The sequence below is a fragment of the Cetorhinus maximus genome, chromosome 26, assembly GCF_964194155.1.
Source record: "Cetorhinus maximus chromosome 26, sCetMax3.hap1.1, whole genome shotgun sequence".
Classification (NCBI taxonomy): domain Eukaryota; kingdom Metazoa; phylum Chordata; class Chondrichthyes; order Lamniformes; family Cetorhinidae; genus Cetorhinus; species Cetorhinus maximus.
Window position 1 is genome coordinate 25,519,255 of NC_135904.1, and position 72,089 is coordinate 25,591,343.

The 72,089-nt window shown below is 44.1% G+C and overlaps 1 long non-coding RNA gene across 2 annotated transcripts; it reads right to left on the bottom strand.

Annotated features, from left to right (window-relative positions):
* Window positions 1-16,527: 16,527 nt before the first annotated feature.
* On the bottom strand, window positions 16,528-57,031 carry LOC144668186 (uncharacterized). 2 transcript variants are annotated; one of them, XR_013573445.1, is made up of 3 exons: window positions 56,995-57,031; window positions 55,663-55,886; window positions 16,528-16,549 (listed from the first exon to the last, which is right to left on the bottom strand). It is a non-coding gene; the product is annotated as an uncharacterized LOC144668186 (long non-coding RNA). The 2 variants fall into 2 exon arrangements; XR_013573446.1 differs by lacking the exon at window positions 16,528-16,549 and adding an exon at window positions 45,924-45,964.
* Between the last annotated feature and the right edge of the window lie 15,058 nt (window positions 57,032-72,089).

Here is a 72,089-nt window from a genome sequence, read left to right on the forward strand (position 1 = left end):
TATGACTCAGAGGGTAGAACTCCTAGCTCAGAGTCAGAAGATCGTGGAGCTCCTGCTCCAAAGACCTGAGCACACAAACTAACACTCCAGTGCAGTACTGAGGGAGTGCTGCATTGTCAGATGTGCCATCGTTCAGATGAGTTGTTAAAGTGAGGTCCCACTAGCCCTCTCGGGTGGCTCTCAAAAATATCCAAAACTACATTAAAAATAGTTACCTGGTCAACATCCCATTGCTGTCTGAGGGACCTTGCTGTGGGCAAATTGGCTGCCTTGACTCCTATCTTAGAAGAGTGACTACAGTTCAAAAGTACTTCATTGACTGTAAAGCATTTTGGGATGTCCCAAAGTTGTGATAAGTGCAAGTACTTTCTATTTTCTTCCTTTCCCGATGTGCTAGAAGATAAATACTACTTGTGTTTGCAGTAGCCACAATAGACAGTTTCATGGTCATTCTGTAACAGCAAGATCAATAACATCAACCTATATTTATTTATATAGTACCTGTAATTGTAATGAAACATCCCAAGGTGCTTCACAGGAGCATTGTAAAACAAAACATGACACCAAGCCACATAAGGAGGTATTAGGTTAGATGACCAAAAGCTTGGTCAATGAGCTATGTTTTAAGGAATGTCTTAAAGGAGGAAGGCAGCGAGGTGTAGGGAGGGTATCCCAGAGCTTTGGACCCAGACAGCTGAAGGCACGGCTACCAATGGTGGAGCAATTTTAATTAGTGATGCACAAAAGGGCAGAATTAAAGGAGCGCAGGTATCTCCGAGGGCCGTGGAACTGGAGGAGATAACAGAGATAGGGAGGGACAAGGGCATGGAGGGATTTGAAAACAAATATATATCAAAATAGTTCTCCAATTCATTGAGTCTCCTGGTGACCTGTCCCATTTGAAGTTCAGGACAGGTTGCAGAACATTAGGGAAACATACCCCAAACAACTGCTTTCATAGTTAAAGATCAAAACTGCAACCTAAGGATTCCGGCTATCGGTCTTCCCTGATAGGATGGAGGGGAAGATGCAGCAGTGGGGTGGTGGGGGGGGGGGGAGCCAAGGAGTGTTTACACCACATTGATGGCCTCTAACTGTAAATTGTGCTCAGCATAACAGTCCCAAGAGCACATAGTTGCCAGAAGCAACTGTATCCATTCGCTGGCTGTGACGCTGTACCTATGGTGGTTCCATCTCTTGTGGTGGCACTCCTTGTCCTTGAAGGCACCTGTACAGGTTCATTAAGCATTAGTTTGCCTTTTAAACTAGAAGGTTGTAAGTTCAAGCCCACTTCCAGCGCTTGAGCACATAAGCTAAGCTGACACTTCATTCCTGTACTAAGGACATTAGACCCTGATTTCCTTGTTAGCTAATTATGCCATTCAAGTTGCCAGTCATTATGTCGGAGTCACATGGAAAACTGTCAATATTATTGACATAATGTACTCGTATCCAATTCTGCCAACCTTTTCCAAATCTTAAGGGCAGTTTGTATAAATTGTGCATTAAAAGACTGTGGGGAAAGTAACTGTAGATAAGTAAAAAAAAATTGTGATAGATTACAACTTGCACTTGTTGTTCCTTTGATTAATAAGACACTAAACTGTGTGGAAATTCAATTTCTTCCAGTATATATACACTTCAGTTTGATCATTGAAAAAAGCCTGATCTGATTTTTAACTTCAGGAAATACATAATAGAGGATACTTCCTGGGGAATCATGAAATACCATTTATATTCTGCACATGACCTGGTAACTCATGAGTAATGAAGTTCTGAGTGAAGGTATGAAGGTCATTTTTACCCATTGAATATTGAGCAAGTCTCAATATCTTCCCAGAATTCTTTTACTCAGAAAGTTAATGTTTTTGAGTCAAAATAAATTTGTGTCAATGTTCTATTTTTGGTTTAGAATTTTTTTTAACACAGCTGAGAGTTAAACTGCACAAGCTGATAGTGTTGTGTTTGTACCAATCCAAATGATATTTCAGAGAATTGAAGATTATGAAGCAAACATTAGATCCTGTGGAAATTCCATCATATATGGGACGATAAGATTGTACAAAGGTACATAAGAACATAAAAGCATAAAAAGTATGAGCAGGAGGAAACCATATGGCCCATTGAGCCTGGTTCACCATTTAATATGATCATGGCTAATCTTGGGCTTTAGCTTCACTTTCCTGCCAGCTCCCCATATCCTTTGATTGCCTGAAAGTCCAAAAATATGTCCAGCTCGGCCTTTGTTTATTCAATGGTAGCACATCAACTCTGATTTTCAAAGACCCACAACCCTCTCCATCTCAGTCTTAAATGATCAGCCTCTTATCCTGAAACTGTGCCACCATGTTCTAGATTTCCCAGCCAGGGTAAACAACCTCTCAGTATCTATCCTGTCAAGCCCTGTCATAATTGTGAATGTTTCAATGAGATCACCTCACACTCTTCTAACTTCCAGGGAATTTACTCAGCCTCTCATAATAGGGCAACCCTGTCATCCCAAGGACCAATGTAGTGAATCTTGGCTGTACCTCCTCCAATGCAAGTATATCCTTCCTTAAATATGGAGACCAAAATTGCACACAGTATTCCAGGTGTGGTCTCACCAAAACCCTGTACAATTGTAGCAAGACTCCTTAATTTTCATACTCCAATCCCCTTGCAATAAGGGCCAACATGCCATTTGCTTTCCTAATTGCTTGCTGTACCTGCATGCAAACTTTTTGTGTTCCTTGTACAAGTACATCCAAGTCTCTCTGAACATCAATGTTTACAAGCTTCATGCCTTTTAAAAAATATTCTATTTTATTTTATCCTATTCTATTCCTCTGACCAAAGTGTGTAACCTGACATATTCCCACTTTATACTCCATCTGCCACCTTTTTCCCACTCACCTAACCTGCCCAAATCTCATTGCAGCCTCTTTGTTTCCTCCTCACAGCTTTCATTCCCAACTAGCTTTGTATCATCAGCAAACTTAGTTACATCACTCGCTGTCTCTTTGGCTAAGGCCCAGAACTTCTGTTCCCCGGGGAGTTGTACCTGGAAGGTACCCCAGAAGATGCAATGGTGGACCCCCCAGTAGCTCCCGCGCAAGAACCGCATGGAATGGCCCGGGAAGCTTAAGCTTCTGATGGGCAATGACCCTGCACCGGGAACCATCAGAGACTTCGAATAGTTCCAACTCTTTTGGCAGAATAGTTACCCAGGAAAGGTTAGGAGGATTAAAACGACTTCTAACTCCTAGGTAACTATGGTACCGCCTCCTGACCCCCACTGGACTGCCTGACTAGCCCAAGCCCCCCGACTACCTAATCACCCCGACTACTCCCCACTGCCCTAACTACAACCCCACCTGTCCAACTACCTTCCTGACCCCCAACTTCCTTCACAATGCCCCCCACTATCCTCCCAACCCTCCGATGAGCCTCCTAGCCATCTGACCTATTGCACCCACACAACACCTCCTGCCCGCCTGATCCCCTCATGACCACCTGATTCACCCCCAACCAGCCGATACGCCCAAAACCACCGGACCCCCCCCTCGACCACTCATTCCCCTCTCCCCACAGCCACTCGCCCCCCCACCTCCACCCAGCCACTCGTCCCCCCTCCACTCAGCCACTCATTCCCGCTCCCCCCAGCCACTCACCACCCCCCAGCCACTCGCCTCCTCCTTCCCCCAGCCACTCATTTCCCCTCCCCCCAAGACACTCGTACACCATCCCCCCAGCCACTCATCCTGCCCTGCCCCCAGCCATTCGATCCCCCCTCCCTCCAGCCACTCATTCCCCCTCCCCCCAGACACGCATACACCATCCCCCCAGCCACTCATACCCCCCTCCCCCCAGCCACTCGTTCCCCGCCTTTTCCCCAGCCACGCGGCCCCCCACCCCTTTCCCCTAGCCACTCGGCACCTCCCGCCCCCTCCCCCCAGCCACTCACCACACCCCAACCACTAGCCTCCTCCTTCCCCCAGCCACTCATCCCACCCTCCCCCCAGCCACTCGCCCCCTCCCCCTAGCCATTCATTCCCCCCTACCCCAGCCACACATTCCCCCCTCCCCCCAGCCACTCATTCCCCCCCCTTTCCCACAGCCGTTTTCCCCCCTCCCCCAGCCACTCCCCCCCTCTGCCAGCCACTAATCCCCCTCCCCCAACCCACTAATCCCCCTCCCCCAACCCACTCATCCCCCTCCCCCAACCCACACATCCACCACTCCCCCAGCCACTCATTCCTCCCTTTTCCCACAGCCACATGCGCCCCCCCGACCCCCCTCACCCTAGCCACTCGGCCTATCCCCTTCCCTGGGTCAGAAGATCGCATGAGAAGCTGCAGATTGAACCAAGTTGACAAAGTAGGTGAAATTAAATAAAGTGTACCCTTTTATTCTAAAATGTACAATACTCCATTCTAAAGATGAGTGACTGTAAATCTTACTGGAGGTAACTTTCCAAATGAAAATCAGATGAAATGTATAATACCATGAGGCTGCTGAGGACACAGAGGCATGTTGTTACTTCTGGATAAAAGGCGGTGGGCTGGTTATCTTAGGTGGCTAGTGTGAGGTTCAGAATAACACCAACAACATGTGTTCAATTCCCATTGCATCTGAGGTAGACATTGGGACCTGCCTCCTTGCCCTGCCTCTGAGAGTGGAATGAAATAGCAAACTGTGCTAATCTGAGGGGTAATACACCTTTAAGAGACTGTGAGCAGATTGACCATGTGACTGTAAGACACAATAGCTGTGTGGCGCAGGCTACCATGTAAATGTTAGGCTAGAGTAGGGTCTGGCTGGAGGAGCACACATCATGTTAATGCTCTGTTGTTTGTGCAAATAAAAAGTATGTGCTTCATTTCATATTGGCCTCTGTGTTTGCCGTATATTGTAATCGACTCACCTGGCGACATAAGTGTGCAACCAGTTCGCGAGCAAAGTGACCCATAGTCAAAACATAACAAAAACTGCCAAGAAAATAGCTCACAATGAAGTATCAGCAAGCAACGAACCCAGGACCTGCCTTCAGACAGAGCACACATGATGTGAGATAAAGTGATCAAATATTCCTCACAAAGGAAAGTTATAACTCATGTGTGATGCCTCTCTCCCTCCCACCAAATTGCCAGGATTATGATATCCCCGCACTAGATCACCCAGATTTGAATGCCGATCTCAGTTCCTGCAGTCTCTGGTGGGGTTATTTCTTGTATTAGAACAACTGAAACTAGTTCAGAACCGACAGGGATCAAATCAAGCCTCCACCCTCCCACCTTCACCAAAAGTTAATCAGCCCAGCCCAAAATAACGAAGGATGTACCGGGGAACCAGAGACGGGTACCTTCTGACACGGCATAAAGAAATTTGAGAAGTGCAACCATTCAATCACTGTGAAAATTAGAATTGCAAATATTAAAGAATAAATTTAATTCCGACCAGTTTTGATTCTGAATCCTTTGGAGCTCATTTTGAGAAACAGTCAATGCTATCAAATAGACAGCCTCATGCCTGTTTCATGTCCAACACATTTCAAAGTGCCACATTTTGTTGTGGATGCAAAGCATTTTTTTAAAAAACAAAGAGAAAGGAAACACAGCCATTTCCTGCTGGTTTTTCTGCCCTTGGGGAGGAGCCAGACATTTAAAAGTAGCTGCCAATTGACCCACCTCCCTAAATTGACTTTAGGTCGTGCCTATTTATACAAATTAGACCTTGAGGCTTTAAAGGAACAGGCTGGATTACATACAGCTCCACTTAAGTGGTAGAATAAATATATTGTGCATTTAATAACTCAACACTGTAATGAAATAGCATATCCTGCAATTGAGCATGAGCAATGTATTGGGAGATCAGCTAGTATGAATAAAGGCCTGGACTCGAGGGGGGAAATCTTATAGGAACACTTTGATGTGCTTAATTAACGTGTTGGAGGTGTTAACACATTTTGAATTCTGTTCACCTTTTATACTCCTAGAAAAGTTCATTTAGTCAGGGATTTGGAATGTGGCTCGAATAACCGGAAAACGCTGGCCATTTCATTGCCGTTTGCATCAGCAGAACTATTCACATAATCAGGGCAACATGAATTTTCATCCAAGGCTAAGAAATTGGTCATCAGGTATCAAAAAGAAAAGGTGCAAAGGAGAAACAAAAACACATTAGAAGCATGAAATAGCTAATAATTAGAAATGCGTTTTTGACTGTACTTCATTTGGGAAGATGATATGGGCTCCTTTTTACTCATACCTGAAATATAAGGTTCTAATTCTAACTACGTATTCCGTTACTGTTAGGCCAGAAATGTTGGCAGTATTTTCATATGTTAGGGCTGCAACAAATATGAATTTCTAATTTGAATATTCATTCACAGATGTTTGAACATTATTATAAATATTCACAAACAAGTTCACTGCCATTTGCAGAGTCCACAATATCCACTGTACCCTAATCAGAAGTGATGTTTCAATCTCTACCTGCATGGAAGCATCACAGATGGCCATTAGGAAATCTCCAGAATTGTTTCCATTATGATTAAAATGATCCCAAAATACACAACCGTATTAATCTTATTAATACTGGGAAACCAGTGATTCATTTGGAATAATGTTATGTTTGAACATTATTTTATGAATCTACTAACAGATGTACATTGAAAGCATATTACTAAGATCTTTCATCTGCTGAATGCCTTCTTTTATCCAGCTCCATTGTACTCCATTCACATCCCTTGTGTGTCCTTTTGTTTATTATCTCCTGTTGTGTGCATAGCTCAGAGCCTCAGCAATCAGTTTTAGAGGAAGTCCAATATCACTAGGTATACAGATTATGAAAAAAAAACAAGCCCTTATCAAATGAAGAATTGTGGAGAGAGGTCAGGTGCAGATAAACAAGAACATAGCACTTCTGAAGGTCAGGACCCCTGTAAGGTGCCTCTTGTTATGCCTGACCTTCAGATTTTCATCATCACTGCTCCTGACAACTTAATAATGTTGAGGTGCAGGATTCATTTTTCCCGTCGGAGAGCTGGTGTTGGCCGCCCTTTCCTGATTATTTCCCTGCACTCCCAGCTGCCCTTTACAGGCCAACCATAACTCCATCAATCTTGCTCTTCTCACCCTGCCCGTTCTCGGCTTCATGCTCTGCAGATAGATTTGACTCTTTTTTTTTGCATGAAGCAGCTGTCAGTATTTGCTGAGAAAATGGCCTCCCACTGTCTTAACATCATGCTGAGATTAGCTGCTTCAGTAGTGGAGCTTATGGCAGCCTGTTATCTGTCTGACTTCCTTAGTACCCTATCGGCAAGACGAAAATCTATGGAGTTTCATCTGTGAGGTTTATATATACACAATGTCTGAACGAGGGAGGGAAGGAAGGAGAGAGAAATAAAAGGAAGGAAAGAGAAACGAAAATGAGAACATGGATAAGCACAAAGAGGCAGGCAGGAAAAAAGATAAGATAGAAAGATGAGACTGACAGCCAGGGAGGATTTTGATTTTAATGCATATTAAGATCTAGCAAATTAAATCACATTCTCCTGGCCTCAAAAATACAGAACTGGACAGTGACCTAACAAATGCAGCTTTGTTGGAAAGGCTAATAGCAGGAATGAAGAGGGATGCGTTTGATTCACAGAGTAGATGATCTTTTGCACCAGTGTTCCTGGCAGGACTTGTGCGACTGCAGTTTGCCCACTGAATGAGCACAATTTGTTACAAAGATTGCCGAAGTCACTGGAGAGGATAATGTGGCTGGCACGCAATGACTAGATCTCCCCCATCACCCCACCCCCCTCCCCCTCCTCCCAATTAAGTCACTTTCGACTAATAAGATGATGCGCTGCCCTTTAGACACAGCCTTCACTGTTCCCGGCCTCCCACTTTATTATTAAACACAAGATCAGCCAGCTTAAAAATTAACCATATGGCGCTGCTTGTAGTTCGTTGATTTAGGTCCAAACCAGGACATGATCTAATGGATGTATCTGCAGAGGTGCTTGTACTGATGACACAAAATGTACACAGCATTTCTTTCACAGAGAGGCATTTACCTTGGGAGAGTAACTGCATTCGGGACCAGACGGATATTTTAAAATTTCACTGGATTTCTTTTTCTACGTTTCCCATCTTACATGGTTTTTAAATTATTAAATGTTTTAGGCATGTAAAATAGAATTGTAACAAACATCCTAAATCCAGTCAAATGCTTTTTTAAAAAAAATCTACCGGCCTAGAATTTGCAGGGAAATTAATGACGAGTTAAATGTGCATGGAGTTATGAGTGTGATAACCCAGTAGTTTGTGGGCAGGAAGATATACTTCATGAGCAAGGTTCCCAGGTTCCCGCTAAGCTTTATACATGCGTGGCCACAGAGTCTAGAAGGTACCATGCAAGCCTTGCTCTGTGTTAAATACAAGACCTGTGAGCAACGCAGAAATATTTGAAAGCACTACAAGTTGAAAAAAATTGGCTGTGCAGTAGCATTTTCTAGGGAACATTGCTCAGGAATTGGGAATGATCACAAATTGTTGAGCAATTTGTGTCACTCTGCCATTAGCTGCACCAAAATGGCAGCTTGTCATCAATCTTCTGGCGAGTTCCCAGAAATTGCTGCATTTGCACTGTTAAAATGAATTAAACTTGCCACTGAAAGTTAGGGCTGGTACTTAACAGTGTAAGGAACATTTTAGTTGAGATTTAGGCTCTTGCAAGGCTAGTCAACCTCACCAACCCAGAAATGGAACCATTGAAATTGTGGAGTCTCCTTCTTACAGGGAGTAAATTGTTTTTAAAATTTAAATTTTTTATAATTGTTTTTCATATTTTTCCTTTCTCCCTCTTTCTTCTCTCGATTCATCTGATTCCCATCATTCCTCTTTTCTTTCTCAATACTTAAATCTCATTGGTTAAGGAGATTGACTATAGTCCCATGACTCACCAAGGTCCCAGATGCCCCGCTGCCATTATCAACGCGCACTTCCAGCAATTGATAGCGCAAAATATTTTCAAGTTGAAGGGTGAGGGACAAAAGTGTGATGAATGGGACACAATGTGAGATCCTCCACTCCAGCAAAACTTGGACTGTTAAGACAGACACAGGTAAAAGTATAAAAAGAGGCAACATGGAGTCATACTGAGGCTGAAAATGTATTTGTATTTGCCGCTGACAATTGAAAGTTTATTTTAACATTAGTGTTTCTTCAGTTTGCAGCTGAATGCAGAATCTTCCCCTTTTCTTATTATATTTTCTCTATTATTGAAATGACCCAGTAAGATGCCTCATTCTGAAGATAACTTTGCAGCCTTTATCCTTCAGGCTCCACCAAGTACTAGCTTAACCCTTTGAAGACTTGTTCAGTACTTTTGCTCCTTATCTGCAGAAAACCATCATCTATCCACTCTTCAATTCACCCAATGACCTGACCAAGTTTGTGAACTCATGGCGTGAAGAATTGTAGGAATGAACAATGTTAATTGCATGTATGTGACAAGCTGAAATAGCATGGTCTCTTACTGAACAATCGAGAAAAAAAAACAATGAAGGGATGACACTCTGGTTAGGTGCTCCTTGCATAGAATGGTCTTTGCCGGGAGTGTTGGTGTGGAGATTGTAGGTGCACAATTCCTAATCTTCCATCTATTTAGAAGGAGATAAAATAAGAGGCTGTATGACTGAAATTTCATGACTAGTGCTCTCCATCTAGGTCAAGCAATTAGGAAATCAACATCAAAATATGACTTGTGGGATCCAATCCACCCTATGTACCATGTAAATCTTTGTATAATTTATGTTATTCATCCATGGGATGTGGGCATCGCTGGCTTGGCCAGAATTTATTGCCATCCCTAATTGCCATTGAGAACTGAATGGCTTGCTTGGCCATTTCAGAGGGCATTTGTCAGTCAACCACATTGCTGTGGGTCTGGAGTCACATGTAGACCGGACCAAGTAAGGGAAAGATGATTCCTTCCCTAAAGGACATTAGTGAGCCAGGTGGAGTTTTACAACAATCGACAATAGTTTTATGGTCATAATTAGACTTTTAATTCCAGATTGCTTATTGAATTCAAATTTCACCATTGAACCCGGGTTCCTGGAGCATTACCTTGGGTCTCTGGACTACTAGTCCAGTGACAATACCATTATGCCGCCGCCTCCCCTCACTCACTCATTTCCCACGGTTAGTCCAAATGTAACATTTTATGCCTAAAACATTGGCCATCAGGGAAAACAAACCTACCTGGAATTTCCATTGGGGTTTTCTGGTGGGAGATTGCCAGAGGCGCAATGTCGATATACTCACTTTTGCAATGTTACTGGGTGGTGACCAGTTGCCAGGGCCCATGACATTTTATTTTGCCCTCCTTAGAATTCCTAGGCTAAATTGATAGAATCGGCCGTGGTTGATATCAGCTAGCCGCACAATGAATGTGGGAATTTCCCAGTCAATTTGGCTTGGTGATTAATTAGGCCATGCATTTATACAGCACTATGGGTGTACCTACACCACATGGACTGCAGCAGTTCAAGAAGGCGGCTCACCACCACCTTCTCAAGGGTAGTTAGGGATGGTCAAGCCAGTGACGCCCACATCCCATGAAAGAATTTAAAAAAGCGCATCATCAGGGGAGCCCCTATCTTATTTCTTTAATTTGAGCAGAAATATCCTCAAAGTTCTCAAGACATTGAAGGAGCATTTTGGCATATTTGAACACACTGATGAAAACAAGACAACACTGGATCTTCAGGGAACTGAAAGATATTGAGGTGTCAACTTTTCTCTGATTGTACTTAGGCATGAATTATCATTTGAGCACATAGAGGAAAATCAAATAGGAGCCTGCTTGCATAATGGTGCCTGGCTACTTTTCCATCCATTTAATAATGGGTAGAGCTTCTGACAAGCTCTGTTATGAGCATTGAATTCCACCACCCAATTTCCCTCTTTGTGTTGTACCCAGACAATGCTTTACAGGAATAGTAAATCTCTGCTGCATAGTTCCTGACAAAGAGATCTCATATTTAAGTGATATTATAAAGGAAAACATAATGCTGATCATTCTAGAAAGCAGTGAGCCTAGTTTTTGTCAGAGGAAAGGCACAAGTTCTCATTAAATCCTGGCATAAAACCTACCAGAGTAGAAATTATTGTCTTAGTGTACTTTACTCTTAAAGCTCTGTATTGCTATTTTAAGGGAGCGTACATTAAAATAACAGAGGAATCTTATATGAGCGCATTAAGCTTTATTATGATAATATTGCTGACAATCATTTCTATCCCATTTTGCATTGGCACAGGGACACTCCAAGGATTTGCTTTTGCACTAGGGCCATGCAGACTCTTAACTACCATCTACCAGTGAGACGAGAGTCACTGTACTGAATTGATGCAAATAGGGTTAAGAGGAGAAGGGAAAGATTAAAAACATTCAGTAGTGCTATATTCTAATTGAAGTTTGTCCCACGAAAACAAATTGTGAAACCATCAATGAACAGGATGTCGCCCCATCTCTTTTGCGTAAATTGAAACAAAAATACAGGCTTTGAAATAAATCAATTTAGGCGAGGCTAGGCACATCGGGTTAGCTCTGTGTAGTTGCCTAACATGGTCAATGAAACAGCTTAGAGGGACACCAGCTCCATTAGCATTTCATTTCAGAACATGCTTGTCCTCCATGCTGACCTGGCCACTATTTATCCCTTTTTCTTTCATATAACATTTACAAAATGTTTCAAGGAATATTTTAGAAACCTTACACGATTAAAGAAATAAAAGAAAGGCTTGTATTTGTATATAATGCTTTTTCTGACCACTGGACACCTCAAAGTGCTTTACAGTCCATTAAGTACTTATGAATTGTAGTCACAGTTGTAATGTAGAAAATGCGGCAGCTAATTTGCATACAGCAAGCTCCCACTAACAACCATGTGGTAATGATCAGATCATCTGTTTTTTTTGACTTGGTGGCCGCCTCTTTGACAGTGTCGCACTCACTCAGGGACTGCACTGAAGTGTCAACCTTGATTTTCGTGCTCAAGTCTCGGAGTGCGACTTGAACCCCGAGCTCTGTGGCTGAGAGGTGAAAGTGCTCGCAATGCTAAAAGCAAACAAGTCCTTCAGTGCTGAATAATTGGAAATGTCTCTGGCTTAATCCAATGCTCTACAAGCTACCAGTGTGGTAAGAGTGCTGTTTATGCATAACATAATTTTTACTCAAGTTTCAAGAAAATCTGTGGCTATATTAGCTTACAGTGCAATTATATTTTACAGCTCTGGTTGCACCTATTTCGTATCAGATTATTTGAAGGTCCCTGTCTATTCAGGCTTGATTGAGCCATGCTTTTCTTGTTAAAGCGCATTGATTCATAGCAAAAATATTGGCAGATTGATCAAGCACGTTGTTATTTAGTACAAGTCAATTTGAAATGGATCAAAAGTGGGATTTTTAATGAGGTTTTCTCTATCAAATCCATTTCAAGCTCTATTTATTGTAAAATCACAAGAGGTCTCAATGTCCTGTTGTTGTTATGGTGTGCAACACACTTGGTACAATGCCAGCAGCCAGCACCTGCAAGCAAAAATTGGCAAAGACCACAGGATCATTATTTTGGACTAATTTGGTGTGGTATGGGTTGATTCAGAGTTTCTCTAGGTGTTTGTATCATTTGTTTAGAGACTAACTTTTGCTGGCCTACCACCATCTCTCACACGTTGTCCCTGAGGTTATTCTATAAGTCTCGTGAGGCAATATCCACTTCCTTGTGGTTTCCACCCACACATTTCAAAATTGCTCTGCTGTTGAAATAACTGAATGATATCCAAAGGCAAATGTGTTAACATTCTGTAAAATCATCATTACTATAAAGATTGCAAAGGATTTGCATATCTGTCACTATCAGTAAAGGCACTGATCTGCTTTCTTGGTAGTTTTAATTATGTTATGTCCTCCATCCCTGCAGAATAACAAAGATCTTTAATTAGACTTGAAATTGAATTACAGTGACTGTTGATCCAAACTAACGACTTCAGCCAAGTTTATCTTATAATTGATTCAGTCTGAATTTAAAATACCTGCACCTGGAGCGGACATCAGTTTAGAAAGGAATGGGTCATTTTTGGCTTGAGTGAACGATCCATTCATTGACTAACAGTGTAATATTCTAACCAAATAGATACTAAATAAAGAAAGTTAAGTACAATTCTGTAAAACACGGTTACACTGAAACAGACTGAGTTACACCATGTTTATGATGCTGTCTGTTTTTAGTGATTTTACTGTTTATGAAGAGGTAAGTGGATTAATGTTGAAACGTCTTGGGGTACATTACCACCCCAGGGATGTGATTTATCTGCTCCATTGTTGGAAAATAAGATAAGGGACAAGCAACTCCGCAATATGATATCACCACTACGAGTTGATATCGCCAAGTAAAGCTCATGTGGCTATTGTGGGTAGGCAGGAGTCGAAAAAACTCTTTAGGTGTCATTTCTATACTTCTGTTATTTGGAAACTAAAGACAGACAAATGATGATAGTCAAAACAAGTGTCTATGTTTTACTTGACTGTAATATAATCCGGATATATCTTCTCAAAGGGTTGGATGCACATCTACTGCAACTATCATCAGTAACCTTCCCCTCTCCTTGCCCCTGCTCTCCACTGTTCAATGAGGCTACCAAGGTGGTCAGAGAGCAAGGCCACATACCCATCATAAGACCATCAGGAAATGGAGTAAAAAATAGAATAGAGTCAAGAAACAATAACTACATAAAAAGACACAAGCAACCCCCAGTCCTGTAACTGCCAGACCAGTGGGGAATGATGTGGCAGGACATGAAAAATAGCTACATGTGCACAGGGGAACACAAGGGAAAGAGGAACATGAAAATGGTGTCATGGGTTTATTTTTAAAGTTACAGGCATATTTCATAGTGTCTAAACTGGGTCAAATTCAGATAAAATGGAATAATCCAGGGGTTGCCCAAATAAGCTTTGGGTTTGCAGCTTGTTTGAGTTCTCGTGCTCGCAGGTTACAATGTTTTTACATTGTCTCTATAGGAAGCAGCCTGCACTGAATCAGACAAGCTACACTCATCTGTTGTGTACATTTCAACTGAATGTTATTTTAATACTCAAATGTATTATCGTTTTGTAAATGGAGCTATTCTGCAAATAATGCTTCTGGAAGTCACGAAAAAGCAAATCCTGCTCTTCCCCACCCGACCTATGCTCACCCACCCACCCCATTCATCACCTCCCAAATATATGAGACAGACTTGTCTCAGAAAGCTGTATCTGTATGTTAGAGCTTTTTGCTATTTTGCACATTTAGTTTTGAAGGAATATTTGGAATTATCTTTGCCGGAAGAATTAATTAGATTTGGAGAAGGAATACAGCAAAGATCCAATTTTAACTTGATACACCCGGCAGGAACAATACTGGTTCGTGTTGGATGCTGGTTTTACTCCCTGACCCATTTTATGCTTCATTGACTCCCAGGAAGCAGATTAGGTTAAAATTGAGGTTCAATTAAGTGAATTTGTGTTACGTCAGTGGGTTTAACCACTGGAGATAGCAAGCCAAAGGTGACTAACCCACAATCCCAATCAAAATTGATCTTTATCATTCAAAAACTTATTGGACAGGATTTTACAACAGTGGGATTTTACATTCCCGCTGACGTCAAGGGGGTTTATAATGGCTCGCTGCATTTTACGGCCCCCTCCCCACTGAAACAGGACCGTAAAATTCTGCCTGTTAATTTCAGATCATTTCAGAACTGCTGTCCATTTCTAAAAATTATATTTCCTTTAAGATAAGAAGGTCACATCACAGTGGGACTGATGGCAGCAACCATATATCTGTTTATAAACTGTTTTTTAGATGCAGGGTGGCAAGTTGCGATATTAAATGAGGTTTGTCTATACAATGTCCAAGGTTTCCCATACTGTAAGCACCTTAGCTGAAGTGAGGCATTTCCCCTTAAAGAACAGCTGGTCATCCCGGACCACTTTTCATCGCTTTCCAGGATGCCTTGAGGATGGCGCTGACTGAAGCCCATGATTCTGTTTCCAGCTCTTTGTTTCCTCTTAGTCAGAGCCAGTATTTAATCGGCTGAGGGAGGAGACAAGGAAGAAGCAATAATGAAACAAATTACAGAAATATATGCAAATGTATTGGTTTGTTTCAGTTTGGTAGGAGCATATTTTTGAGTTGAATTGCTAGATATGAATCTATTTTTTTATTGTGTTATGTATTTGACATTGAGGTCAATGGAAATTTCAGGGGAATGGGCGACAGGTCCAATTTCCATTGCACACTGTCACCAAAAATTAAGATTACCCCAGTGATCCGTGGATAAACATTAGAGTGTTAATGCGGAGGAGGTATGGGCAGAGATGTGGGATGCAAAGGGGTGGCCTTAGTGGTCATGAGGATGTGACTTTTGAGTATATATAGAGCCAAACAGGACACTGATATCACACACCGTAGATCTTAGTTTGAGGGATCGTTAAAGAGATGGAGGGAGTTAGGTACAAAATATGGAGTTTTATTTTTAGCAATTGCACTTTTAAAAGAAATTACTGTGAAGGAATTTGGGACATTTTAATATAAAGGTGCTATACAAAAGCAATTATTATTATATGAAAAAAATGATTACTTTTTTTATTCTTTCACAGGATGTGGGCAAGGTCAGCATTTATTGCCCATCCCTAAATGACCACCTTCTTGAACCGCGGCAGTCCATCTGGTGTAGGTACACCCATAGTGCTGTTAGAAAGGGAGTTCCAGGATGTTGACCAGCGACAGTGAAGGAACGGCAGTATATTCCCAAGTCAGGATGGCATGTGAGTTGCAGGGGAACTTGCAGGTGGTGGTGTTTCCATGTGTCGTCTTGTTCTTCTAGGTGGTAGACGTTGTGGGGTTGGAAGGTGCTGTCGAAGGAGCCTTGGTAAGTTGCTGCAGTGCATCTTGTAGATGGTACACACTGCTGCCATTATGTGTCGGTGGTGGAGGGGGTGAATGTTTAAGTTGGTAAATGGGGTGCAGATCAAGTGGACTGCTTTGTCTTGAATAATGTTGAGCTTTTTGAGTGTTGTTGGATCCACAATCCTCCAGGCAAGTGGGGAGTATTCCATCACACTCTGGACTTATGCCTTGTAGATGGTGGACAGGCTTAGGGGAGTCAGGAGATGTGTTACTCACCACAGAATTCCCAGCCTCTGACCTGCTCTTGTAGCCATAGTATTTATATGGCTGTTCCAGTTCGGTTTCTGGTCAATGGTAACCCCCAGGATGTTGTTAGTGGGGGATTCAGCAATGGTAATGCCATTGAATGTCAAGGGGAGATAGTTAGATTCTCTCTTGTTGGAGATGGTCATTGCCTGGCACTTGTGTGCTGCAAATGTTACCTACCACTTATCAGCCCAAGCTGAATGTTGTCCAGGTCTTGCTGCATATGAACATGGAATGCTTCAGTATCTGAGGAGCTGCAAATGGTACTGAACATTGTACAATCATCAGTGAACATCCCCACTTCTGTGCCTATTTTGAGAGTAAATTTATATTTAGTGGCGGCTATTCATGTGCAGGGTGGGGTGATGAGAAGAGCAGATGTGATATGTGTCATGGTGACATCACATATAATGGCATTTCTATGACATAATTGTATTCCAGGTAAATTACGACTTTGATGTAAATTAGATAGCTATATTTTGCGGTTATACAGAACAAGATTTGTCTTCTCATTTTTATGGCAATGATGCTCTTTTACATATGTAGGAAATCGCAGTCACATGCCTGGGGACATAATTTTTGGCTAGCATGCTCCATTAAAACTTCCATTATTTATTTTGTTTGCCATCATTCACAAATTTATGAGTAGTGCATTTTAATTTCATATAAAGATAAACCTCTGTGACCAAACCTGTTAGAAATATTACAAAGTCATTTCATTTAATAAATACAAAAGATTTCAGCTGCCTGCAGGAATGAACTTGAGAAGGATATGTATTAACATTTCTTATAGTAACTGCGCCTCTTTGGCTCAATATACATTTACACTTCTTGCGTCTCCTCATAATCTGACTGAGAAATGAAAGAACAGCACATAAGGGAAGACAAGCTGGCCTATGCAAGGTTCTAAATCCCTGTTTACTGCAGTGGATGCAAATAAGAACCACTCTCTTCATTGGTCTCAGTATTTAGTTAAACACCACAGCACAGTAAGTATTCTAACACGTCATTGTCAGTATATATCACATAGCCTCTTTATTAAAATAAAACAATCAATCTTTGGTTAAAATTATAATTGGATTTGAGATGAATGGAACATGTACATATGTTAATAACAGAAGGCTTTCAGTTTTTACATCACCTTTAAGGATCCTGGCTTCAGTTACATGAACTGTAAGCACGTTGTCCTATGTGTCTGGGTGACGAGATGTATCTGTGTCACTGTAGGGTTTTAATATGCAGGGAGCAAGTGTAAGGAGATAAAAGGAGAAATGTCTATCTTTCAGTCCCAGGCAATGCAGAATAAGTTATCAACGAACTAACATATAAGTCTGAATAGACCCTTTCGCCAGCAATAAGATGTTATCTGTCTCGACATGTGACTTCCTCCCCGATGTCAATCCGTGAAAGTGCTGAAGAAAAATCTCTAATAAAATCAACCAGACATACCACTGGGCTATGGACAGCCCTCTCTCTTTTTATTTCTCCCTCTATGTCTCACTATCTTACTTGATGTAAGGCCATTGAGATGTGTTAATTGTTAAGCCCCTGCTTAAAAACTTTGCATCAGTTCTCCTTTGTGCTTGGCTCTTCTCTTCATTGAAGCATGCAAATTCTTCAACTTACACCAGAATATTAAAAAGGGGGATATCACTTGTCATTGTGAAACCAGCAAATGCACTGGGTAGTGGTGTCACGCCGAGAGAGTTCCCCTATTCTCTGCTTCTACCATACACAGTTCCACATGAATCTAATTATACTTTCCCTTAGAATTCAGGATGGTTAACCATGCAGTTTTAGATTTCAAATGTTGTTGTGGTTTATGCTCAATTTGAGAATGCATTTCCTTCTTATTTTAATAGCTCCCTGTGTACGTTCCCTTTTTTTCAAACTCCCTGGGCCCCAGTTGGGTCTGCTCCTGGGGTCTTGGTGTCAAATGTCAGGCCTTGTACTAAGCTGTCAAAGAGGAGAATAGGCTTAGATGATGGATGACTAGAGAGGCTGTAACCCAAACCTCTGTGCAACTGCTACCTACGAAAGCAGGCTACCACAGTCCCTCCTCAAGGTCAGTGCACATACCATTACACCCACTGCTTTCTGCTTTGCAACAAGACTCTACATTCATTGCTGCTTTCTTCCTATATCTGAAAATCCACCCAAATTTTCAGCCACTTAATCCCAATGAAAACATGGCTTTTTTTTTTTCTCCCCCACTTGTCACTTGGAGAATGAGCACATTGGAGGCAAGGAGCTGAAACTTTGCACAAGTCAGTTGACAAGATTATTAATGGACTGAGCACTGTCGTATCTAATTTCATGCATATTCATGCTGTAGCTGCGCAGACGGGACAGTAACTGTGAAAGTTTCATCCTATGCAGTAAAAAAAATGAATTACATACGTGTATATAGTTTATTAATATTTAATTGAATTTATACCATTGGCATGTTCACTGGCCCATTTGCGTTGTTTCATTAAGCTGCCTTATTTTTAGTCTCATCTGTGAGTGTTCATACCATTGTGTTATATGATGATTACAATTTACATGTGCCAGTTCATAATTCTATTATTGATTAAACTTAACAAGGTAATCAACTTATAAATAGATGAGCTTATAGATAGAGTGTAATTGGAACCACAATGCTGGTGGTAAATGGTTTCATTTTTATTATTGGGGAACTTTAGCAATCAAAAAATATTGAGAGCAAGTTATTCATATTTTAATTGACTGCATTGTGTTTTATTCTGTGGATCAGTCACCTGTTCTAATCTGTAATGATATATAGAGCACAATTCCAAGTGTTTTATATACCTTCAAAAATCATCAACAGACTTCTGAAGTTCAGAGGATGATATTTAAAGCTGAGTTTTGTTTTTACAATGTGAACCTTGGAGCATTATGAAGTCTTGTTTCGGGCATGGACTTTTTTTTCCCTTTTAGTCTCTAATGGAGTCTAAATACCACTTATTTAATTTAATTAACGTTAATCACCAGTGTAAGGGTTTGGGGTTTTCTTTGATCTCATGTACAGGCAGTGATTTTTAAGCCCTGATAACATCTCTGCCTGTAACTTCTGGCAAGCATGCCCTTTCTTCCAAGGAACTTGGGTCAAATTAAAGGTTAATTAATTCAGATGGAACTTGTGATTAACAGATCAGCTGGCAACAGGTTTGAATCTGTGGTTGTGAGTATAAAATACAGCTCTTGTGTAATTCAAATGTCCTGTGTTCCAGCAGAGACTCAATAAAGACCTTTCAAGGTCTGAAGGATTAAGGAGCAAGGCTAGGGGGCACCAGAGGGCAGTAGAGGCCAAATCAGTTTGAGTGAGCAAAGACTGGTCAGTTTATCACAAATTCCTGCTAAGGAGCCACTAAGTTGGACCTGAAAGTTTTCTATAGCTGTGGAAATGTATGAATGCACAAGGGTCAAGTGCTTACAAATAGCCAACATTGCCTCATTTTGATGGTGGGGAGATAAAGGATGATGTGTGTATGTTATTCTCTTTACTGGTGTATGTAACATATTTTTCAAAGTTGCCACATTTCTTTATCCTTTCTGGGTAAGTAGACCAAGATATATAATCTGACACGTTCTAGAAATCCTGATTCGCAGTCATAGCAAGAACAGATTATCTTTTCTGAAGCTATAAAGAATAAGTGAATGTCAATTCTTCCATTTTGGCCAGGAGTTTGCGAAAAGAAACACTTTCCCATCATGCAACATTGAGATAATCGATACATATTTTTAGGCGCATTTCTAAATGCAGACAAAGCCTGCACAATATTCGGTTAGTCACTGCCTCAGTAGTAGGCATTGGGTTGGAGCAGTGTTTGGGAGGTAAGGGGAACGGGGAGAGCTTGTGTACAGTGGAGGATGGAAATCTGTCCTGTCAATTGTGGATACATGGAGCAGATTAAAGGTGAGCCTGCAACCTGGATCACAGACATCCTGGTACATGCCAAGGTGCAGTCCCGTACATCATCTGTTCCAATTCACACATCCACCTGTTTGTTGTGGGGGTCAGGAATGTTAAACTGTGTTGAAGTTGAGGGGTTCATCTTCCTGTCACTGAGAGGGAAACCTAGGGAAGCCTGTGAGTGGCAAGGGTTCCTTGTAATGTGACCTGTGACTCCTGGCAAAGAATAATCCTGGTCTTGCCAACAAGTAACCTCACCAGCGTGTTAAGAAACAGTACGGCTGTATGAGATGCACAATGAATCTATCTACAAAGTTGTATGTCATCTTTCTTGGGCCATGGCCCGAGCAAGTCCGCAGTTTTTGTGCAACTCGAACAATAAACCCATTTGAAAAAAGTCATTGCTGAAGCACCTTTGTTTCCAGTTTTCCCCAGAGACTTTGCAATGATGTTTCACAGTTTGTCACACTCAGTTTGCCTTGCAGGAGTGTTGCTGGACATTGCTGAGACAGAAATCAGTAATGTGTTTCTTTATAGATAACACTTCATCCATGCAATCTTCTGGATTGGTTTCAATCACCTGAGGGGTTTAGAAAGAAATTTTCCAGAGTATTTTTTCCCTTATTGGCCCTATTGACTTGCGTTTGTACTTTTGCATCTTCCAAGGATTACATGGCTGTGGGATGGGAGTGGGGAGGGAGGAAGTGTTTAGACATGATGCCCTGGACTGCATAGTGGGGGGCAGGCTTAATGAACCAAATGGCCTTTTTCTGTCCATCAATTTTGCATGTTACATATTACAGAAAAACGAGTAGATCTCCATGCAGCTGAAACTAAACTTGGGCAGAATTTTATGCCTCGCATGCCCGACCCGACTGGGCGTAAAATAGCACGAGAGGACGTTGGACGAGCGTCTCAATGTCATCCCAAACATGTGCAACCTTCAGGTCAGCAGGCACACATGGGAGTCAGAGCCTTGCCTGCCATCAATTAAGAGGCCACTTAAGGCCATTAAAAACCCAATTGAAGCCGATTTTATGTTGCCCAAGCAACTTCACGCCCGTCACATGGGCAAAATGGGCAGGCGGGCAGCCCATATTTTGCAAAGCCTCATCCAAGGGTGGGGTAAGAAGGGTCAGCAGCATTGCCAGTGTGAGTGGTGTGGAGTTTAGGGGATAGTTTGCTGCTGGTTGCTTATTTGAACTTGACAGCTTCATCTCCATTCTGAGCTTCACTCTTAGCATTTCCAGGCTTCATTTCAGGACTCATTGGTGTCTCCAAGGCCCACGGAGGATTTTGACCGTGTGGACCCTTACAGACAGCCTTCTGTGACCCTGGTAATGGGGAGCGTGGTCTCTGCTGGAGGCACCTCCTCTGAGAAGGAAGGGAGGGGCAGAAGGGAGAGGAGGCCGGGTGTCCCAGTGCAGCTTCCAGGGGAGGGACTTGTGGGAGGAGAGGTGCAGGCACAAGGGGCGCAGGGCCAGAAGGGAGTCCAAGGCAGAAGGGGCCACAGAAGACGCCACTATCCTGCTGCCAGGGTTTACAGGCAATGATGCAGCTACCTCAATATGTCTGAGGTGCAATGCTGAAGGAGGCTCCGCCTCTCCAGGGAGACAGTGACCTCCATTTGTCAGATGATTGGGCCTGAAATCAGCTCTGACTGTGTGGGTGGACACCCCATGACAGTGGCTCTGAAGGTCACAGTGGCTCTCAACTTCTATGCTTCTGGCTCTTTCCAGGGGTCAGGAGAGTTCTTTGTGGAGTGTCTCAATCAGTTATCCACAGTTGCGTCAGGCTGGTGACAGAAGCTCTGATCAGGTGTAATGATCTTTATTCTTTACTGTACAGAAGAGGCCAGCCAGACACAGCGAGCCAGAGGCTTCGCAGCAATCGCTGGGTTCCCCCGCATCCAGGGTGCAATCGACTGCACACATGTGGCCATCAAGGTACCAGCGGGTCGGCCAGGTGCCTTCGTCAACAGGAAGGGATTCCATCCAATTACCTTCCAGATAGTTTGTGACCACAGGATGCAGATTCTGCAAGTCTGTACAAGTTACCCTGGTAGCTCCCATGACGCTTATATCATCGGACATTCCCAGGTGCCAAGGATATTCAGTGCTCCAGCCCAACTGGATGGATGGCTGCTGGGTGACAAGAGCTATCTGTTGAAAATGTGGCTTATAACACCTCTCCATTACCTAAGAACAGAGGCAGAGCAGTGTTATAATAGGAGACATGCCTCCACAAGTGCGGTGATAGAAAGAATAGGTCTTCTCAAGATGCACTTCCGATGCCAGGATTGTTCAGGGGGTGCACTACAATACCCCCCAGAACAGGTGTCACTGACAGTGGTTGCATGCTGCGCTCTCCACAATCTGGCACTGGCAAGGGGGGACCCACCGGAGGAAGAGGATCTCGAGGCAGCTCCACAGGCCACAGAGGATGAATCCAGTAGTGAGGCAGAGGAACATGGTGAGGAGAATGCTGAGGGTGTGGAGGCAGACCTCTGGATCCTTTAGGGAGGCAGGGACACCTTGATCAAACGTTCCTTCAGCGAGGCTGCCAAAGATCTGCTTCCTCCTCATGCCAGGGCTGCCGCCTCCATCCCGAATGTTTGAAATGACCCTTTCATTTGAACCCAAAGTCCACTCAGTGCCTGTGCAATAATGTTTAGAGCCTCTCACGTCCAGCATTACATACTGGCGTACCCTGCACCAAGAAAATACAAAGATGAACTTTACTCAGGCCATTCGGACAAAACAAAAATTTATTTCATTCTGGCAATCCAAAAAATTTAACATCAACCTCTCAGGTCTTAATTTGCAGATCAGAAAACATAAACAAAACATTACACAATGGAAGATAACCATGACCAGTCCCTCTTGTGCTCATGGTGCCTTAAATTTACGCTTGCGAGTGCTACGTCTTGGTGCCCCACCCTTCACTGGGACCGGCATTGGAGGCAGCCTGCTGACTCTAGTGTCTTGTTGGCCTTGATGACCTTGGCAATTGTCCTCTTGCTAGTGGAGCCTGTGCTGGCCCCGCCTGGGAGGGAGTGGCCAGTGCCATGGCTGGCATCTCCCCAGACATTACAGCCTCATCAGATGCCATGGTCACTGACAGAGGGCTGGAGAGCAGCTGCCATCATCCAGAGCACCCTAGAGGAGCCCACAGAGATGACAAGCAGCTTGTGCACCAACATGAGGTCACTCTGGACCTCCCTGCTCGCCATTGGTGGACAGACACCTAGCTGGGATATTAGGTTTCTCATCCATCTCCCACACTAGCACTGACCACCTGAGGTCAGTGCCTGTGTGAGGGATGGCAGGTCCAAGTGCAACCCCAGGAACCCCTGATTCTGTCCCTGGAGCTGCCTCTCCATAAGAGTCGCCACTCTCTCAATGGAGAAGGCAGTGCGCTCGGCCATGAGGGTCAACGCAGTGATCATGCTCTGCATGGGCTCCTCCAAAACAGAGACCATGGCACGCATACCCTCATGGATCTCTGCCAGATCCTCCTCCACATCCCGCTGGACATCCAGCATCTGCCGCCTAATGGATGATTCCAGAGTTTCATCATCTGCCTTAGACTGAGCATCGTCCTGGTCTCCAGCAGTCCTCCGATTGCCGGCGCCATGGGCACTCTCTGCTTCTGCCTGCTCCTCAAGCGAGTTTGAAGTGCCCTCACCGCTGTCCTCTAACATTCTAACCGAGGATACCACCGAGATGCTGGCATCTGAGCTGATGCTTGATTCAAAGGGCGGGTGTGACGCAGGTGCATGTGAAGCCTGGTGGTCCTCTGGCATCAGGGGTGGCTCCTTGGGGTCCTGCGATTGACCTGGCGAATGTAAGAGAGAACAACAACATGTCATTAGTTTAAGTCATTACATTGTCACTGTGCATGCCAGGCACCCTTGTGAGACAATGGAGATCTGCATCATGGTGCCATCGTCTTTCAATGATCAATGGGGAATCCAGCTTTGAGGTTCCCATCAATGATGAGACTACACAAGAATGTTTGCACCATTCGAAACTCTCACCTCTGTGCACTGCACTCTCACCTTCGTCCAACACCCCAGCCTCTCGCAGCAGGTTGATCGAGGTGCATGGCACCTCTCTAGCTCTAAGGCATCTTGCTCAAATCTGGATAGGATTAGGAGGTTCGACGGCCCTCCGCTGTCTGTGGCCTTTCAATGTTGTTATGGGTCATCTTCTCCTGAAAGGACAGAGGAGTATTGATTAATCCCTGAAGCAAACTCTGAAGCAAAGAGTTCTATCATGTATAGGTAGAATGAAGTCAAGCAGGGAAGGAGAAGTTAGAGCTATTCAAGGTCAACATGGGATTCTGATATCGCAATCGGGAAAATTCTGGGATGGTCCTTCTACCTTGGACTCTAGGCATGGGAATTGATGGGCAGGCAGATTGTAGACATACTCTGGTATCTGTTTAACCACTTGTTTATTAGTGCTACTTCTGAGCAGGTTATAGAGTAGGCACGTTACTCCTAGGTATGATTCCAACCTCCCTTTTGAGAGTCAACACACGACTGACTGATGTCAGTGGTACATCATCATCAACATCATACATTAGCATATCCCATCTATTAACTCTTTATACTACACCACCCCTGCAGCGCTACTGCCGCCTGGCCAACCCCACCTGAGGAACACCTCGCAGGGCACATCCGAGTTGTAGCCCTCAACCGCAAGGCACTTAGTCCAGGCAGCCAGAGCTCACCCCCTTGGCCAGCTCCGGTGTCATTGACAGTTGGCACTCAGACTCTAACACCCCTGAGCTCCATGGGGGGAACGACCAGACCTTAACACTTCAACACACTGATCCATGCCAACACGGTACTCACCCTTCCCGAGTGCAGCAGGTTGTTTAACTTTTTGTGGCACTGCGCCCATGTGCGCTGCACAACACCGTGGCTGCTGACCAGCACAGCCACCTCCTCCCCGTCGGGCGCAGTGGGCCCCCCCCTCCTTCCATCTCTGTGGACAAGGGTGTCCCTCCTGCCAGCCACCTCCTCCAGGAGGACCGTGAGGCACCCATCCGAGAACCGGGGTGGGGGGGTCTCAGTGCCTGCCCACCCGACCTGCCCGAATCTAACACCTTACTGACTAATGTCAGTGGTACATCATCATCCACGTGATACATTAGCATATCCCATCTGTTAACCCTTTATACTATAGGGAGTTCAACCAGAAGGAGCATAGGCAGTGGGCAAGGCATGACTCAGCAAGTGAAGCAATGCAGATTCCCTGAGTCAATATCAGACAATCAGCCTTGAGGAATAATGAGTCAGCAGCCTGGATTTCCCAATTGTACATGATCCCAACCAGAAGTACATTGCATTCATTCAATGATATGGTTAGTCTCATTTCAATATTGTCGATGAACTCCAAGCATCATAAAAGCCACTGATTGGCAACTGACCCATATGAGGTTGGGCATTTCATGCTGCCTGTTGATTACAATATCATCACTTCCTATTATGGGCTATATTTAGTGAAGTGTGTATTATTGCATATCTTGGTAATCTAAGGTAATTCATTTTTTATTCTTTCTTTTTCAAAGACAAGACAATCCAATACAGGAGGAAACTCTATACATCATGGTGAGGGAGGCCATAGAGCGTGTCAGAAATTGGGAAAAAGGATGCATATGGCATCCATGTGTTCAAGATAACATGTTGCTTCTGCTATTTTATCCTGTATTAACTGTCGCTGACCCCTGTCATGAAAACCTCATGGTTCTGAAAGTCCCATCTGAACTACACTCGTCAGGAAACTATCCTAATTTCTTTTCCTCTTTTCTCCTTCCAGATGTGTGACAAGAAGAATATACAGACCCCTGGCCACCGGGAGCTGCTGTTACATTAACAGCGCATGTTGCCCCTCTGGATACTCCCCTCCCCCAGTTCCGGCCTGGGCAGCCACTCAGAGGGATTGAGAGCAGGTCAGAGAGGAGCACACTGGATGATAAAAAGCATTGCTGAGCAGGCACGACTGACAGTGACACTTGAGGAGGAAAGTGTTGCTGGCTGAAGAATCAGAAAACAGTCGACCCTCCTCTGAGAAACCTGGGAAGCAACAACTCATGGCCATTGCATTTCAAAGATTGGTATAAGCAATGGTGCAAACATTGGCATGAATATCAGATCATGTGTTACAAATGGCAGTTTCGGGGGAAGGTTCCAGTAGTAGATTGTGCCCTACGTTGGAGAATAGTTTAACAGCTTTGAAAACCACCATAGAGTCTAGGGAGGTCCTCCATGACAGAGCCCCTCAAGGAAGTCAACTCTTCCCCTCTGAATTCTCAGACTGCTGTCCTGTCAGGTCAGTGACTATTCAGAGCCAGCGCCCGGTACAGATGGCATGTCTAGGATGCGCATAAATGGTGGTGCTACTTCTCAGGATAGCAGCACTTGGGTGCCCTCTTGACACCCCTCAATGTCAGCACTTGGGGCAGAAAGAATGCAAGGCTAGGCTATCCATGCAATCCCACGCACTTGGTTAGACAGACACACACACACACACGCACAGGACCCTGAAGTTGTTGTATGTGAAAGTTGTTGTATGAAAGTTGAATACGTTAGGCGGCATGTTGGGAACTTTGTGAGCCGACGAGAACAGAGCAATCTCTGTGGATAAAACCACAATTATGAGAAGAATGGGGAAAATGTCTTTGACTCCTTGAACCCTCGGGAATCCTGCCATTCTGTGAAACTGCAGTTCTTTGGCCTGGTGCCACTGGCTGCCCTTGGGGAGTGAGATAAAATTACTTGGTCTAGTAAACAATGCAACCATGTACACCTTTGTGTAGCTGATTGGCTGAATATGATGCTGGCCCCTAAGGCAGCTTGGAATTACCTCACAGTATGGAAGTTAAAAATACCTGGAAAAGCTCAGCAGGTCTGGTAGCATCTGCGAAGAGGAACACGGTTAAAGTTTCGAGTCCGAATGACCCTTCAACAGAACTAAGTAAAAATAGAAGAGAGGTGAAATATAAGCTGGTTTAAGGGGGGTTGGGGGGTGGGGGGGGGCGGGTGGGGGCGGGTGGTGGGACAAGTAGAGCCAGTGATAGCTGGAGATAACCAAAAGATGTCACAGGCAAAAGGACAAAGAGGTGTTGAAGGTGGTGACATTATCTAAGGAATGTGCTAATTAAGGGTAGAAAGCAGGACAAGCAAGGTACAGATAGCCCTAGTGGGGGTGGGGTGGGGTGAAGGAATCGAAATAGGCTAAAAGGTAGAGATAAAACAATGGATGGAAATATATTTAAAAATAATGGAAATAGGTGGGAAAAGAAAAATCTATATAAATTATTGGAAAAAAAAAGGGGGGGGCGGGATGGAGGAGAGAGTTCATGATCTAAAATTGTTGAACTCAATATTCAGTCCGGAAGGTTGTAAAGCCGGACTGTAAATTCCGGACTGAATATTGAGTTTAACAACTTTAGATCATGATCTCTCTCCTCCATCCCACCCCCTTTCCGATCCCCCCCCTTTTTTTTCCAATAATTTATATAGATTTTTCTTTTCCCACCTATTTCCATTATTTTTAAATGTATTTCCATCCATTGTTTTATCTCTACCTTTTAACCTTTTTCGATTCCTTCACCCCACCCCACCCCCACTAGGGCTATCTGTACCTTGCTTGTCCTGCTTTCTACCCTTAATTAGCACATTCCTTAGATAATATCACCACCTTCAACACCTCTTTGTCCTTTTGTCTATGACATCTTTTGGTTATCTCCACCTATCACTGGCCCTCTATCCAGCTCTACCTGTCCCACACCCCTTAAACCAGCTTATATTTCACCTCTCTTCTATTTTTACTTAGTTCTGTTGAAGGGTCATTCGGACTCGAAACTTTAACTGTGTTCCTCTCCGCAGATGCTGCCAGACCTGCTGAGTTTTTCCAGGTATTCTTGTTTCTGTTTTGGATTTCCAGCGTCCGCAGTTTTTTGCTTTTATGGAAGTTAAAAGTGGTTGTAACCTTTACAAACACCGAGAGTAGGGTGGCTATGTCAGAGATGGGATAGAAGTTGTCCTGCAAGATATAACATCTTGACTGTAGAGTTTTCTCCTGCATTGGGCTCTCTTGTCTTTGAAAAAGAATAAAAACAAATTACCTTTGTAATGCGAACCCTCCTCAAACCTGCTTCTGGAGTAACCGGAGATAGGAGAGCTTGTATCAGTATATTGTCATATGACTGTACTGGTGGGTAACTGCTATGAATTTCCAGTGGCTCCCAGCCTAATCCGACATTCGTCTTTTGTCCATACTCCTCTTCTTCCCAAAAAAAACTCCCAGGATACAGGAGAATCCCCAGTGGGAAGCCCATTGTGCACCTTCTGAATCGGGGTGAGGGGAAAGGGTGGCAGCCTGAGAGCAAGTGGTACAAAGAGGCAGATACGAAAACAAAAGGCAACAGAAAAAGAAACTTAAAATATGAATCACAAAACTGAGCTGAGAAAAAGAGTCCTTATTTATGGTGGTGGACGAGAAGGAGGTGATAATATACACAAGCCCAATAGCGGTATGGGTGAATATTAACCCTGTGTAAGCTCTGATTTGACATGAACAATGGCACAGGAGAACATTTAGTTTCTGGTAACATTGGCTGCCCACTTTTACCCCTTCCGTTGAAATATGAACGTGCCAAATCGTGCTGCTCTGTTTACAGCATCACAAACAGGCAGTAGTCACATGATAGTCGGTAAAGGGCTGGATTCATGTATCAGTTTGGTGTTGATTTTGTTTTGCAGGGATTGGAGTTGCTGCAATTTAAAGTTCTGCAAAGTTTCACTTTTGGAAAGGGACACGAGTTGGCATAGCCAACAATGAAATTATTTATTTTAGGAACCAGCCCACTTCATGCCCCGCTGTCTTAATTTGCATATTGCATAGTTAGCACTGGTATTCAATCCAAGAAAATACACACATTCACTGAAATGCATCAGTAAACTCAGTGTAAAGGTATATCTTGATGCAATCACATTTCAGCCAAATATCCTAACAGTGGAAACATTAGAGGCAAATCTTACTACAATTGCTTCACTGAAGGTTCACAACAAAATGTTTTCAAGGCTGTAACGGCTTCCAGTGAATAGAAAGGCTTCAAATCAGATACAGGAGAGGAGTTGAAATGAATTACAAGGTGGTAACTGTTATCATATAAAACAAGCATGAGAGAGGGATTTTCTTTTGTAGCACTCACTTTTCCTGCTGTAGTGGTTTTAAGACTCCTTTTAAAAATGAAGGTAGTGGTGTGTGACGTTAAACAAAGAACATTATTGATTTTATCATCTTAGATCCTGAGTTATATCATATTTCATGACAGGACTTGTGGTATCATGAACTTCTCTAGCAGTGAATTCTGAAAACAACCACTCTCACTGTTTTACACTGACTGGGTGGAATTTTATGCCCTCCTCTGGAGTGGGCTAGCAGGTGGGGAGGTGGGGAGATGTAAAATCAGATGCCATCGCGGCAGGGCCAGAGAGAGAAATCATCCCTGGCTCTGGTGCTTCTTCTGTTTCTGGGTCCCTTATTCCACATCTCCCTCACCTTCCACTTTAACCCTCCCCCTCACATCTTTCGTGTGCCCAGAATTGGAACCATTGTCACAGTTTCAAATATGTTTATCAGAATGTCCTGTCTTGTGTGCTGTATGCCCCTATTTATAAAGCCCATCAAAAGCTCAGGTTTCATTATGATATACTTTACAACCAAGGCTTTGTCAGATTACACACAACTTGGTCATTCATATTATTCAGCCACCTCCATCTCTTTGAACCTGGCCCTGTGCAATATCTGGACAGCAACATCCAAAATACTTGAATCTCAAGCACCACAAACAACAATCCAATGCACAAACGAGAATATCTTGAAATAATAGTGACATTTTTATTGACGCATTATAATATCTTGTCAAATTACATTGTTTAGGTTTGTTAATTACATTGCTAAGGTTAAGAGAAACAGGTGGTGGATATTAATAGTCTTTGAGCACATATATATAGGCTGTCACCCCCTCTCATTTATTGATCTTTTAAAATTTAATTTATTGATTTTTTGTTTTATCAAAAGAGACTATAAATAGGGGATAGAAGGACACTGGGCTGAGTGGAAGGAGAGCTGTGAGACTGAACAAGTCAATAAACTCTCTCAATAAAGACAAGCTCTGTGTCTTGGCTTTGGCTTCACCAACCGGCTTGGATCCTGTTAACACGCATAACTCCCGGTTTCATTTCCAAGTTTAAAAATGGCAAAGACTTCCAGTAAATTAGCACCAACAATTCACCTGCAATTATGTGCTATTTCTTTCCACACAATTGGGTTTTGTTAGCAGGCAACTTACACTTTGCACTGAGTGATAAATATTTTTTCATTTTAAATTGAAACTAACCGCACTTACAAAGGCCCAGCAAGGAGCATATAATAGGGTTAGAAAAATACTGCAGATGCTGGAAATCTGAAATATAAACAGAAAATGCTGGAAATACTCAGCAGGCAAGGGAGCATCTGAAGAGAGAAACAGAGTCAGTGCTTTAGATCTAGTCCTGATGAAGGGTCACTGATGTCTGTTTCTCTCTGTACAGATGCCGTCAGACATGCTGAGCATTTCCAATGCTTTTCATTTTTATTGGAGCAAAAGTAGCCTCTTTGACCAGCCCTCCAAAAAGCAATCAGACTCCTTGTGAACCTCCCATTCCCCTTCAGCAAGAATCCCAGCCGCAGCTGCCTGAGATCTGCTTTGGCTCAACATTAAATATGAATTTCAAAAAAGAAGTCAGGGTATGAAGAAAACAAAAACAACATCAATGTTAAAGCAATAAATTGATAATTTTAAAAAATGGATAATTAATAAAAATGATCAATAAAAAGTGCCAAACAGCAGAGCCAACTAATTAACCTTTTTTTGCCTTTTCGCTTAAGCAGCAGAGCTAGAGAGAGACAGGTTATAGGCCCCAAGTCCTGGTCACCAGCGAAGTGCGAGCTGACTGGGCTGAGCTAAGGAGTTATGTTTAACTAATGCCGACACTGGTGGTGCACAATGTGAGCTGGCCTCAGCAGAATTCATATGAAAGTGGGAGTCGGAAGCAAGTTGCCTTTTAGCCTGGGTTTTCCTCCTCACCCAACCCAGGACATAGATAGGTTTTTGGCTAGGCAGGAGGAGGGCAGGGGAGGGTGTGTATGTCTATGTCCCTGCACACCAAGCAGACTGTATGCGTGTGTGTGTGTGTGTGTGTGTGTCAGGCTCACTCCCAGTCTCAGGGTCCTCTTCCTCTCTTACTCACTTTCTCTCACACACACTCACATCACTCACTCACTCTCACACACACTCACTCAATCATACACACTCACTCTCACACACTCACTCACTCTCACACACACTCACTCAATCATACACACTCACTCTCACACACTCACTCACTCTCACACGTGAACTCTCTTTCTCTCACGCACACTCACACTCTTTCACACTCTCACATCACTCACTCACTCATTCGCTCACTGTCACACACTGACTCACTTACAGACACTCACTCTCTCTCACACATGAACTCTCACACACAATCACTCACTCTCACACACTTTCACTCACTCTCACACACTTTCACTCACTCTCTCACACATGGTCTCACACACTCACTCTCTCACATCACTCTCTTTCACACATAAACTCACTCTCTCTCACACACACACTCAATCTCACACACACTCACTCATTCTCACACACACTCAATCACACACACTCACTCTCTCTCACACATGAACTCTCTCACACACAATCATTCACTCTCACGTACATCCACTCACTCTCACACACTCACTCACTCACACACTCACTCTCTCACACTCACTCTCTCACACATAAACTCATTCTCTCACACATACTCACTTACTCACACACATAAACTCACTCACACACACATTCACTCACACTCAGACACAAATTCTCACACATACATTCACTCACTCTCAGACACACAAACTCTCACACACAATCTCACTCTAACACACACTCACTCTCTCATAATCACTCACTATCACACATAAACTCTCTCTCTTGCACGCACTCACTCACTCTTTTACACACACTCTCTCATACACTCACTTATTCACTCCCACATTCAATCTCTCACACTCACTTAATCTCACACATAAACTCATACACACTCACACACACTCACTCAATATCACAGACACTCAATCACTCACACACTCACTCTCAGACACACACACTCTCACACAAACACACACACACTCACTCACTCAATCTCACACACACTCACTCTCACACATAAACTCTGTCTCTCACACACACTCACTCTCACACATAAACTCTGTCTCTCACACACTCTCACACACACTTGCTCATTCACTCACTCATTCACTGACACACTCACTCTCTCTCACACATAAATTCACTCACACACTCTCACACACTCATTCACTCCCATACACACTCACTCACACTCTCACTCACTCACTCACACGTTTACTCTTACACACTCACTAACTTGCAGACACACACTCTCATACACATTCACTTGCTCTCACACAAACTCACTCAGTCTCACACAAACACATTCACTCTCACATACTCTCACTCACTCTCAGCCAAACTTGCTCACTCTCACACACACTCACTCACTCTCACATACTCTCACTCACTCTCACACACGCTCACTCTTTTAAGCCAAAGGGGCTGTGGGGGTGAGGCCACTGCCTCCATGTAAAATGACCCCAACTGTTAAGATTTGGTGGGCGTAGATTTAGTAGGCCTTCAAAAGAATTTCACTCATTAGAATTACTCTATAAAAGTGAACAAAACTTCTGTGAATTGCACTGAATTTACAGCAGAGAATCAAGCCATTTGGCCCAATATGTCTGTCGGGTGTGTTTGCTCCACACGAGTTTACATGCTCCCTCCTTCAGCTAACACTATCAGCATATCATCTGTGGTATTCACCTCAGCTTCTCCATGTGGTAGCAAATTCCACATTCTAACCACCGTCTGGTTAAAGAACTTCCTCCTGAGTTCCTTATTGGACTTATTCACACCAATGTTATATTTACGACCCCTAGATTTCGACACTCCTACAAGTGGAAACATCTTCCCTATCAAAACGCTTCATAATTTTAAGAACGTCTTCTAGAATAGACTAGAATAATTCCTGTAGCTTCCCACCACAGCGCTTTAGCCCTTCCAGCGCTGAGGTATTTCATGCTGATTTTCAATTATTATTATTGCGCTTGATGGTTCTAAAGTACAGACAAGATAGAGAATCAAAGGGGTGGTTTGTTTCACTGCTCCTTCAGTTCTGAAGGTGTCAGGTCACTGGAACCTAGAAATTACTGGTGGTGATATCAGCAAATGAATGTTCAACAGGTTCATGCCTCTGCTTGTTTAAAGAGGTGCTAACCCACTTTAAATTAAGGCGGCATTCGTTAATATCACTAACCAATATCTTGGCCTGTAAGGCTGAAAGGTGTTTGCTCTAAATGCACAATTAATATTTACTTCAACATGCAGCATGACACTAAATGTGTTTTGATGGAAACTGAAGAATTACCTTGAAATTGCAAATATGATTTAGGAACATTTTAATGACTTAATTGTGCTTTTAACAGCTTTTAAGGATATTATTTGAATTTATAATATTCAAACATGGTGTCCCCTGACTTTCAGATGTTCTGTCTTGATTGCTTTAAGCAATATGATGCAAATTAAACCCTCTGTTTAGGAAACGTGTATTTTTGTTCTAATTAAGCCAATGATTTCTAATCAATTGCAGATCCCAATTAATGGAAAGTTTTATTAATACCTTCACTTCTGTTCTAGTGTTTTAATGGCCCTGGTAAGCTCTTTAAAACGACACTAAAACAGTCAAACGCTGTTAATTTCTTTTTTCCCTGGATATTGAAAATAAACAGTAAGGTTCCAATGTGTTCAGCATCTGCTGGATTTGTGTACCATGGGGAGGCATCACTTTGCTGGCCAGATGCATGCTGATAATAATCTCAACAGGAAAGAATGGGAAGAGTGTTTGTGCCCCTTTACTCGAATTATTTACGAGTGACCCAGTAATGTGCTGGTGACCTTGAGAAGTTTAGTTGAAGCTGGAATTATGTGCTGCCACTTGCAGTCTTATTTGCAATGACTGACGAACACTTGCTGTTGGAAAGCTACAGGAGTGAGCGTGTGTGTGTGTGTGTGTGTGTGTGTGGAGGGGATGGATGTAATATCACAATCGGTTGCGGGGGTGGGGTGTTGGGCAGTTATATTCCATTTACCCTTTATCATCTTTTTTTAACCTTAACCTTTTGAGTCCGGTGTTGTGAACCAGAAGTGCTTCTCCCTATTTCTGCAGTTTTTATTTTTCACCCAAGGACCTTTCAATATGACCACACCAAGAAAAAAAAAAGAAACTTTAAGGGAAAGAAGGCTGTTCAGATGTGTTCAAGTATTGCGGGGATACTGTCCTTGTTAAACAATTGATGTAAATTGCACCCATATATATATATATATATTATTGTGTCACTTAGACCAGACTCGACAGTGTGGAAAATGTACACATTTTCTGGTTCTTCTTAGCCCCCTCCCCAACTCCAACCCAAACGGTAAAAGATTTTCCTCAAAATGGACCTCTTTTAAAGCAAAACATTTTGAAAAGCATTAAAATTTTATGAAAAACCCAGAGGGGTGCTTCACGTTGGTGCTGTGGGCACTCAGGAGGTTGTTAGATTTTAACATCTGTGCCCTGACTACACACACTGTCGAATTTATGGTACCAAAACCATAGGAAAGCTTTAACATGTGATTTGTGAGAGTATTACCTTGGTGGAAACTGACATTAAAGCGCTTGCTGTACTGGACTTTTCACTATAGGCAAGCTTTTTTAGAGATTTTGATTCAGGTCTCAAAAATACTTCCGATGGCTAATACACGTTCTGAGTGAATTTAACTCCCAACGGTATCGATCAGTATTTATCCGTGGGTTATGAAACACATGGCAGAAATCTGATAACTTGACAGTGATCCAGCAATCTTGTTCTGTTGGCCCATTTATTCAGTTAGGCATGAAATGCTATGTATGAAACTCCACAGCTCTGTGGTGTAAACAGATACAGAACTTTACTTAAGCCATTCATTTCACACCAAAATAAATGGCAACAATATCCTGGTACATAATCAGGCTATTCAATATTAGCACGCTACTCTTTAGTGTGAATGTGGGTGCAAACCTGGTTATTGGTCATTTTTTCGCCATTCTCTTGTCACAAGGCATTAGGCCTACGTTGATAATATTAACACCAATGCCAATCTAATTTTAACGTGCAAGCTTTTTTTAATCCTGTGGAATAAAAACACCAATGAAATCATTTTTTTTTGCAGCGGAAAGAAAAGGTTCATTTACATTTCTCAGTGAATTCCGGAAGAATCCGTGACACGCTCCATCAGCAAAGTAGGCATTTTTGGGTGTGTTTTTTCATTCATGCATTGGATGTGGGCGTCGCTGGCTAGGCCAGCATTTATTGCCCATCCCTAATTCGCCTTGAGAAGGTGATGGTGAGTTGCCTTCTTGAAGCCCATGTGGTGTATATACATCCAGAGTGCTGTTACTAAGGGATTTTGACCCAGCGACAGTAAAGGAACAGCGTTATAATTCCAAGTCAGGATGGTGCATGACTAGGAGGGGAACTTGCAGGTGCTGGCGTTGCCTCGCATCTGCTGCTCTTGTCTTCTAGGTGGTAGAGTTGGATGTTTTGATGGCACTGTCGAAGGAGCCTTTGAGTGCTGCTGCAGTGCATCTTGTAGATGCTACGCACTGCTGCTACTGTGTATCAGTGGTTGAGGGAATGAATGTTTAAGGTGGTGGATGGGGTGCCAGTGAGGTGGGCTGCTTTGTCCTGGATGGTGTCAAGCTTCTTGAGTGTTGTTGGAGCTGCACTCATCCAGACAGGTGGAGAGTATTCAATCACACTCCTGACTTGTGCCTTGTAGATGGCAGACAGGCTTTGGGGAGTCAGGAGGTGAGTTACTTGCAACAGGATTCCTAGCCTCTGACCTCTCTTGTAGCAACAGTATTTATATGGCTAGTCCAGTTCAGTTTCTGGTCAATGGTAACCTCTGGGATGTAGATAGTGAGGGATTCAGTGTTGGTAATGCCATTGAATGTCAAGGGGCGATAGTTAGATTCTCTCTTGTTGGAGATGACCATTCATGCCACACAAGTGCCAGGCAATGTTGCTAGCCACTTGTCAGCCCAAGCCCACTTGTCCAGGTCTTGCTGCATTTGGACATGTACTGGTTCTGAACATTGTGCAATCATCAGTGAACATCTCCACTTCTTACCTTGAGATGGAGGGAAGGTCATTGATGAAGCAGCTGAAGATGGTTGGGCCTAGGGCACTACCCTGAGGAACTCCTGCAGTGATGCCCTGGAACTGAGGTGATTGATCTCCAACAACCACAACCATCTTCCTTTGTGCTAGGCAACCAGTGGAGAGTTTTCCCCGATTCCCATTGACTCTAGTTTTGCTAGGGCTACTTAATGCCACACTTGTCCAAATACTGCCTTGATGTCAAGGGCAGTCAATCTCATCTCACCTCGGGAGTTCAGCTCTTTTGTCCGTGTTTGAACCAAGGCTGTAATGAGGTCAGGAGCTGAGTGTCCCTGGTGGAACCTAAATGAACGTTGGTGAGCAGGTTACTGCTAAGCAAGTACCGCTTGATAACACTGTTGATGACCCCTTCCATCACTTTACTGTTGATTGAGAGTAGACTGATGGGGCAGTAATTGGCCGGGTTGGATTTGTCCTGCTTTTTGTGTACAGGACATACCTGGGCAATTTTCCACATTGCTGGGTCGATGCCAGTATTGTAGCCTCAGCTTCTGACCTGCTCTTGTCGCCACAGTATTTATATAGCTGGTCCAGTTCAGCTTCTGGTAAATGGTAACCCCCAGGATGTTGATGTGGGGGGAATTCAGCGATAGTAATGCCATTGAATGTCAAGGGGAGATGGTAGATTCTCCCTTGTTGGAGAGAGATGCAAGCTATCGTCAATGTTGTCAGACTCCAACAGGACTCAATACAATTGACATTGCATATAGGTACCTGTATTATTCCAACATATGTGAAGGTAATAAGATTAGCAAGTTTCACCTACATTATGCTGAGCGCGACATATATAACGAGTGCTATTTGCTTTTCATTATTTTAGTGCCTTATTCCGAATAGACACATGGGACATTCTTGTTTTCATAGCTTCACGCTCTTCCCTTGGAGAATAGCATGAGGTAGTGCAAGGATTTGCACATTGATTAACAGTCTGACAGGCTGTGACATGAACATTCTACCCATGGACAGAACCACCTTTATGCTAGCTGATATTCAGACTCAGCAGACATAAGCATCCTAGCAGAGCTCTGGTTTTCACTTGCCAACATAATCTCGAGCAGGATTTCAACCTGATGCCCTCTGAGGCAGGAATGCTACCACTAGGCAAAGATTCGCTTGATTGTACTTGGATGAAAAAGTGTAACATGTGACTAAACAGTACAGCAGCCACTAATACGTACACCCAAACAGGTACAGGCCACATGATGAAAATGTCCATTTGATTCTACGCAGCATTAGCAGCGATTATAGACATGCATGTGGGAGCCACGATTTAAGGTCTTTTATTACAGAAGGGAAGTGATTTTACTGGTAAGGTAAAATTTTATTTGTACTGTAAAAATTAAATTGTATCCACTCCAGTTGCCAATCAATGGAGATATGATTGTTCATATCTCCACACTCTTCTCTTACTTTGATGAGTCCACATACACAAGCATTAGCCATATCGTTGAGACTGCTTAAACACACAAATTACCCTAAACAAACCAAACTGACTTTTTAAATCTGCAAGAAAATATTAGATATGAATATTAGACATCCAGAAATGCGGTGTCTTCAGTTATATGGAGAGACTAGACTTCTGGGATTTTACTCCTTAGAGAAGGCCAAGGGGAGATTTGATAGAGCTGTTCAAAATCATGAAGGGCTTTGATAAAGTCAAGAGGGAGAAATTGTTTCCACTGGTAGGAGGGTTGGTAACCAGAGGACACAACTTTAAAGTAATTGGCAAAAGAACCAGAGATAACTTTAAAATAGCAGTGAGTTTTTTAATGCAGCGAGTTGTATTGATCTGGAATGCACCACCTAAAGGAGTGGTAGAAGCAGATTCAATAGTAACTTGCAACATGGAATTAAATAACTATTCAAGGGGACAAATTTGCAGCGCTTTGGAGGAAGGGCAATGGTGGGGCTACTTGGACAACACTTTCAAAGAGTCGACAGAAACACGATAGGCTGAATGGACTCCTTTGATGTAGTGTCATTCTATGGTATCTGCATGATACAAAATCCAGTTTAACAGTCCTTGACTTGGTGTATTGCAGCTAAGGATAGGGTCTACATCACACAAATGGTGCCCAGACCAACATGCGTTCTTTAGGACATAGTACAATTCAGATTCACTTGCGAAGTTCAGGAATGAGCAGTTACAATTGTGAAGAAAGTTTCAAACAAGTGGGCTTTCACACCATGACAGAGAAGGCTAAGGGTAAATCTAGTAGGGATTTTCAGAATTACGAAAAGTTTTGAGGGAGCAGTGAAAGAAGGATTGCATTAGTTAGCAAATTGGTTACAAGGGAGCACTCTCATGGTGACCAACAGATCATTAAAGGAGGGAATTCCATTTTCTTTATCTTTTTCACTGAATGTTTTAGAACATGGAATGCTTTATACCATAAACGGTTATTAAGACAGAGACAATAACAAAATTTAAAGGAGCCGTGGGTAAGCGTTTGAAATGGAGGAATACAAAAGGATAAGCAGAAATGGAATTATAGCTGGAAGTCTTGTGGTGTAGTGGAAGTGTCCCTATCTCTGCGTACTAAGCCCTTAGTTTAAGTCCTCCCCTCAGGACTTGATGGTCACAGAGGGTGTATTCATAATGTGGTAACAGGTTCACTATCAGTCTGTTAGTCCTTCCAGTATGGCAGGTGGTGAGAGTTTCCTGGTCAGCCATACTGCAGAAGGCAATAGCAAACCACTTTGCCAAGCATAATAATGGACCAATCCAATGGGGAAGTCTATAGTCTGGAGGAGGAGCTGTTGAAGAGTTAACAACAATGCAATCACAATGGGCTGATTGGCTTCCTCTCTGGAATAATTTCTCTGATTCTATATGTATTATTTTTCCTACAGTTATTTTCCAGGTATGCTCTGCTGCCCCAAAAGATTGCTGCCTAAAGATTACTGTTCACTTATTATTTAATATTGCTATAATTTTTGTTCTCATTTTTTTCACTTTTGTGTTATATTCTACAGTCTTAATGTTTCCTGAGCACCTTTCAGACTTGTACCTTATTCCTAATGTATATTTGCATCTTTTTGCTGTTTGAAAATACATCTCTCTGGTTTAAATACATATTAATATCACAATAATGTAATGTGTTCACTGTGTTTCTAGTCGTCAACTAAGACAATTGTATTGATTATTACGCACTTGTCATTTCTACTATATCTCTCCAGATGTTAACATAGCTGGGACAAGTTTTATTTCAAGATACAATTAATTGACAGAAATCAACACTTGGAACAGCAAATTGTTTCAAAACTTTATTCTTTATTGAAGCAGCAAAACCCTAGAGTCTTCCATTGTGAAGGCTTTTTACGTTGATGGATAGCTGAAGACACACAGGATTAGAGAACCATGTTGGGTCCTGTGGGAGGACTACATTTACCTGTGAGTTCTGATCAAGCTCTGGCCTTGGCAGGAGACTTTTTTTTGAAAAAAAAAGCATTTCATTCATGGTGCAGAATTTCAAGAGTCCAGACAGTTTGACAAACTGCTTCCTTATTCTTGCCTTAGTGCCATTCTGGATCTGTCCCGAGTCTGATTGAGCCTGCGACTTATTATAAAGTGTTAATTTTTTTTAAATAAATTCCATACTGCAAGATATGTCCTTATATATCTTGTGGGTGCAGCTTCCACAAGATGTTGCTGCAAGAAAGTGCTTCAAGAAAAAAAATCAGTCAATGTACATTGTACAAAAATATAATTTGGACTAGGATAAGCAGTAAGTCACCTGTCATCATGATTCCACTCTTCTTGAATATTAGTTTAAAGATTGACAGTCATCAATTTTGAGGGGGTGGGGGGGGCGAATATTTTTTGTAGCTCCATCTCCTTGGTTTTTAACTCACGGATTCATAGTGGAATGCAAAGTATGCTACATTCCATAAACTCGAGAATCGTGAAAGGAAAGAAGACTTGCATTTATCTAACACCTTTCTCGACCTCAGGGCGTTCTAAAGTGCTCTCCAGCTAATGAGCTAATGTGTAATGTAGGAAATGTGGCAGCCAATTTGTGCACAGCAAGATCCCGCTCATGCCCAGATTATTTGTTTTAGCAATGTCGATTGAGCGATAAATATTGACCACGACAGTGGAGAGAATGGCCCTGGTCTTCTTCAAAATAGTACCGTGGGAATTTTTTATATCCACCTAAGAGGGCAGATAAGGCTTTGGTTTCACGTCTCATTCTGAAGATGGCAGCTCTCACAGTTCAGCATTTGCTCTGCGTTGCATTGGAGTGTCAGCTGAGATGCCAGAAAGGTGCCAGATCATCAGGAACTGAATTCTTTTCGTGATTATGAAGCCCTCTTTCCCTAAGCTGCTGTGCCAAGTTCAGGTTAGGCTTGTCATATGGATAGCTGTCTTCGGTGATTGTACTGTAAGGTTAGGCTTGTCATATGGATAGCTGTCTTCAATGATTGTACTGTAAGGTTAGGCTTGTCATATGGATAGCTGTCTTCGGTGATTGTACTGTAAGGTTAGGCTTGTCATATGGATAGCTGTCTTCGGTGATTGTACTGTAAGGTTAGGCTTGTCATATGGATAGCTGTCTTCAATGATTGTACTGTAAGGTTAGGCTTGTCATATGGATAGCTGTCTTCGGTGATTGTACTGTAAGGTTAGGCTTGTCATATGGATAGCTGTCTTCAATGATTGTACTGTAAGTTTCAGGTTGACTTAAAAGCAGAGAGCATTAGAAAATGGACCATTACCTTTAATCTAAAAGAGGATGGCAGCAGCTTTACGGGTCGAGAGGCTGAACTGAGAGCAGATCATGTTAAACCAAAGGATTATTTTGGTACTAATTATAACTAAAAGGATGCTATTTAGATGATTAGTATGATTCTGACTTCAAGTGGACCAACCACTGGAGTTGCACTCTCATTCTGCCACCATAAATTTACAGAGATTCTGTAGGCTGGAATAAGGGGACATTGTTACAATAATGTGTAGTTACATAATAATGAAGAGTCCAAGGCACTTTACAGGAGCATCCATACAAGATTTAGGCAAGTTAGGCAAGCTTGATTCTCAGCAAGTTGAGCAATGAGATCATCCAAAAACACATAGGTTTCACGTGTACATTAACAATACCCAGTTCGATCTCACCTCCACCTCTCATGACCCCACCATTGTCCCTAATTTGTCAGATGCCTGTCCGAGATCCAGTGCTGGATGAGCAGGAAATTCATCCAACTAAATATTGAGAAGACCAAAGGTATTGTCTGGAATTTTCCACTGTCGTTGGTGGCAGGTGTCATGGTGGGCAGGGGGGAGAATTTGGCAGGAGGAGCAAAAATTGGAGTGAGGCTGGGAAGGGGAAGCAAAGGTGTCGGGGGGTGAGGTTGGGAGGGGTGGTCGAAAGTGTCAGGGGCCGAGGTTGTGGGGGAAAAGTGTCAGAGAGGGTGAAGTTGCGAGGGAGGCCCGAAGTTATTGGGGGTGCAAGGTTAGGGAGGGGGTGGCAAGGCGTTGGGGGGGTTTAGGTTGGGGCGGGGGTAAAGGTGTCGGTTGGGTGAGGTTGGCGGGGGGTGAAGGTGTCGGGGTGGGTGAGGTTGGGGGGGTTACGTGTTGGGGGGGTTATGTGTTGGGGGAGTAAGGTTGGGAGGGGGGAGCAAAGGTGTCGGGGGTACAGTTCTGGGGACAATGGTGTTGGGGAGGGTGAGGTTGGAGGAAGGGAGGAGGGTGTCTAGTGAGAGGAGGGAGTTGGGGAGGAGGTAGTATGGGAGGAGGAGGGTGTAATGGGGGAGAATGGTGCAAATGGGGAGGTAGGTGTAGGCGGGGAGGAAGCTGTAAGGGAGTTCAGAGCAGCGAAGGTGTCCGGGGTGGGGAGGAGGGAGTTGGGGGGTGGGTGGGGGGGAAGGTGTCCAGGGAAGGAGGGAGCTCGGTGGAAAGAAGGCGTAAGCATGGAGGAAGGAGAAAGGGAGGGGTCTGTAGTGTCAACGGCTGCCTCCTGAGCATGGGAGGATGGCATGGTGAGTGTGACAGGGGGCAGAGGGAACCGGTAGGGTGGGAGGGTGAGGGTGCATTGGCACTGGTAGAAGGGACGGCGAGGGCGGTTGGTGGGGAAACTGAAGCAAACACGGACCCTGGGAGTGGGAAGGAGCAGATCGGGGAGGTCATTATGGATGGAGGGGGGGGCGGATTTTCAGGAAGATAGGGAACATTCACGTTCACCTGGACATCCTGAATGACAAGGGTTCGGGCTGTAGGGTAACGGTGGGGAGGTGGTAGATGATGCCTGGCGAAAGGGGAGGGGGATGCAGCTGGAGGACTCACAAGCCTATAAATGAAGCTGAAAGACAACATTACACATTATTCAGTGGAAGTGAATATATTTTCCGATTATAAAAGTGACAAAATGTGTTCACCCGTGCAACAATATGATTAGAATTTCTTAACTTTTCTCGGCCTATCACTTCTTCCAGGTGCTGCCCTGACATCTGCAGCAGGGGTGGAGACAGCCTGTGCAATGGTTGGTCCTGTTGCCTCTGATACCTTTGGGTCCTCTGAGCTCTTGGGATCCCCAGCTTGCTCTGGCTGTCCCCCTGTAGGCCGGCTGCTCCCTCTGCAGTGACAGAGGATGAGGTTGAGGGGGTCACAGGCAAAGGGAGTGGACAACCTCAGATTCCTCAGTGGATGATCCAGGGGTGTCCAGCTGCCACTCCTTCTCCCTTCGGGTACCCGGGTGCCCTGGCCTGACCCCTTTAGGGGAAGGAACACCTGGAGGGACATTGAGGTGCCCTGTTTCCCTCTCTCATTGCCACTACAGGAACTCACCCATGGCTACCGCGATAGAGTGCAGGTCTGCACACATCTTCACTTTCTGCTGGACCAGGGTCTCTATGGCGTCCATCATCCTTCCCGTGGAGACCTCCATACGCACACATGTGGGAACCACTTCATCAGAGAGTAGGTGGACGCACTCCTCTGACTTATGTGCCACTCTGTTGAGGGCTTCCAACAGCTCTGCATGGTGTTCCCCTGCCTTCTGCTGAATCTCCACAATGAGTTGGAAGGCCGAATCCAGAGGTTCATCAACTGACTCCGATCTCACAGACGCCTCTTCCCCAGCAGTCCACCTCCTGCTACAGGCTTATGAACATGTGGTGACTGGCTTGTGAACCCGAGGCTGCTCTAGATTTAGGTCCCAACGAGGTGTGTGTCTCTGCACTGGTGGAGGGTGTGGGTAAGCGCTGTGACAGATCTTTCAGGCTGCTTATTTCTAGCCTTTCAATGGATGAAGTGTCCCCTTGACTGGAGGTGAGGACCTGGATGGAGCTGAGGGACTGAGGGTGTCGGTCACTTGGCAGAGCTCCCTGTGAACCACAGTAGAGGTAATTAGTGCATGGCCACAGAGTCAGAAACAGGAGAGAGAGCACTCACAGATGTGTTGACAGAGGGATGATGTGGTGCACGACATTCATGTGGGTGTTCGCCACCAACCTCACTGTCGCCGCAGGCAGGGTCCAGGTCCTCACCAGTCAGCACGATGGCACAATCCTCAAAGTGAGTGAGGGGCCTAATGTGGGCCACTCCACCCCTGGTCTGGGACCTCTCCCTGCTGTTGTGAGCCAGCTTCTCCTGCATGAAAACAGATGGAGAGAGTGTGAGCAGGATGCATGGCACAGCAGATGATAAGGATGCATATTTGTGTAATGAGCGGAGTCATGGACAGGATGAGGACATGAGCTCCAGAGGATAAGCTTGACGGAGATGTGAGAGTGTGTGTGAGAGTTAGTGGTGTTGTCCCTTGAGGTGTGAGATCCCTGTGGATATGTGATGGGTTTGTGAGTGTGTGCGTTGAGAGTGATGAGGTGGCTGATCCACCCTGGCAGAACGGATGAGAGCATTCATGCTGTAGCGGCACTGGGTGGCTGACCTACTCTGTGCCCCGGTGGCAATGACCACCACCTCCCAGGCGGGACTGGTGACTCTGGTGGACCTCCTGCGGCCAGATCAGGGTTAGAGGAGTTTGCAGAGGCCTTCCACTTATTCCAGCAGCTTCCCCTACAGAGAGGGCTGCTGCCTTTGCTTTTGGGGTCATATGTTGCCCGGAGGAGCCCTGGTCTGTAGACATGGAATAGGCTGCGCTCTGGTGCACTTTAAATATGGCGCCCGGAGTGAGGAAGCGCTGAGGTCACAGCGTGGTGGGCCAATCCAGGTCCGCCCACCAGGGATCCAGCTTGTTTCCCATGAATAGATTATGAATGAGGTGGGACACACCGGGAAGGGGATGATACAGCGCAAACATCTGCCATTGTGGCCAGCAAGTAAAGCGATGCTTTTCCTGCCCGCTACCGTACATAGTGCAAATCTGGGACGATTTGTCTTCAGTCCCTGTCACAAACTCTGTTTGTAGCCATAGCCTCCAACCTCCTCCCTGCCAAATATCTGAAGCTGAACTAGAATGTTTGGAACCTTTCTGCCCTGCTTGACACTGAGATGAGTTTTTTAACCACAGCACCGTGCCTACGCTAAAACCAAAAGCAAAATACTGTGGATGTTGGAAATTGGTAACAAGAACAGAAAGTGCTGGAAATACTCTGCAGGTTAAGCAGCAACAGTGGAGAGAAAAACCGAGTTAACAGGTTAGATTGTCACTCGCGATGCAGGTTACGGATTTTGGAAACATTCCGAGTTCGGCCTGCCCACCTTGGGAAAGAGCGCTCGCAAGGACAGGGTCCTTATTGTGGGTGGGCTGGGGGGGGGCGCTATGTGTGAGCTTCAGTCAGGCCAGAAACCCAGCAAAAGGTTCAAAGGGAGACACAGGGGCTGCCGGGTGTGGAGGCAAGCTGTTCAAAAGGCCCTCCTCAGGGCTGTGGGGCATCATCCCAGCTAAAATAAAAACAGAAAGGCCCCTCAGCACTCGCCCCTCAACGTCCACCCCCACCTCCCCCATCACACACACACTCCCAATGCCCCATCCATGCCAAGTCATGGCCCCCACCCATCACACCCCCTCAAACAACCCTTATGGTCCCTCATTTCCCCCTTGCCAAGGTAGGCCACTTCCTATAGCCCCTCATGCCCCAATGCCAAGCTATGCTCCCAAATAACCCCGATGGCTCCTCATACCCCCTGTGCCAGCCTATGGCACTTTACCCACCCCCCCCCAAGGCCCCTCAAGCGCCCACGCCTATATATTGAATAGAACTAATGAACCGTATAATGACAGTAGGTTGTGTAATAAAAAGCTGTGTTTGTTGCTAACGCTGTGTGTGCACAGTTCCATTTCTCCAACCAATCAGACTGCCTCCTCCCAATTCAATCCCAGCTTCTATTCCATTCTCACACAACTCACCTCTCAGACACATTGAAAATTTTACTCACACATCTTCCAGCTGAATTACAGAGTGTAATGTGTTATCCTGAATCTGTGAAAGAGGAAACAAACGCAAACTTTGACTGTATATACATATATCCCCAGTTCTGAAGTGGCATGGATATCCCTCTGTTTTATTCCTGGAAGTGGGAGATGGGTCATGTGTAGTGCAGGTTGTGAGTGACTGGGAATTCTGGATTTACAGAAAAAAACCATTTCTATCTGAAATCTGCTCCCAGTCCCAGGACAGGGATTATTGATCAGGAGATCCGCTCTTTCCTGAAAGACGTGGGTAGCTCTGAGAAGAGCCTTTGGGTTTGGGTTGTTTCACTTCTTTCCTGGTGCTGCTTTCTTAGCCTTTGCTGCTTCACTTTGGGCTTGACCTTCGATTTATCAACTTTTTTTATGCTAGTAGCATTTTGGCAGGCGGGACAGGGAGGAGTGATGCCATTAGATTGCTGCGCATGTGTGGAGCAGTGCTCATGTGCAGACGGGTATCAGTGGCCATTTTTCATGGCCATATTGCATTGGCAGCAGACACAATGTAAAAAAAGTGGTGCATTGATAACTTAACATTTCCTTAAAAAACTCCTTTTTACTATAGTACAACAAAAGTGTCAATCCTCCAGACATTTTAAAGTATCAATAGCAGAAACTGCAAGCACTTGAGACCTCTTTATCTTGTGTAAATTGACAGCATAGATCAGAGAACCAGAGCTGTCAATCAAACAACGTTCTCCCCAGGGCTCAGGTGTTTCAACAGGATTTCTGGACTCTCAGCCAAACCTCATCATGTATATCGGGGATTTTGGGGGGCATAGCCTGGCATGGGGGACCTAAGCAGGACCTTTTGAACTTACCTTCAAAAGATCGCCTCATGCAGACTATGGTTCACAACTCCTCTGAGGTGCCGTGAACTACAATTCTTTGGAAAGCTAGCCCGACTCCATGAAAACTGCGGAAGACTAGGACATGACTATCTCTGCAATCGATCCAACCTCGCGGATTGTGCAGGGTGTGGGCTTTTGAGCCAAACCAGCCCGCACCCTAAAAAAGGCACTCCCAAAAATTAGAAATCCGGGAACGAAGTCAGGAATCACTGAATCGGGTCCTGGTCGTCATTTTTAAAGGGCTTCCAAGTCATCCCAACTCAGTGAAAATCCAGCCCAACATTTCAATGCGATTACATTTTGGCATAAATTCTGTCTCTCTCTCCACAGATGCTGCTTGACCTGGTGAGTATTTTCAGCATTTTATCCTATCATTAAGACCACCAATTTCCACCCTTATAACATTACACCTCTCTGTTCCACATCCAGCTCATCTGACAGTGAAACTATACCTTTGTTACTTCCATACTTGATATTCCAACACACGTTCAGCTTGTCACCTACACTCTACCCTGCATAAGCTTAAACTCATCCAAAACTCTGCTGCCCAAACCCTAACTCGCACCGGGTCCTGTTCCCACGTTACCCCTGTATGTGGAAAAAGAACATTTTATATCGACACAGGATTAGGTTAAATGGAGGATACAGACAGCCTGCATCAACGTAGTTCTGTGCAACTCAGTTTCAACTGTCATCGAAAACAGAGTTTTGTTAATTGTCAGATTGGCTACTAGATTATGCAATACCAAGGTAAGTAGGCACTCTATCCATGTCAGCCCCTCTGGCCATTGATTTCACATTGGCATTGGCTTTTGCTGTATAGAAGCCAATGATCCAGACTATCTTGCCTTCTTGTTCCTTGGCAGGTTAAATGAAGATTTAACAGGAAAAGGTTTTTTTTTTAAAAAATGGGCTCGGACTTCTGTGGAGTGGCAGAGTCGGATTGCCATTCCGTTCCTAGTTTCTTACCTGGAAATCCAGCCGCTCCTTTCTTGCCCGGCCTACCAACTCAGACCAGGCGAAAACTGTGTAGGGCACTGCGCTCCTGAGGCCTTCAGTCAAGGGCTGGAGGTAAGGAAGCCATGCCCCATTTTTACGGCACTACCTACCACAAAGCAAGTAAGTTGAAAAGGACCAGCCACTTTCAGAAGCCATGGAGGAGGCAGGTTTGTAAGGTGAGGGGGTAGAATTTGGAGGTGGAGGGGGGTTGGAGTCAGGTGGTCAGTGGAGGGGTTGGTCAGGGTGAGGGTCGATTGGCCGGGGTGGGGGGGTGGTGACGGTTGGTTTGTCGAGGGGGCGGGGACTGGGTGGTCAGTGGGGAGGGGGTCAAGTGTTCGGGGGTCAGGTGGTCCGGGGGGTTCCATGGCGGGGTCGGGAATTCCTGTGGTGGGGGGGGTTGGGGGTGAGGGGATGGGGGTGGTTCAGTACCCAGGAGTTAGAAATGGTTTTAATTCTACTAACTTTCTCTGGGTGACCATTACTGTATCAGTAGGAACCATCTGAAGTTTGCAATTTAACTCATACTTCGGATGGTTCCGATTGCAGGGCAATTGACCAATGATTCCCAGGCAATTGCTGTGCAATTCTTACCTGGAGACTTCTTGGGGGAGGGGTCCCTAGCACGTCTTTGGGGTTTCCCCCAGTTATGACACCCCGGAGCCTGGATGTTACGAGCCATTGAACTTGAAAAAAATGGACAAAACTGTTTTCCAATCGAAAAGATATATAGAAATTACTTCAGCAATTTTCCATTCTTTGTGACTCTCTACCCAACGCTTGTAAAATCATATGTCTTGGAGAGGGTTTTGATAGTGAGTTGCCCAACACTAAGGTCTTTGAATTTCATTGTACAGTGCCCTGCAGTTATTTCAAGCAGTCCATAAGGCAGCGTAGTTAAGTTGAAATATTCTCCAGCTTGTGCATTAGAGCTACTGGGGTATGAAGGTCACCCAGTCTACCAAGTCATGTGCATTTGCTGATAATAATTACTTCACCTTTGAAACCAACCCTGCTTTAAGTGAAAGCTTCATGAATAATTAATTAGATTATGTTTTACCAACAAATTTTCTTGCCAGTTTTCTCCCTTCCTTTTCTCTCCTGAAGACGTCAACTGCTTGCTGGTGTTTGGACACGCTTCAATAGTTCATCCAAGTTGGCTGTCTTCATGTATGAACCAAGACCATGAATGTCCATAGGCTAATTGCCCATGCCGTGCAAGAACCTGTCATTCAGCATCCACGCGCACGGACTTCATTTGATTGAGGGAACCTGGCTCACTCCATTTAAGCATCCTTATCCAGGTGTCCAAGGTAACATCACCTAACTTGGTGCAGATCATACACTGAACCCGAGACCTCCTGACTCACCTAATCATTGGATAAAGGCATTGAAGTATCGGGTGTCGCCTTCTGCTTCATTCTGTTACTGTATGTAGATTGAACATAGGCCACTGGCTCCGGTAAATCACTCTGCATATTCAAAGCTTTTGAAATCTAACGTGCATAGATTTCAGAGACTGAGCAATAAAGAACACTGCAAGTTGCTGGGTGCTTTTACGCACCTGCCCTCATTTAAGATACTAGGCTCACAATGCTTTAGTTCATTTGACATTGACTTTTTCCAGTTCCAGGGAAGGGCATCCTGTGATTAAGTGCCATCAGCATAACATTGGCAACAGTTGACAACAGCAGCTCACCATCACCTTCTCAAGGGCAATTAGGGTGGGCCTTACCAGTGACACCCAAAATTCCTTGAAAGAATTTTTTAAAAAGTGCTTGCAGTGTAGAAAATTTCAAGGATAGAAATACAGGGTTGTTATTATGGTGTCATTAAGGAACCACTAACTCTTCCAGTGCCACTATTATTGATTAACCGACCTGTGATGTGTAGTGTAGCTTTTCTGCACCATGCTCTCCTTGGCACAAAACATGTCCAAAGGCTATAGAGGAAGCTCAGTGTTCGGAGGGTTAATATGCATACAATAAAACTGCCCTGCCCTTACATAAAAGTTTACTAAAACTGATTTCACTCCCAGCTGGAAATCTCGATATAACAATAGAAAAGCTTGGAGGAAATAATAAAAAAAGTATCCTCACTCAACCCAGATGTTCCAGTTCCTTTTCCAAGAAATCTTTTTTTATTTTGTGTCATTTTCTACAAGGAAATAATGTACTGCACTATTTTTGCTTCGTATTTAGACTCAGTCATTCAATTATATGAAGTAAAAATGGACTTTAGCGGTTACTTTACAGTTTTCAAATAAATTACCTTAAAAAGGTTAGGATAACTTAAATTGTTTTATGTTTTCTTGAGGCAACTAGAAAATAAGTTGTGCTGGTTTGCACTTTTCTCTATTTTGACAAAATGGAAATGTCTCCTTTCAAACCAGCTCACCCCCTCTTGTCTTTGAAACAACTCTTTCTCACATTGTCCAGGCGGGGTCCCTTATCTCTGTATGAGAAACTTTCACAAACAGCTCCAACTTATAGCAGCTGCACAATGACAAGGCACACCTTGTCAAAACACTAAACGTCCTCTAAACCTCACCCCAATGGAACATATCTGAACAGTCTTTTTGGGTTGGGTTTGTCAGAGATGGTAGCTCGGAGAAGCTTATTTGGAAAATTTAGGTAGATAGATTATTCTGAATGGTGACAAAACTATCTGGCCTGGTGAAAGACAGATTGAATATCTCACAGGCTTTGATTTTTTCCCCTCTCTCTGTGCACATTGAATCAAAAGACAATTTTGAGCTTCTTCCTCACCAATTTTCTCCACTACAGACAGGAAGTGTGGGAATTGGTGCCAGTTTCTTTTGAAATGATTAGTACGAGATTTAGTAATGGATTCTAAATAAAATGAAACGTTGTCCCATTCCAAACCTACTAACAACAAGAAACATACACACAGGCGCACCTCAGATGCAATACTGAGGTCCTTTACAATTGCCCTCTCATAGTTCTCTATGAGAATGGGAAATCACTGCCATTTAATGCTGTATTTGAGCATTGCTTTATCTTTGAAGATTGCAGCAGCTAGACTCTATGCTGTCTATGGAAGCCTTGGAACCTTACCAGCAGCCAGGGAGAGCAGTGAAATTGGAGGCATTTTAATAGGATGTGCTATTGACATCACTTGGTTTCTAGAAGTTTCAAATTACTATCTGGTAAGCTCTGAACATAAGAGAACACACATTATTTTATGAACCTGCTTCATCTGGGGCCTGGTGCCCAGCTTTTCTTCCCATGTTCCCTGCTCTGTTTAAATAGTTGCCTTCCAGCTGTGCACATGAACTGTATAAACAGATGCCATTAGACATTTCATAGACACTCAGCCTTCTCCATCTCTGCTGCCTATCTTCACTGTCTCTCCTTATTAGGGATACCAATAGGTTCCTGATCCCAGATCAGCAGAAGTGAGCCGTATATATAGGCCAGTGACCTCTGCCAAAGAGACCACTTGTTGGAAAGACCGCTTTGTTCACCTGACAAAGATGAAGGACATTGTTTCAATCCTTATATCTACATTGCTTCCAGGATGAGCACAGCCCATGCCAAGAAACCTTTATGTATACCTTTAGCACAAAGCCTGTAATTAAAATGTACCAGGGCTTCATAAATCATAAACGTGAATGTGAACTCGTGTAAAAAGTGCAATTTTCTTCCAGATTCCACTTTTACCTCCAGGCCCTTAAAATGCAGGTAGGTGCAAACAGCAACTTGTGTTTATCTAAAACTTTTAACATAGGAGAATATCCCAAAGTCAGACCCACAGTGGTGTGAGAAAAACAGACGCTTAGCTAAAGGAGAAGAGATAAGGAGAGGTGCCTAAAGCCCTGACCCTGATCTCTCCACTTGCTTGTGAGATTCTCTACATTAATTGGGATTATGAAGACATTCTCCTCCTCCCCTCCTGTGTAAACGTGGGGGAAATTGTTATCTACCCAGCTGTACACCACAGAAGATTAAAATGAATAGAATAATAATTTTAAAGATGCCCCCTGCTGCCATAGCTTGGCCCAGAGATAGCTGTCATTCCCTTTACACTTAGTATAATTGCAGGAAAGTAATAGCAGGATTTGTATAATGATGTGCACAGTGTGACACGTTGTACAGATGCTCTGCCTTATGTTAAAGGATCAAAATTGTATAAAATCTGTGTAATTGCAACTTAACTCAAAAGGATCTTATTTGATCAGCTCAGGATCAGCTTGGCTCTGTTGGTCGAATTCTTGCTTGTGAGCCTGTGATGTTTCGGAGATCAAACCCCAGCATAGGCTGGAGCATATAATCAGCTGACCCTTCATTGCAGAACTGAGGGAGAGCTGTGTTGTTGGAGTAATCATCTTTCAAATGAGATATTAAGGCAGTTACAGGCAGTCTGCTCAGGTGTATGTAAGAGATCCCATGATGTTATTTAAAGAGGAGCAAGAATACTGCTCTCTGATGGTATATACACAATAAAACCTTGCACAGAAGTGTGTATATTGATAGTGATTTACATTACTGTATACTGATCTCTTGCCCCCCAACCCCAGTCTGAAAAATTCAGCAAATCAGCATTCACCATGCCAGCTGGCAACCTTTTGGAATCATAGAAGCAAAGAAACCGACAACATAGAAGATTATTCACCCCATCATACATGCACTGGCTCTTTGAAAGAGCAGTTGTACTTAGTGCTTCAGCCCTGACTTTTTGTGTATAGTCCTGTGAGTTCCTTATCCTCATGTACCTGTCCAATTCCCTTTAAAAATCAGCTCCCACCACCTTTCAGGTACAGCGTTCCAGATCCCAACAGCCAGTGAAAACATTTCTCCTGATTTCACCAGCAGATCTTTGTCCAATTGTTTCATTTCGATGACCTCTGGTTATTGACTCACTCGCCTTCCTCCATCAAAATCCTTCCTCCATCAAAATCCTTCCCCCATCAAAAGAGCTGAACTCCCGAGGTGAGGTGAGAGGGACTGCCCTTGACATCAAGGCCACATTTGAATGAGTGTGGCGTCAAGGATCCCTTGCAAAACTGGAGTCAATAGGAATCAGGGGGAAAACTCTCCACTGGTTGGATTCATACCTAGCACAAAGGAAGATGGTTGTGGTTGTTGGAGGTCAGTCATCTCAGCTCCAGGACATCACTGCATGAGTTCCTCATGGTAGTGTCCTCATCCCAATCTTCAGCTGCTTCATAAATGACCTTCCTTCCATCCACCATAAGGTCAGAAGTGGGGATGTTCGCTGATGATTGCACAATGTTCAGCACCATTCACAACTCCTCAGATACCGAAGCAGTCCATGTTCAAATGCAGCAAGACCTGGACAATATCCAGGCTTGGGCTGACAAGTGGCAAGTAACATTCACGCTACACAAGTGCCAGGCAATGACTATCTCCAACAAGAGAGAATCTAACCCTCACCCCATGACGTTCAATGGCATTACCATCACTGAATCCCCCACTATTAATACCCTGGGGGTTACCATTGACTAGAAACTGAACTGGACTAGCCATATACAAGAGCAGGTCAGAGGCTAGGAATGCCGCAACGAGTAACTCACCTCCTGACTCCCTAAAGCCTGTCTCCCATCTACAAGGCACAAGTCAGGAGTGTGATGGAATACTCCCCACTTGCCTGGATGAGTGGAGCTCCCACAACACTCAAGAAGCTTGACACTGACCAGGGCGAAGCAGCCCACTTGTCTGGCACCACATCCTCAAACATTCACTCCCTCCACCACCGACGCACAGTAGCAGCAGTGTGTACCACCTACAAGATGCACTGCAGGAATTCACCAAGGCTCCTTCAACAACACCTTCCAAACCCACGACCACCACCATCTAGAAGGACAAGGGCAGCAGATAGATGGGAACACCACCACTTGGGAATTCCCCCCCAAGTCACTTACCATCCTGACTTGGAAATATATCTTCATTCCTTCACTGTCACTGGGTCAAATTCCTGGAACTCCCTTTTGAACAGCACTATGGGTGTACCTACATGGACTGCAGCGGTTCAAGAAGGCAGCTTACCACCACCTTCTCAAGGGCAACTAGGGATGGGCAATAAATGCTGGCCCAGCCAACGAAGCCCACATCCCATGAATGAATAAAAAAAACCCTCAACATCTTAGAAACCACTGGTACACTATTCTCCGAGAAGTGAAGAACAATGTAACATCTAACCTGGTTCTGCCCTGCGATAATGCACAATCTTCCACACTATGAGCTACCCCCACCAACTTAATGTCATCTGCCAATTTTGACACCATACCCCCAATTCCTGAATCCAGGGCTCTGATCTTGACAGTAATGGGTTGTGTAATTCTGGAAGGGGGCATTATTGGCACGTGGCATCATTAACAAGACCAGCACTTACTGCCTATCCCTAGTTGCCCTTGAGTAGGTCATGACAAGCTATCTACTACTGAATAGCTTGCTAGGCCATTTCAGAGTGTAGGCGAGAATCAACCACATTGCTGTGGTTCTGGAGTCAAAAGTAGGCCAGACCAGGGAAGCATGGCAGATTTCCCTCCCTAAAAGGGGTCAGTTATCCAAATGGGTTTTTACAATAATCCAGTAACTTCATGATCAATAAGATTCAGTTTTTATTCAGATTTATTAGTTAAGTTTAAGTTCCAACAGCTGCACTGGTTCGATTTGTCATACCTCTAGAACATTAGTCTGGGCCCCTGCATTTTTAGTCTAGTAACATTACCACTATGCTATCTGGAAACTGAGGTTTCTTTGCATGCTGTGAATCTTTGGCCCTATGGCATGTGAAGATTTTTCTGCTGTAAGCTCCCTGCCCAGAAGTCAGCCTGATTGATAGACTTGGCTTCCAGTCAAGCAGGGGTCACTCAGGAGCAGCCTGCAGTTGCTCTTGGGAGCTTAGGGGACCTCGATCCTTGATCCTCAAGAAGGTGCCCAATTTCAATGGAAATCCAATCCTCAACCCTGGGGTCTAAATCCAGAGCAGAGTACAATCCCTAACTCCAGGTGGGCTCTGATAAAGGGGAGTTTGGGAGGAGGTGGGGGCTGGGTGAAGCACTCTTTTCCTGAGGCCTGGGAGACCTATCTGACCAGGGTTAAATCTGATGCTACAATAAATAGCTCTGAAGAAGAGTCATACGGACTCAAATCATTAACTCAGAGTTAACTTGCTAACCAATCAGCACCCTATTCTCATGCAGTGTAAATTGATGTTCCTTTTGAAATTTGCTATTCTTGTGTCTGTCCTAAAAAGACAAAAAGCTTCAATGGCGTGTCTCTTTAATCACCAATACTACCAAACAACTGTTTCTCTTAACATCTTCCTTCTGTTTTCCATTTGGTAGTCTGCTACCTGGGCCCTGACTCCACCTGCCCTGACCTTGCTCATGAGCTTCTTATGAGGCACCTTAAAAACATATGATGCTAACATTGAGTTGAAATGCTAAATGAAACAGGGGCCCTGATTTTAAATCTGTGCAAGTGGGTGGGTTTTGAATGAGTTAAAATATAGGCTCTTGCTCTCACTGTTTTCTGCTTTCTTCTCCTGCTCACTTCCAACATTTCTGATAATTTCACACCCTCCAGATTTCCACTGAGTGTTAATTAAATGTGCAATGAGAAATTATGTGGTATCTAAAAAATATATATTCTTCATGACACCAGGAAGGCAAAAAATCCACAGGTTCAGTTAGTTTTGCTTAGCTCATCTCCGCTACAACAATTATTTTAGCTATTTTATTATGACATAGCAATAAAACATATGAAATAATAAGTATAAAATGCCAGTGACAGTTATGACCTGTGGAGATTAGAGGACATGCAGTGTCATCAACATTACTTCCAGGTCACAAAATAACTCAAAAGATATTACTCACCACAGCTGGTAGAACTGCTTCTCAAAGTGCTTTGCTCTATTGCTACTGCTGACTTCAGGCCCCTTTTGCTGCAACCCTGTGCTGTCTCCGCTGACTCAGGACATCTTTATCTGTGTTTCAAGCATACTGCCTTTCTCCACTCCATCTTGATTTGCTTTTAACTGCTTTAGTCTTCTGGGTCATGACCTCCTGTCTCTTGACTTCCCTGCAGCCTTTCTTTCTCTCTTTGATTTTGCAGGCAAACGAAAACAATGAGGGAAGACACAAACGAACGACTTTTTTTTTAAAAAAAGGAACATTTTTAACAAAAAAAATGCAAATGCCAATTAAATCTTCAGGGCAAGGGACAAATAAAATTAAGGGCAATAGTAAATAAACTGATGCGTTTAAAAACCAAGCCAAACACAGAAAGCTGAGAAATAGAGATGAAAGATAACCCAAAGAGAGTAGGTAGTTTAAAGGAAACCCGAATAAATTGGAATGAATGTGTAAAATGCTCCCAAAGCACGCACTGAACATCTTGTAAAACCAAAATAAATGAAAGGGTCAAAATGACAGTAGCAAGAAATAAAGAAAAACATAGAAACTTAGAAAAAAAACTTCTGCTGACAACAACAGGGCCCAAACTGCATGTTTAAAGAAGGACCCCTTTTTGCGGGTGTCCTGCTCGATTGCCTGCTCAAAAGAGCAGGTTCGTAGTGGGACATGTTGGGAGTGGGGTCAGGGTGAGTAAATCACTGATCTTACTTTAACTACCTCCTGCCCAGTTTCAGCCAGGCATTGATCAGGAGTTAAAATTGGGGTTGGAAGATCAAATCCCAATGATGGTCAATAGACCTGATTTTAACTTTGTGTAAGTGGCTGCATTTTGAATGAGTTAAAATCTTGCCCAGAATGTGAGTAAAATAAATGGAAAAAAATAAAAAAGCATTGGAGATGTGCATGGATTGATACAAGAGCTCTCACATATCTGCAAGGTTTTACAGCCGGGCTTGATGTTTTGGATGGTATTAGCATCTCAGGAACTTGGTGCAATGATTCCGATTATTGGGATCTAATTCTGGAAGGAGATAGATGCTTTAGAAGAGAGGAGAAAAGGAAATGTTGTGAAAGGATATTTAAACTTCAGTATTAAGGCACAGGTGGGAGAGGATGTAAGAAAGAAAAAGGCAGACAAAGATCACTTTGGGTAGAATTAATGGATGGCAACAGAGGTAAACTATTAGCAGGGGTATGCTACACATGACCAGGCAAGGCTGAAATCCTTGATCTACAACTGTGAGATGAGATAACAGTGACTAGTAACTATAGTAGTTGGAAATTGCAACTTACCAGAAATTGACTACTAGTTAGGAAGGAAGGGACTTCTAGAATGAAAGGAAAATAGGTCAATATGTCAATGTGATCACATTTGAAATTACAATAGCTGTGGAGGCTACCAAAACCCAAACAAAATTGCTATATTTTAAGAGGACCAACGCTATATGTTCGAGTACTCTTGTCACTGTGGTCCTGATAGGTCTGAATATGGCTAGGAATTTGGAGGAACTTTGCAGCTCCTTCAAGGTGCTGCTTCCTAATGCCATGGAACAATGCGTACCCGTGCAAAGCATTCGAGTTCAAAAGACACTCCAAGTTGATGGAATGAGACTGCCGAGCAACTGATAAGGAAGGGAAAAGAGGCATTTAAGGCCAGGTGGTAAGATGGTCAGGAATTAAGGTGGAATCCACACCAATTAAGGCAGGCCTAGAACATAAAAAGGGCATCAAAATGGTAAAGAAAATTTTCAAATTGAACGTGGCAAGATAAATGAAGGATGATAAGTTTCTTTCAGTTTTAAGAGAAAAGGAAAATGAAGAATGGGGTCGGCGGGGGGCGGGGGTGGTCAGTGAAAGGTGAGGGCATGCCAACTGTTGTTTTACAAGCTCAAAGATGAGAAGTATTTTGCCTCAGTTTTTACCAAGGAGGAGGCAGGTGACATATTTGACTTGAAATGGGAACTAGATCATGTTTCAGGGACAAGTTGCGAGATTATTCACATCACTGCCATGGTTACTGAACAACTTAAGGTAAATAAATCTCAGGCAGACATAATGCAACTGAGGATTCTTAAGGAAATTTGGGAGCAATTGCAGGAAGCCCAGCACAAATCTTCCAAAAATCATTGAACGTTGCAAAAGTACCGGGGGACTTGGGGAAAAGTAAATGTTACTCCTACTTTTCAAAGGGCTGGCAAAAGTGACCCAGAAGACTGTGGAGCAGTGGGCTTAATGACTTCATGAGCGAGGGGTTTGGTGAGTATAATGTACTTGGATTTCAGTAAGGCCTTTGATGCAGTTCTTCTGGAAATGCTGGTACTGGAAATATAGAAAGCAGGAATCAGTGGGAAGTTTCTGCAACAGATACATCATATATTGTCTGATGGGACCCAGAACATAATGGCACAGACACCATCGACAGCCAATGTGCATGCACTTATGCACTCCCAGATATTGTTTTGAGACTTGTTTTATTTAATGTCTTCACAAATGACCTGGAGTTAGGAGTCACAAGCACACTGGCTAAAGTTGAAGTTGACACAAGGCTAATGAAGGTGGGAGTCTTCAAAACTGAATGAAATGAGCTACAGGAGAAATTCAATATACTTATGAATTGGGCAGGTGCTATTCAATATAAAGAAATGCGGAGCATTTCACATTGGGGCAAAAAAATCCAGGGACTATTACATAAGTTGAAAAAAAAATAAGGTGAGAGGAAAATGAAAGTGACCTAGGGGTCCTGATTGACAATAAATTGAAACTGTCGCAACGATGCTCGGTGACGTTGAATACAGCAAGTCAAATGCAGGGATATATTAAATGGCCAATATTGAGCTGAAATAGTTCCACTTAAGAAATTATTGGTGCAACTGAGCTTGGAATACTGTGCACACGTCTGGTCTCCACAATGCGTAAAGGAATTTGCAGCAATGGAAAGAATACAGAAGAGGGTAACCAGGGTGATTGAGGGGATGGAGGGATTGGATTAGGAAGAGCGATTATTGTTGAGCATGCTCTCACTGAAGAAGAGGAGGTTGAAAGGCGATATGACTGCTATCTTTAGGATGCTAAAGGGACTAGATAATGTCAGCCAGGACAAGCTGTGTGTCCTTGCACATAACTGTAGAGCCAGAGGACATGGCCTGTGCTTGGGGGGGGGTTAAATTAAAAACTAATCTGCTGAAAGAACATTCCAGTGACCAAGTGGAACTCATGGAACGAGCTCCTTAGGGAAGAAGATTGTATTAGGTCATTCGAACGCAAATTAGAACAATTATTTTTTTCAGAAAGTAATAACTTGGGATATAGGAAATGAGTAAAATGAGACATGTCATGTGGCAAGTGTCGCATTCTTGGAAGGAACAGGTGACTTTGGATCTATGGTTGTCAAACCCCCCCATCACTGTGGTTTCCCTCGCCCCGTGTCTGGGTGTGTTTTGGATAAATTGATAGAGATCGATTGCTATGATTAGTCAGTCGACTCCATTACAATTGTATCATGCAGCTGCTAGAATGGTAGAAGGCAAACTAGATGGGCCTTTGTCCCTTTTTTAAATCTAGCAATCCCTATACTCCCAATGTGTGGACTATCTATTCCTTCAATAGAATGTAATTCAATTCAGTTCATCTGATGCATCCTGGAAGAAATTAGCTGAACCTGTTCAGGAGCCAATTTATATGTTACCGAAGGATCTCCTGTGAAACAGCTTGTTCTATACCAGATGATATTCTGGTGATGCAAGGGAAGGAACGTTGTGTCATGTGATGCATGGTGTATTTTGGTATAATGTTGTGCCATCATCAGGCACAAATATCTAGGTCTATTAAAAGTTATGCTGACTTTTTAAAAAATATATTTCCCTTTAACTGCAGCCCAGAGGTTGGAATCACCCCATATTTGCACTAAGTGCGATGGCGGGCAGGTAAAACAGTGTTTCACCCGTCAGCCGCCATGGCAGGTTTTCATGCCATATTGTCCCATACCCGCCGCATTACTCATGCATTCCTGGGAAACACACTGTTTCCATGGCAGGCGGGCTCTCATTCGCCCACCACACCATCACCTTGCCACTTCATCACACCGGGCACCATGTTTAAAGTACAGCTGCACGCATACATCTCAGAGCTTCCAGCCCACAACTACTGCAGAGAAGATGTCCACGAAAGGCAAAAAGGCCGCAGCCCCCAGGTTTAATGATGCGTCACTGGAATGCCATTTGGACACCGTGGAGGCCCACCATGATGTTCCCTACCCCCGCTCTGGCCACAGGATGGACAGCATCACTAATCCAGCATGGCAGGCAGTGGCAGCGGTGGTCAATGCCAATGCTGCACAGAAGAGATTAGCCACCTAGTGTAGACAGAGGTTGAATGGTCTCATCCGTGCCGTTAGGGTTTGGTAGTCATCTCATCACTCCAAACTCACACACTCAAGCCCATCGCACATTCACTGGCTTCTCGCTCAAAGCCAGCTCAAGGGACATTACCACCTGTTCTCACACACATACCCTCACATGCCCATCTAGCCTAATCTCCACTGGAGACTGCCTCCTCAGCCCTCAGCATGTTAAGGCCACTTGCGCAGATCAATATGTGCACCCACACACACCCCCCTTCCCCAGTACATCCCTCATCCTACAGCCTCTCCCCTTGCCTGAGGCCACTTCTCCCCCTTCCCCAAGCAAGCCCTAGCCCTGCAGCCATTGAAAAGCCACACACATATGGCAGATCTGGTAGATAGAGACCTACTCATGGGACCCCCTAAAAGTGATGTGGTGCTGTCTGTGAAGCCTGGCGCTGATGATTGCGAATGCTGACTGAGGCAAGGTAGGCAAAAAAAACCTTAAAGTGCTGTGCACAGTGCAGTCGGCCAAGTGCACGTCGCTTATGTGCTGCCGGGAAACATGTCAGTGTGTTTTCCTGCCACTGTGGGTGGCTGATCCAGCCGGGGGTGCGGGGAGGGGATGAATTCAGCGGGCTGGCCTTATCATGATAGGCTGAGAGATTCCCGGACTCCAATGTCGGGAAACGCTGCCATCTGCCGTGCTGAGCTGTCAATCGCAAGCTGGTTTCACACCGTTGTGAAACCGATTGCGCCATATTGTCCGCTCACGCCACTGAAGACGCCCGATGCCAGCGGGCATGGAAAATCCCGGCCAGAAATTTGCAAGTGGCGACAGTTTGACACCAGAAGTCTGATTGTGTTTCACAGTGTTTAAATTTAAATCAAATCGACTATTAGATTCTCCAATTGAGACGTCCCTGATCAATTTACACCAGTACACTTCATTCCCTGAATCTGATCTGAAATCCATCCTCCCATTTATTTATTTGGAAAGATATGTCGTGGACATCTCTGACAAATGAGCATGATACTCCTTCATGGTAAACCCTATCCCCTATGATGTGAGTCTTGAGTTTGTGCATAGCCAAGGAAGGCCACTCCTGCCTGGAGTTACTCAGACAATTCAAACTTTAGGCCAGGATAAATAGATGTTCACTTTCTTATCACAGCCTCCATGTGGGAATCCACCATGAGGCATTTCTGCTTCTCGTCTTCATTATTGACCCGATGGATGTCATCGAAGATGACATTGTTTGCCTTGCTGATGACATCACCTGCTAAAGCAGTTAATTCTGAGTCTGAAAGATGAGTGGTAGCTGAATCACTGCAGGGAGATATGACCAGAATTGGACAGAAAGCAGACAAATGGTGCGTTATCTTCTGCGCTGAATGCAAGATGTCATTCACCCTGTTATAAAGCTGGAGCATGAGGCTTCCCAGCTCACTCCAATTTTTGAAAAATCCCCTCACTTGCAAACATTCATCTCCGTCATCTAACTACGCTGTGGAAGGGAATGGATAGAAAAACTGGCACAAAAGTGTGAATAAAGATGCTTTACTTTCCATAAGCAGCAACGTTTACATACTATGAAATCCAAATCTGCTCAGCTTTTCATATTGTAGCCCTGTTTGGAAGCCTAGAGCTGCTGTAACTATACCTCCATATCCTGCATCAACACAGCACACTTGTACTGAAAACCAACAGTGCAACACTGCTCTTGCACCACTTGTGGAACACTCCACCACACTGTGTCATTTCATGTAGCCTTTTATCATGGAGGGTTAAACATGGATTGAATCACCACTTGTTGAAGTAGGGCAGATGAAGGATCCAGCCAGTTATGGGAAATCCGTCACTTGATTGTTGATATCACTGTTCAACTTCTGTGTTTATTTGTTCCCATGACCACCAGTGTATATTTGGTGAGATGCCTGTCCATTTGTTATCAGCTACACCCTCTTTGCTGCCAACATGACATTGACAAAATGAGTCACCGACATGGATAAACAGTGTGGGGAGATTGTTTCTGCACATAGGTTATAAATTAATATACATAATTCACCATGGCGATCCAATACCTTAAAATGTCTGGATCTCAAACAGTAACATGTTGATCAGCGCTGGATAAATAAACAAGAACAAACGATAGAAATGGGATTCAGGTATTTTCTGTTCTTTCATGGGATGTAGGCATCACTGGCAAGGTCAGCATTTGTTGCCCATCCCTGATTGCCTTTGAGAGCAGTTAAGAGTCAACCACATTGTTGCTCTGTAGTCACATAGAGGCCAGACCAAGTAAGGACGGCAGATTTCCTTCCCTAAAGGACATTAGTGAACCAGGTGGGATTTTACAACAAATGATGAGAGTGCCAGGGTCACCGTTACTGAGAATAACTTTCAGCTCCAGATTTAAATTCCATCAGCTGCTATTTGAATCCGTGTCCCCATAGCGGTAGTCTAGGCCTCTGGATTATTAGCCCAGTGACATTACCACTAAACCACCATCTCTCCCTACAAAGCAGAATGAGTAATATCTCTTTGATTGTCCATCATACTCCCCCACCCGATATTTAGTCTTATTGAAATCAATGGAGCTGAATACCTGGTGGGCAATGCCACCTGGTTTCTGCTACCACCCAAGGCTAATTTCTACCTCAGTGTCTTATAAATCACCTCTGGCCCCTTTAAAGATTGTAGGAATGTTAGCGTCTGAAGAGGGACAGCCCCAGTTAAAGCTGCTCGAGGAGAACCATGCATTTTAAATACGATTTGGCCTGACTGGTTCTGAAAACATTCCAAGCACAAGAATACCAGAGAGAACCAATCCAATCCTAGGAATGCACACCCTGTAGCTGAGGTGACACCAGTTTAGTTTATGGACGTCACTTGCTTCGGCTGCATTTCCTTGTGGCATCATGCCCAACCATGTGTTAAACAGTCCAATTGTACATACCTCTCATTCCTCCATTCTATCTCCAGTTCTAATCTAACATTGCAGAGAAAAGTGACGAGGGTAAGCGATTTGGGAAAGATGAGGCAAAAATCAACTCAAAACATTGGGGCCTGGAGATTTTGCCAGGGTCCAAAGAACTGCTTTTGATAAAAAAAAATGGAATACTCTGCCAGCCAGGGCTAGCTGACCCAAAGCATTATGTTGCTTTCAAACTACAGCTGGATGTTGAAATGGGAGAGTGAGTGTAGAGGCATGAGATTAGAGAGGTCAACTTGTCTTTTTTCAACCTTCTTTCTGATTTTCCAATGCTAAGGTGGTGGTGCAGTGGTATTATAACTGGACTAGTATTCCAGAGACCCAGGGTAATGCTCTGAGGACCTGGATTCAAATCGCACTATGGAAGATGGCGGAATTTGAATCCAATAAAAATCTGGAATTAAAAGTCTCATGATGACCATGAAGCCATTGTTGACTGTCGTTAAAAACCCATCTGGTTCACTAATGTCCTTTGGGGAAGGAAATCTGCCATCCTCACCTGGTCTGGCCTACATGTTTAGACTGCAGCAATGTGGTTAACTCTTAAATTCCCCCCCAAAATGGCCTAGCAAGCCGTTCAGCTGTATCCAACCACTAAAAAGTCAACAAAAAGGAATGAAACCGGACAGACCACCTGGCATCAACCTAGGAAACGTCAACAGCAAACTCAGCCCTGTGGACCCTGCAAAGTTCTCTTTGCTAACATCTTGGGGCCAGTGCCAAAATTTGTAGAGCTATCTCAAAGGCTAGTCAAGTAACAGCCTGAGATAGTCATACTCACAGAATCATATCTTATAGATAATGTTCCAGACACCACCATCACCATCCCTGGGTATGTCCTGTCACATCCAGGATAGACCCGGCAGAGGTGGGGACACAGTGTTATACAGTCAGGAGGGATTGCCCTGGAAGACCTCAAGATCAACTCTGGACCCCATGAAGCCTCATGGCATCAGGTCAAACATGGGCAAGGAAACCTCCTGCTGATGACCATGTACCGCCCTCCCTCAGCTGATGAATCAGTGCTCCTCGATGTTGAACATCATTTGGAGGAAGCACTGAGGGTGACCAGGATGCAGAATGTACTTTGGGTGGAGGGCTTCAATGTCCATCACCAAGAGTGGCTCGGTAGCACCATTACTGACCGAGCTGGCTGAGTCCTAAATGACTTGGCTGCTACACTGGGTCAGGTGGTGAGGGAACCAACAAGAGGGGAAAACATACTTGACCTCATCCTCACCAACCTGCCTGCTGCAGGTGCATCTGTCTGTGACCGTATTGGTAGGAGTGACCACTGCACAGTCCTTGTGGAGATGAAGTCCCACCTTCATATTGAGGGTACTCTCCATCGTGTTGTGTGGCACTACCACCGTGCTAAATGGGATAGACCTAGCAACTCAAGATTGGGCATCCATGAGGTGCTGTGGGCCATCAGCAGCAGCAGAATTGTACTCAACCACAACCTGTAACCTCATGGCCCAGCACAACCCCCATTCTACCATTACCACAAAGCCAGGTGATCAACCCTCACTCAATGAAGAGTGCAGGAGGGCATGCCAGGAGCAGCACCAGGCATACCTAAAAATGATATCAACAATCAATCGATCTCAGCCTCCTCCAGAGGTCCACAGCATCACAGACGCCAGTCTTCAGCCAATTCGATTCACTCCATATAATATCAAGAAACGGCTGAAGGCACTGGATGCTGCAAAGGCTATGGGCCCTGACAATATTCCAGCAGTAGTACTGAAGACTTGTGCTCCCAGACATGCCGCGTCTCTAGCCAAGCTGTTCTAGTACAGCTACAACACTGGTACCCAACCAGCTATGTGGAAAATTGCCCAGGTATGCCCTGTACACAAAAAGCAGGACAAATCCAACCCTGCCAACTGCCGCCCCATCAATCTACTCTCCATCATTAGTGAAGTAATGGAAGGAGTCATCAACAGTGTGATCAAACGGCACTTTCTTCGCAATAACCTGCTCACCGAGGCTCATTTTGGGTTTTGCCAGGATCACTCAGCTCCTGGCCTCATTACAGCCTTGGTTCAAACATGGACAAAAAGAGCTGAACCCCAGAGGTGAGATGAGGTTGACTGCCCTTGACATCAAGGCAGCATTTGACCAAGTATGGCATCAAGGAGCCCTAGCAAAACTGGAGTCAATGGGAATCAGGGGGAAAACTCTCCATTGGTAAAGTCATACCCAGCACAAAGGAAGATGGTTGTGGTTGTTGGATGTCAGTTCCAGGACATCACTGCAGGAGTTCCTCAGGGTAGTGTCCTAGGCCCAACCATCCTCAGCTGCTTCATCAATGACCTTCCTTCCATCATAAGGTCAGAAGTGGGGATGTTTACTGATGATTGCACAATGCTCAGTACCACTTGTGACTCCTCAGATACTGAAGCAGTGCATGTGCAAATGCCACAAGTACTGGACAATATCCTGGGTTGGGCTGACAAGTGGCAAGTAACATTCACACCACACAAGTGCCAGGCAATGGCCATTTCGAACAAGAGAGAATCTAATCATCACCCCTTGACATTTAATAGCATTACCATTGCTGAATGTCCCACTATCAACATCCTGGGGGTTACCATTGATCAGAAACTGAACTGGACTAACCATATAAATACTGTGGCAGGTCAGAGGCTAGGAATCCTGCACTGAGTAACTGACCTCCTGACTCTCCAAAGCCCATCCACCATCTGCAAGGCACAAGTCAGGAGTGTGATACTCTCCATTTGCCTGGATGAGTGCAGCTCCAACAGCACTCAAGAAGCTTGACACCATCCAGGCGCCCTATCCGCAAACATTCACTCCGTCCACCATTGATGCACAGTGGCTGCAGTGTGTACCATCTACAAGATGCACTGCAGAAACGCACCAAAGTTCCTGAGGCAGCACCTTCCAAACCCATGACTGCTACTATCTAAAAGGACAAGGGCAGCAGATAGATGGGAACACCACCACCTGGAAGTTTCTCTCCAAGCCATACATCCTGACTTGGAAATATATCGCCGTTCCTTCACTGTTGCTGGGTCAAAACCCTGGAATTCCTTCCCTAACAGCACAATGGGTGTACCTACACTACACGGACTGCAGCAGCTCACCATCGCTTTCCCAAGTGTAATTAGAGATGGGCAATAAATGCTGGTCCAGCCAGCGACATCCACATCCCATGAATGATTTTTTAAAAAATTCAGCTAATTTTCCCTTATGCTCAAATGTTTTTAAGTTTATGAAAAAGATTTCTCTTTTAAAAAAGGAAAGAAGAATCTGCTTGCATTTAGATGGATCCAGCTTTCATGATCTCAGGAGACTCACAGCCAATGAAGAATTTTTGAAGTTTAATCGCTGTTATAGCATAGGGAATTGCCAAATCGTGCACAACAAGATTCCATGAATAAGAATGAGATATTAAGCCAGATAAGTATTGTCCCTGAACTAGGAAACTGCCATAACTTTTTTCTGTAGCTACTGATTTGCTCAACAGCAAAAAAACATCTCTCTCACCCTGGCCATTCCCTTAGCAAAGCCCTCATCTGCTCCCTTAAGTCCAAGGGATGCAAACTTGAAAGGATATGGTGGACGACTGGTTTAGTCATTCATCACCAGATCTGGCTGGACCACATAAAACACTATCAGGCCCTGCTCTCATCTGCTAAACTGTTCACTATCCTAGGATCATCCTGGAATGTAACGGTAATATTTTTTTTTCTACTGCAAGCCATCTTCTTAAACACCTCTCCCCTCTCTCCTCCACCCTCACCTCCAACAATAAGCGTGAGGAGCTCATGGATTTCATTGTCACTAAGATTAAGACCATGTGATCAGCTGTATCCGCTATGTCCCTCCTTTCCACTAGAAAACTGGGCCAAACTTCCTCTCTGACCCAACTCCCACTGCCCTAACATCTTTATCTAGTTTCTCTCCTCACTCCCTTCATGCCCTCTGATTTCATGTTGTCCTTAAGACCCACCTTCTGGTCCCTCAAGCCTATTCCCAACACGTAACTTCTCCTCCTGGTCCCCAAGTTAGCTAATATTGTTAACGGTTCTCTCTCTTCAGGTATTGTCCCTCACTCCTTTAAAGTTTGCAGTCAGCTCCCTTCTTCTCAAAATAACAACCCTTGACCCCATTGTCATTGCAAACTATGGCTCCATTTCTAACCTCCCCTTTCCCTTTAAAGCACTTGCACCTGTTGTTGCTTCCCAAATCATTGTCCATCATTCCTGGAACTCCAAGTCTGAATCCCTCCCAAACAGGTTTCCAGCTTGACTATGTGTCATCCTACGTGACTTTTAGTCAGCTGCCCTTAAATCTCCTTATGTGGCTCGGTGTTTTATGATGTTCCGGTGGAGAGCCTTGGGGTAATTTTATGACATTAAAAGCACTGTCTAAATTTAAGATACTGTCATTGTTGCCTTTCTTTGGATAAATGCCATGAACTCTTTTACAGTCACCTGAGAGAGCAGTTGCGACCTCTCATCCAAAAGTCAACAACTCAAACATAGGAACATGAGTTACAACATTGAGAATTTCAACCAGCCAATCTTTCATGTGCTCGCGATGACAGTCCAATTTTTCATTCATACCCTTCATTACACAGAATTGTCATCAGCTTTAACTGTCCTTTATTTCTTTTGGTCATTTTCTGTCTTTCTTTCTTATCCGTCATGTTTTTATTTAAATATGAGGACCAATGAGTATCCTCAGGGTTTTAGCTTGGGGTAATTAGGAAACCTGATGGTTTTAAGGAACAGATTTAATCTGCAGAGAGGAAGTTGAAGCAGACATGGTTAACAATGAACTTTTGGCTAATTTTAAGGAGGAACATGCATTTATATAGCACCTTTCACGATCTCAGGACAGTCAATAAAGCACTTTTGAATTGTGGCCACTGTTGTCGGAAACACAGTAGCCAATTTAATTCAGCCTCTTTGCTCATCTTGCCCAGGGGGCATAACACAGTCATCAGTTGCCCAGTTAAAGAAAATTATTCCCAAACATGTCTATAGAGAGACGGAAAGAAACAAAAGGCTGCTAAAACTAATAAGAGTCCTTTACAACTCTGATTGTTTTTAAAAAGGGTAGTGAAAGTGACAATAAGTCTTTAATTTTCTGGTAGATAGTCAATAGATTTTTCCTAATCATTGTAATAACATAGTGAAATTGCTCCAATATTGCTACATTCACAATACAAAGTAACCACTGAAAGGAAAGAAGATGGCAGCTTCTGAGGTAAGTAGACCTTTACAATGGTCAGTTTCATTGAGTATTACAGAGATGCCGGTAGTTTTTCCCATACTAAATAATGTCAGGAGCATTGCTTCACTGATGCTCCAGGAAATACCGGTAAATTATGCGGTGATTTATTGCAAACTTGTTGCCAAAACATTTTCCTTTCTCACATCTCTCAGGAATATTATATTCTCATTGTGGCACTGGCTATTGCTAGGCTTCCCTGATCTATAAACATTGCTTGCTGCACTTATCATCTTCCTGAATTCCAACTCGCTCCAAGTCAACATCCTGCCAGATATAGTTTCAGGACAAATACAGCGATGTGGCCCCTTAAAATTGTGCAAACATTTTATGTGCAGATTAATCTTGCCGGTTGAGTAGATTAATGGTGGCCTTTTCTTTTCTAAGCGTCTCCTCCCTTTTTTCTTGAAGGCGGAACCCATGATACTGGAGGGAGACTCGGATATTTCACCATAGGTGCCCATTCCTCACGAGGAGGCCGCAATAGACTGCATTACTGGGCTGAGCGGCCATGAGGGCCATCACACTGTGTGAATATTCAGTTTAAGTTTGTGGTTCTATGTGTTTCTCTTTTGGATTCTGCTTTCCAAAGAGGATAAACCATTAAAACACTGCAGATTTGGAATGCACCTGTTTATGAAAGAGTATTCTTATATACAGTATTTGAAAATTCACATTGCAAAAGCTCAATTTGATGATTTATTAATTAAACATAAGGGGAAAAAACTCCATTTTCACTACGTGTAGTAACATAGTAAATGCATGAAGTTATTCCCTCTTCCTTATAACTAACAAAATGATAAACTCAACTACAATTTTGCCCAAAGTACTAAATAGTAGAAATCGTCAGAAAGAAAGGGAAGGAAAGACTGGCAATCACGAGGCCTTTTATGGCCCTAAGATGTCCCATGGCACTTTACAACCAAGGAAGAACTTGTGAAGTGTAGCCATTATAATACAGGAAATATGGCAGACAATTTTGCCCAAAGCAAGCCCCCTCAAATACAATTATGATAATTACCAGATACCGGGAGCTCAATTGGCTAGCCCCTGAAAATGGACGTGGGGATGGCAATGTGGAGTTAACCCTTGCCCGTTAATTGAAATGGAGGCAGCATGCCATCTTCGTGCTGATTAGCACGATTGCGGTGTGCAGCCAGTGCTCACCATACTGTTCGTTGGCCGCTTGCAAAAGCACATGACCCAAACTCATAACCTTCTAGCACCTGTTAAAGCTAGCATGTACTGCTTAAAGCTAACATGCACCTCTTAAAGGTGCCGGAGCAGGTGCTGGGGAGTCATGTAGGAAGCCAACCTGACCTCGAACTCACGGAACAATGGCACAGTGTGGGAGAGAGTGAGCTCCAAGATACTCGGATACTTTGCTGGAGGTCTTGGTGGAGGAGGTGGAAAGGAGGAGAGATGTTTGTATTCATAGGAGACCCTCCAGACAAATGGTTAAAAGGCAATGGGAGCAGATAGCAGTAGGGATCAATGCCAGGAGTCCAGTCCCAAGGAACTGGATGCAGTGCCGCAAGATGTTAAACAACTTGCACGAGTAATCAAGGCCAGTGGATGCATCAAGGTCAGTGATGTCATATCCTACCAACTGCACCAGTAACCTCAGCCACTGCTCAATTCACCCCACCCTATTCATTTGCTTACCAACAATCTCTGTCAATCAGGGTGCATACCTCGCATTCATATGCTCCACTGATCCCTTATGCACTAACACCCAGATTTCATACCTTGCACATAATACCAACTATTCAACCGTAACAGCCATGTCATGTAAAGAGATTGCACAATACTCACTGACCCACTTCCTCCTATCTTGCAGGAGCAGGCGCCACACAACCTGAGACAGCTGGAGCTAACCAGAGAGGAACAGGTACGCCTGCATGCGGGAGATAGTGTAGGCCATTACTGGAATGGCTGTGGCCAGTGGCAGATCTAAATCAATTGAAGATGACAGTAGCCTCAGAGAGATATTGTGTCCTGCTCTATACAGCTCAGATTTGCACCGTGATGCATTTTAATGTGCATTTACACTACAGGCCAAGATTTTGACTGCTGGCCAAAGTGTGGTGTGAGGAGCTAAAGTGAGCCAGAAGTTTGCCTGTGAGACATCCTGAGGCCTGGGTCATTTTAACTTCTTAGCCTCATTTAAATTCATCAACACTGCCTCCTGTTCAGCCCCCGTGGCAATGATATGGAGACCAGTGGGCAGGAGTAAGACTTTCGGTAGTTGGAGGCCGTCCCTAGGGGCTGAAGGGAATGATCCCGGCAACTAAGTTGATCATAGGAGTTGGGGGGTGGGATGCGAGGGAGGTTGGGGGGGTGGTATGCGAGGTAAGTTGGGGGGTGGGGCGTGAGGTAAAGTTGGGGGGTGGGGCGTGAGGTAAGTTGGGGGGTGGGATGCGAGGTAAGTTGGGGGGTGGGGCATGAGGTAAGTTGGGGGGTGGGGCGCGAGGTAAGTTGGGGGGTGGGGCGCAAGGTAAGTTGGGGGGTGGGGCACGAGTTAAGTTGGGGGGGTGGGATGCGAGGTAAGTTGGGGGGTGGGGAGCGAGGTAAGTTGGGGGGTGGGGTGCGAGGTAAGTTGGGGGGTGGGGAGCGAGGTAAGTTGGGGGGTGGGGAGCGAAGTAAGTTGGGGGTGTGGGGCACGAGGTAAGTTGGGGGGTGGGGAGCGAGGTAAGTAGGGGGTGTGGGGAGCGAGGTAAGTTGGGGGGTGGGGCACGAGGCAAGTTGGGGGGTGGGGAGCGAGGTAAGTTGGGGGTGTGGGGCGCGAGGTAAGTTGGGGGGTGGGGAGCAAGGTAAGTTGGGGGTGTGGGGTGGGACGCATGCCTGGGCAGCAGAGGCTCAAGGTATTTTTGTGTGTTTCCAAGGAGCACGCCTGCTCCTCTTGGCTGACAAGAAAACTAATTTTTAAAAAAAATTAAAACTTAACTTGCTAGGCCTTTACCAGCCCTGTATTCATTTGCCACCAACTTTAGGAGTGCACTCGACAGTCAGCAAGATTCACACAACCTGGAATTAAATTTGCCTCAGGATCTGAGACTTTTGATCATTAATGAACAAACTTTAATGCTGGCCCAACATGCGGCTGTTAAAACAGTACCTAGCTGGAGTGCACAGTGCACAGAGCACACTGCCTTGACTTTAACTCCATGTTCTCATCAAGTACGGGTGTTAAATTCTGCTCAAACCAGTTCAGCTCCAGTGAAAATTTGCTTCAACTTTGCAAGGATGCTGAACTTGTTGAGAGTAAGTTTGACTTTGGGTAGGAGTCAAGGTCGTAGTCTGACACCAGTTAATTCCCTTTCTCCATTTTTATGACAGGTTCTGACTGCATTTTCACCATCGCCTCCAAGTCACAGACCATCCCAACTTGAACATGTGTCACTGTTCCTTCATTGTCTCCGGTCAAAATCCTGGAACTCTTTTCCTTACAGCTTTGAGGGATTACCTTCCCCACACAGATTGCAGCGATTTAAGAAGAAACTCCACTGCCACCTTTGCAAGTACAACTGGGGGCGGGCAATAAATGCCAACCTTGCCAATGACACCCATATTCCAAGAATCAATTCACTAATAAAGCACAATAAGAGCAGTAATGATGGAGAGTGAAGCTGCTTTGCTTTGGTGCTACAGTTGTAATCGTAATCTAACTCACTTAGTCTGTGAGGCTCTACAACAGCAGTAAATAGTATTGACACGAGAGGATGCAAGTGATTTTAATGGGTGTTATGAAGAGAGAGTACTCTTGCTTTTAACATTGCTCTAGC